This window comes from Ptychodera flava, chromosome 10 (assembly GCF_041260155.1).
Source record: "Ptychodera flava strain L36383 chromosome 10, AS_Pfla_20210202, whole genome shotgun sequence".
Lineage (NCBI taxonomy): Eukaryota > Metazoa > Hemichordata > Enteropneusta > Ptychoderidae > Ptychodera > Ptychodera flava.
This window is the reverse complement of record NC_091937.1, coordinates 10166443-10236682: the sequence shown is the minus strand read 5'-3', so window position 1 is coordinate 10236682 and position 70240 is coordinate 10166443. Positions and strand designations below refer to the sequence as shown.

The window sequence follows — 70240 nt, the reverse complement described above, 5'->3', positions numbered from 1 at the left end:
TCAGTCAGTAAATACTAATTTCAAGCCAAGTTATGCAAAGTCATCAATAAACGTAAACTAAAATTGTACAAGCCTCCATGGTAGCTGACAGCCCCCTTCCTGGGTACTTCATAGTAACTTACACATTTTTTATACATTTTATGCAAATAAAAACCGACTTGCGTAGAATCATATGCAAGTTTTGAAATCGTAACGGAAACGCTGTTAATACTGTCTCTCTTCATAAACAAGCATGCAAACAACACTGGCCAAAGACGGTACAAAAAAATCTTTGAGTGAAGAGATTAGCAAAGTTATTATGAATGATTTGCAACGGTTTGGTGCAAATTCACCAACGGTGTTGTACCGAGGGGTTCACTGAAGCAAGTCGGAGAAAAATATTGACTGTCTGACTCATGTGTCCGAAAGTAATGGTCGAGGTATTGCACAACAGGTGACTACACTGTCAAACGAGTGAATCAAAGGGCACTTTTGCGTCGAGATGTAGATTTCCCCGGAGTTATGAAATGTGAAAGGCCTTCAGTAACCTACGATGAAATGCGTGATGAACTGTGATATAGTCTAGTTTCTCCAACTCAAGGAACTGTACGAACAATAGGTTATTACGTGCGAAAACATTTTTCAGGCGGACTTAACACATTAAAGATCACTAGAGTTACCACAGAACGACTGACCGAAGATAATTTAGTGTACACTCAGGATTTGCTACATGAAGTCGAAACACATCGATTAAAGTGTGTGGATGAATGTGGATTCAAAACTAAAAACATAGGTAATCCTAAGTATGGTACCAGCCCTCGAGGATATCGCTGTGTGGAAGTTATTCGCTACCAAGATCAAAGGCCCAAATCGACTCTCAATTTGCTGGTAGGTTTGAACAGCGTCGTGCACAGCCAGGTAATTGATGGTGCCTCGGATTCAGCCACGTTCACAAACTTCATAGAGCAATGTGTTAACAACGTTCTCAAGATGGTTACCCGGCGCTACAAGTTGGCAATTACCTAGTAATTGACAATGCCCCGTTTCATCATAGTGATATGGTGATGACACTTGCTGAATGGTTGAACATGTAAGAAATAAAGTATATATTTACCCCAAAGTACTCGCCAGAATTTAAAGGCATGGGTCAGGCGTCAGATTGTCTTGTAAGGAAATTTACTAACTGATTACAATTTCAATGGAAAATAAATGATACCTTCTTAATCCTCTTACAGACTAGAACGAACTCGATAGCCGGGATCGAGTCCCCTACCTTTAACACGACTGATTTTTGCTTCAGTAAAATAAAATTGTCTCTGCTGGCGCCAGATCGTAGAACTTGTGTATGAAAGCATGTCATTCGCCATACACGACGCAATCCACGATATCGCGCCACCAGATGCAGCAGGCTATTTCCAAGCAACCAGATACATCCGAAATCTGTACGCGACCATAATTAAACAGTGAATTTCACTCTAGAGGTGTGATTATTTTCTCCCTTCAATGTGACTAGTGACGGATGAATCACTGCGTCGAGAACAATGCGTAATATAAACAGAACTTTTGTATATTCCCGGATATTTTGCAATTTCGTCGCACTGACTTAATCGGGTCACATACTTTTCTGGATGATTTTCAAGTATTCTGACGATAAATTTCAACAATTTTAGAAATTTGCTACACTTAAAAATAAAAACGACAGAGTCAATTTTATAGTTTTATGAAAACCTACGTGACTGCTGGTCTCTCCATTGATCATTTGTTGTCATAAAATGCTGAAAGTCTCTGCAGTTGCCTCTAGACTACACACACACACACACACACACACACACACACACGCAAACAGAAAGACAAATAACACCTACCTGACCGCATACACTTTTGGAAACAAATGACTATAAGCATCTCATAAACTTTCACACCATTTTAATGCATGGAACGATTAATCCATAAAAAAGTTCCAACCACAGAAGTTCCCGTGAATTGGGGTTGGGAATAAACTTGAAGAGTTAGATAATGATCAATTATGCTTCCAAAACAAGTTTTGCATATATACGAACAAAGATTAAAAAACAAGAAACACCAAACTGATGTGCTCAAATGTTGAACAAATTCGAACCTGAGATATTTTTTCAAACCAACTTGAACGATAAGCAAGTTCAAAGAGATACACAATTCAATATACAATTAATGATGCGACGAAACAAATGTGCGCTTGTAATTCTTTGCACTCGGCACGTTTTATTTTCTTGAAGAGGTGTCTTTACGCAAATACTTGTCGGAGCTTGTTACGGTGGCAGCGGTGGTTGCTGTGAAGGTTGTCGATCGGTCGGTACAGGAGGAACAAACGTGCTGGTTTCTGGTAAACTTGGTGAACTTACACCCTTCGGTAATAGTTTTAAGTGGACGCTGAGTTTGCTTGTAGCTGCTCTGCTGCTACCTGTACGTGGGGAAAGTATAAATGTTGTATTGGAGTCGAGGAACGTGATGTTTTATCACAATATTAATAATATTACAGCCGATAAATCAATTGTTGGTAATGTTGATAGGCCATCATACCATGAAGGCATTCATGGTATAAGTAGTTGCAATGGGCGTTGGTGTTTATCGATTCGATGTCATTTTGTCGCCTGGAGTTTCTGTACGACGTACAGTTTCTGCTGTTGGTTTCGCAATTGTACTTTCTTCTGAATCGTTTTGTGATCAGGGCGACTATGTTGGAAATCGAAAATTGTTTTTGATATTGTTTTCCAATAGCCCAGCACAGAATTGTGTCGTTTTTTTCTGATGCCGTTTACGGTAACTTTGCAGAATCGTCTGGAATTTCGTTTTATCCCTTGTAAGATTTTTGAGACTTTACCGTGAAAGTGAGCTTTCAGGATGCTTATACCTTCGTTTAAGAGGTAGCGGGGAAGCTGGCTTCCAATTGGCTTCATCACCAAATGCCGGCTCTTGTCTGAATTAATCAAATTGGCCTCAAACTTGCCGTTCGAAACTGTAGTATACAGCAATCTCAGCCAACTCTTTAACTACATGCTCACGTCGTTTTCCAAGCTTATTTAATTCTGTTCGTTCATCAATATGATCTCTATGTTTTATGTCACCGCACACTTTCGCTGATACACAACGGCCGTTCGGACATTTATCACGTGTATGGTTTGATTGCATATGATACAGTCCACATAGTGTTCGAGTCGAATCTCCCTGAACCTGTAGAATATCTGTCTAAAGCTCGTCGATAGCTTTCTGTACACATTCTAATTCGACCTTTAACTCGTTCACCTCTCTTGTCTTAAGCTTTATTTCAAGTTCTTGGACTCAAAGTTGCCGTTCCCTAACTTTCATTACCCGCGTTTTTATCGAACCTGTGTCTTTTTGGCTGCAGTGATACTATTGCCATTGACAATTATCTTCCTCGGGGAATCGCCATGCGAGAGGATATCGGGATACAGAAACAGCGTAGAGACTCCAAGTCTTTGAAGATAACACTGTTTATTTCTTATAAATGGATGCTACATATTGCCAGATAGTTCCTTCTCTCAAGATGTTGTCCCTTCGTCTGAGCTGGTGTTTGTAAAGACACCGTGTATATCCAATTCAATGATAGTATCTGTTTCAATTTCTCAAATGCCTCCTCGCATTTATCAGTCCACTCAAATTGACATTCTTTCCCAATAATTTGTGTAAAGGCCTTGCTATTATTGAAAAATTCTTAATAAACTTCCGATAGTAATTTGCCATTCCCAAAAATGACTTCAATTGTGTCACTGTGTGAGGGCGGGGATAATTCTTTACAGCTTCTACTTTACTTTGATCAACCGAAATTCCATCTTGACTTATGATATGTCCTAAAAATTTAACACTACGCTTCATAAATTGACACTTGCTAGGCTTCAATTTTAACCCTGCTTCACGTAATCTCGTCAAAACGGTGTCAATGTGTTGTAGGTGGTCTTCGAAGGTGTTACTAAAAATAATGATGTCGTCAATATAACACAAAACATACTGCCAATTGATGTTACGTAGGACATATTGCATGGTGCGTTGAAACAACCAGGACTATTTCTCAACCCTTGAGCCAGCCTCCGATATTGATATAACCCTTGATGTATGACAAAAGCTGTCTTTGGCCTACTTTCTTCATCCAATTCTAACTGAAAAAAGCCAGATTGCAAATCTAAAGTCGAGAAATACTTGGGATTGTTTTTACCAAGCATTTCTAAAGATTCATCTGTTCTTGGCAAGGGAAAGGAATCAGGTATAGTTAATCCGTTCAAAAGCCTAAAGTTTGTGCAGAATCTGAAAGAATGATCTGATTTCGCAACTAAGACCACCGGACTTGAAAAAGGAGAAGTAGATGGTTCGATAATACCTTGTTCTAATGACTTGTCAATTTGTCGTTCTATTTCCTGCCTTTTATCAGGGGTCACTCTGTAAGGGCCGCGACGAAACGGAACAGAACCCTCTTGCAATTGAATCTTATGCTTAATCAAATCACAATGACCCAGTTTACCACTAGAATCAACAAAAGCATCGGCATTACGCAGTAAAATATCTTTAAGTTGATTACGTTGATTATCAGTTATGTCGACCTCATCAAGTTTCAATTGACCAAGCAAGTAATCTTTCTCTTAACGCAAAGGAATGACACGGAGACAAGTGTTTGGCCGAAATCCGGGGTTATGCATGCACTGCCATGGCAGGGGCGACGAGGCGTCATAGCGGCCTGGATGGCGGTACCGGGCTCTGGGTACCGTGCATCGGGCAACGTGTTACCGGCCGCCCACAGCAGACCCATGACAGTACCCCCCTGGAACTTTATTGTATAAAGTAAGCAGTATAAAGACGTACAATATCTTTTATTGTGAGCTGCTAGCCTGCAGCGAGGCTTTATTTATTTTTTATTTTTTTTTCTTTTGCGGAGGGTGGGCGGGGATTTTGTGGTGTGAACTTGAGCGTGGCAGAAGTTGAAATGGATGAGCTATAGCTTTGCTCACACTGATATGCGCATGGATAGTGACGTGGAGAGGGTGACGCAAATTGTTTAGATAACGGTAAATGAGGGCAGTTGGTAGATAAGGTTACGTCACTTAGTGCATCCAGCCAGTGGTAGTAGGTGGCGCATGGTGACCCACATATGTCAAGGTCTAAACCCTTTTCCCCGTGTCCTCCCAGACGTTAACAATGATTATAGCAAAGCCATAATCACCCATTAACGCAAAGGAATGACACGGAGACAAGTGTTTGGCCGAAATCCGGGGTTATGCATGCACTGCCATGGCAGGGGCGACGAGGCGTCATAGCGGCCTGGATGGCGGTACCGGGCTCTGGGTACCGTGCATCGGGCAACGTGTTACCGGCCGCCCACAGCAGACCCATGACAGTACCCCCCAAATTATGGCCAAACCGCGGGCATGTATGACTGCGGTGCGGCAGTAACACAGCCCCCCCCCGCACCCCTCCCCCCTCCCCCCTGGTGACCATGCGCCACTGGGAATTGTCTCATAGTATATGTTCATTGTTCTTAGTGTTTCATGTCTCTATAGTTCGTGTAGGGCCATTCCATCATTGGAATTGTCCAGCGAGAACAGAGTCCTGTGTCAAATGTTAGCCAGCCGCGAGTACCTTAGTACGAGTGTTACGTAGAGGGTCTCCCGTGGTGTCTTGATGTAGATCGGTACGCGTCACTCCTCCATCTGCTCAGTGTCTTTGTGAGCCAGTCAGGTAGGCTGGCTTCAGCAATGGTTGTGGCGGCGTCACTGCAGAAGCTATGCCCCCAAATTAAACCGGCGACTCATACGGGTCGTGCAGGGCAGCTGAGAGTTTAGTGAGGTTGATTGGCGTTGTCGGCTGTAGCATTGCGATTGTCACTGTGTGGCTGGTCGCTCCCTTGGAAGGGCTGAGGGGTCTCTTGATAGTTGCTTTGTGGTGGTGCAGAGCATTATGGTCGGTCACGTTACACACAGCGCACTTGTGTAGCCTGCCATAGTGGCAGGGGGTCTTGCATGAGCCTCGGTTGAAAGATCGACATACCTGAGGTTGGTCATACTGTTTCTTGTTCGCTGGGTTCTCCCAGTAGAATGGGTTGGTGTCGCTGCTGCGTAGGTTTGGGCAGTCAGTCTTCACATGACCATGTTGGCCACAGGCGAAGCAGGAAGGATGCAGGAGGTGTGGCTGGTTTATGAAGTGCTGGAAATTGAGGTCTGGGTTTGGTTTGCTCCAGTGGCCCTGTCTGGGTAGCGGGTAGCGTTCAGGCGGAAGAATTTGTCGTACGCGAGCCAGGCCTCCGGCTTGTAGGCGGCAGCTTTGGAGGCGAGGAAACGGAGGTAGGTGGCCATGGGGATCGCTAGATGTTGGTAGTAGAATGTTCGATATGAGAAAAAGACGAGGAAGCACTGTAGCCAGGTGTCAAAGTTGTCGATAATTTTCCGCTTCACCGAGGTTGTGAATGTGGCTACGCCGAGGTTGTCCGGATCGAAAGCTACTTGTGTCTTGGTAGCCTGGGTTGAGTTGGGAGCTAGGGCATCAGGATGCAAGTCACCAAGTTCGATGAATTTACCGAGGTTAGCCAAGGCTTTGAGTGTTGATTGGTCGACATATGGCAGTAGTAGGTTGGCTGGGGGTATTGCTGCAGGAGATTTGCCAGTTGGCCCGGCTCTAGGAGGTGGGCGCCACGGCGGTGCGTTGAGGCCAGCTCGCTGGACGGGTTGAACGTAGGGCGCAGCCATATTACCCGGATTGTTGTTATGAGGTGCGCCACCATCGGTAGGGTAGTCCCGGATGTGCGTAGCGCCAGCAGCGGTGGTCGAGTCGGGTGGGGCAGCTGTAATGGCGGGTTGATATCCATTAGCGTGATTAGCGGGATGATTACCTGGGTGGACTTGAGTAACCACGGAGCAGGATGGAGCGGCGAGCGTCGTCGGTCCTGCGACGATGACTGAAGCGGGTGATAGTGCACCAACGGCTGTATCAGTTGGCTGGACTTGCAGGTCGGGCGGTGTAGTGTTGGTAGTTGGTTGCCGTAGTTCGCGTCGGATTGAGTCAATGGCGCTTGCAATGCTGGTTTCTATTAGTTTGGCGACGTGGTCTGGTATGCCTGGGTCGGCTGCCGCTGTGGCCGTAGTCGGCACGACGCCGGCAGGGTTGGTTGTCGTGGTTTCCATCGGTACTGGCTGGAGTAGCTGTTTGTCGAGGTGCGCTGGGCGTCTCTTCGACCTCGTCGGTGTACGGGTGCCGCTCGGGCGCGGCCCCTGCTCTTCTTCATTTTTGGCATGGTGGATTTTGTGGTGTGAACTTGAGCGTGGCAGAAGTTGAAATGGACGAGCTATAGCTTTGCTCACACTGATATGCGCATGGATAGTGACGTGGAGAGGGTGACGCAAATTGTTTAGATAACGGTAAAGGGGGCAGTTGGTAGAAAAGGTTACGTCATAAGTGCATCCAGCCAGTGGTAGTAGGTGGCGCATGGTGACCCACATATGTCAAGTCTAAACCCTTTTCCCCGTGTCCTCCCAGACGTTAACAATGATTATAGCAAAGCCATAGTCACCCAATATTGTGATTGACTGTGACTGCTAGCAACGTTATTAATCATGGGTTCAACCAGTGGAATAATTTCACTTGAGATATGAAGTGGCGAAAATGCTCCGACATACTATTTTTCTTGATCTTAACATCTGTATCTAATGTATTCAAAATTCTCATCGGCATTGATTTCTTATTCGAATACACCAAACCACTAGCTACTAAAACACCAGGAGTTAGTCGGGTTCGTTTATCACAGAAACACCCTAACACTCCATTTGCATACTTATAGGGCACCTTAACGGGAATTATCATTTCACACCCTTGGGGAATTATCATATCGACAGTAGTTCTCAATGGTACATCAGATTGTAACTTAACACTATTTGCAGTAAAATCAATGACAGCTCTATAACGCTTCAAAAAATCAAGTCCCAAAATTAAATCATGAGTGAGAATATCAACTAAGTTAACATTCAACATTACACGCTTATTTCCAACATAAGCAGGTATCTTCATAAACCCAACAACATTCAATTTTCCCTTTCCCGCTGTTTGTACACAACTATATTTTGATGTCAAAATCGGATATTTCCGTAACTCAGGAATTAAATCTAATAATCGCATGGGGGCCACTGTAATACTAGCCCCTGTATCAATCAAAGAATTTACCTTTCTGTTACAATAGACACAGGAATTAAATTTTCTTCAAAAGTATTACCTTTCCCGGAGAAACAATCTGTGTGGGAATTTTTCGAGTTTCACCTTCAGTAAATGACATCCCACAAACAGCTGGCTTAGTAAATTTGCTCTGGTGAAACCCTACAAACTTCTTAACACATTGACGGGCTATATGCCCTGGTTTCCCACAATTATAACATATTCTACTATCGAAATAGTCTCTTGAATTTCTAAAACATTTGAAATATTATGTAAAATACCTTGACGGCGATTCGACCGTATTGCTTTGCTGTCACTTTCTTCTTCCGTATTTCTCTACTTTCCGTCGTCTCTTGCCTGTCTGTTGTGAGTCATTTTGACGCGATTGTTCATGCAAGTTCGATTCAATGTCCGACATTTCTTTCACAAGTTCTTTCAATTGTCCGATTCTTTCTTTGATCTCCTCCGTTAACTCTGCTGACTCCTCCTCTGGCTCCTGTTGCAATTTGTTGACAACTTTGGCCGTCTTCGCGTGTTCATAGGCGCTTGTAAAATCCATGGGATTCATTCCTGCAACGAGTGCTTGTAGTGGAGGTTTCAGTCCATTCATAAAGTACGATAAAATTTCCTTGTCGGTTTTCCGGGCTTTCTCTGCCTTCAGCTGTAACAGTGATGCGTATTGGTCGACTGTCTGGTTAGACTGCTGTTTCAATTCGAAAAGCATTTTGTCGTACAACCATGTAGGACCACACTTATCAAATCACTCAAGGAAAGTCTCTCCTAAGATTTCCATGTCAGCCCGTCGTATTTCTCTACTTTCCGTCGTCTCTTGCCTGTCTGTTGTGAGTCATTTTGACGCAATTGTTCATGCATGTTTCCGTGAAAGTGAGCTTTCAGGATGCTTATACCTTTGTTTAAGAGGTAGCGGGGAAGCTGGCTTCCAATTGGGCCATCACCAAATGCCGGCTCTTGTCTGAATTAATCAAATTGGCCTCAAACTTGCCGTTGGAAACTGTAGTATACAGCAATCTCAGCCAACTCTTTAACTACATGCTCACGTCGTTTTCCAAGCCCATTTAATTCTGTTCGTTCATCAATATGATCTCTATGTTTTATGTCACCGCACACTTTCGCTGATACACAACGGCCGTTCGGACATTTATCACGTGTATGGTTTGATTGCATATGATACAGTCCACATAGTGTTCGAGTCAAATCTCCCTGAACCTGTAGAATATCTGTCTAAAGCTCGTCAATAGCTTTCTGTACACATTCTAATTCGACCTTTAACTCGTTCACCTCTCTTGTCTTAAGCTTTATTTCAAGTTCTTGGACTCAAAAGTTGCCGTTCCCTAACTTTCATTTACCCGCGTTTTTATCGAACCTGTGTCTTTTTGGCTGCAGTGATACTGTTGCCATTGACAATTATCTTCCTCGGGGAATCGCCATGCGAGAGGATATCGAGATACAGAAACAGCGTAGAGACTCCAAGTCTTGAAGATAACACCGTTTATTTCTTATAAATGGATGCTACATATTGCCAGATAGTTCCTTCTCTCAAGATGTTGTCCCTTCGTCTGAGCTGGTGTTTGTAAAGACACCGTGTATATCCAATTCAATGATAGTATCTGTTTCAATTTCTCAAATGCCTCCTCGCATTTATCAGTCCACTCAAATTTGACATTCTTTCCCAATAATTTGTGTAAAGGCCTTGCTATTATTGAAAAATTCTTAATAAACTTCCGATAGTAATTTGCCATTCCCAAAAATGACTTCAATTGTGTCACTGTGTGAGGGCGGGATAATTATTTACAGCTTCTACTTTACTTTGATCAACCGAAATTCCATCTTGACTTATGATATGTCCTAAAATTTAACACTACGCTTCATAAATTGACACTTGCTAGGCTTCAATTTTAACCCTGCTTCACGTAATCTCGTCAAAACGGTGTCAATGTGTTGTAGGTGGTCTTCGAAGGTGTTACTAAAAATAATGATGTCGTCAATATAACACAAAACATACTGCCAATTGATGTTACGTAGGACATATTGCATGGTGCGTTGAAAACAACTAGGACTATTTCTCAACCCTTGAGCCAGCCTCCGATATTGATATAACCCTTGATGTGTGACAAAAGCTGTCTTTGGCCTACTTTCTTCATCCAATTCTAACTGAAAAAAGCCAGATTGCAAATCTAAAGTCGAGAAATACTTGGGATTGTTTTTACCAAGCATTTCTAAAGATTCATCTGGTTTTGGTAAGGGAAAGGAATCAGGTATAGTTAATCCGTTCAAAAGCCTAAAGTTTGTGCAGAATCTGAAAGACTGATCTGATTTCGCAACTAAGACCACCGGACTTGAAAAAGGAGAAGTAGATGGTTCGATAATACCTTGTTCTAATAACTTGTCAATTTGTCGTTCTATTTCCTGCCTTTTATCAGGGGTCACTCTGTAAGGGCCGCGACGAAACGGAACAGAGCCCTCTTGCAATTGAATCTTATGCTTAATCAAATCACAATGACCCAGTTTACCACTAGAATCAACAAAAGCATCGGCATTACGCAGTAAAATATCTTTAAGTTGATTACGTTGATTATCAGTTATGTCGACCTCATCAAGTTTCAATTGACCAAGCAAGTAATCTTTCTCATATTGTGATTGACTGTGACTGCTAGCAACGTTATTAATCATGGGTTCAACCAGTGGAATAATTTCACTTGAGAAATGAAGTGGCGAAAATGCTCCGACAATACTATTTTTCTTGATCTTAACATCTGTATCTAATGTATTCAAAATTCTCATCGGCATTGATTTCTTATTCGAATACACCAAACCACTAGCTACTAAAACACCAGGAGTTAGTCGGGTTCGTTTATCACAGAAACACCCTAACACTCCATTTGCATACTTATAGGGCACCTTAACGGGAATTATCATTTCACGCCCTTGGGGAATTATCATATCGACAGTAGTTCTCAATGGTACATCAGATTGTAACTTAACACTATTTGCAGTAAAATCAATGACAGCTCTATAACGCTTCAAAAAATCAAGTCCCAAAATTAAATCATGAGTGAGAATATCAACTAAGTTAACATTCAACATTACACGCATTTCCAACATAAGCAGGTATCTTCATAAACCCAACAACATTCAATTTTCCTTTCCCGCTGTTTGTACACAACTATATTTTGATGTCAAAATCGGATATTTCCGTAACTCAGGAATTAAATCTAATAATCGCATGGGGGCCACTGTAATACTAGCCCTGTATCAATCAAAGAATTTACCTTTCTGTTACAGATAGACACAGGAATTAAATTTCTTCAAAAGTATTACCTTTCCCGGAGAAACAATCTGTGTGGGAAATTTTTCGAGTTTCACCTTCAGTAAATGACATCCCACAAACAGCTGGCTTAGTAATTTGCTCTGGTGAAACCCTACAAACTTCTTAACACATTGACGGGCTATATGCCCTGGTTTCCCACAATTATAACTATTCTACTATCGAAATAGTCTCTTGAATTTCTAAAACATTTTGAAATATTATGTAAAATACCTTGACGGCGATTAGACCGTATTGCTTTGCTGTCAGCCTTTCTTCTTCCGTATTTCTCTACTTTCCGTCGTCTCTTGCCTGTCTGTTGTGAGTCATTTTGACGCGATTGTTCATGCAAGTTCGATTCAATGTCCGACATTTCTTTCACAAGTTCTTTCAATTGTCCGATTCTTGTTTGATCTCCTCCGTTAACTCTGCTGACTCCTCCTCTGGCTCCTGTTGCAATTTGTTGACAACTTTGGCCGTCTTCGCGTGTTCATAGGCGCTTGTAAAATCCATGGGATTCATTCCTGCGACGAATGCTTGTAGTGGAGGTTTCAGTCCATTCATAAAGTACGATAAAATTTCCTTGTCGGTTTTCCGGGCTTTCTCTGCCTTCAGCTGTAACAGTGATGCGTATTGGTCGACTGTCTGGTTAGACTGCTGTTTCAATTCGAAAAGCATTTTGTCATACAACCATGTAGGACCACACTTATCAAATCGCTCAAGAAAGTCTCTCCTAAGATTTCCATGTCAGCCCGTCGTATTTCTCTACTTTCCGTCGTCTCTTGCCTGTCTGTTGTGAGTCATTTTGACGCGATTGTTCATGCATGTTTCCGTGAAAGTGAGCTTTCAGGATGCTTATACCTTTGTTTAAGAGGTAGCGGGGAAGCTGGCTTCCAATTGGCTTCATCACCAAATGCCAGCTCTTGTCTGAATTAATCAAATTGGCCTCAAACTTGCCGTTGGAAACTGTAGTATACAGCAATCTCAGCCAACTCTTTAACTACATGCTCACGTCGTTTTCCAAGCTTATTTAATTCTGTTCGTTCATCAATATGATCTCTATGTTTTATGTCACCGCACACTTTCGCTGATACACAACGGCCGTTCGGACATTTATCACGTGTATGGTTTGATTGCATATGATACAGTCCACATAGTGTTCGAGTCGAATCTCCCTGAACCTGTAGAATATCTGTCTAAAGCTCGTCGATAGCTTTCTGTACACATTCTAATTCGACCTTTAACTCGTTCACCTCTCTTGTCTTAAGCTTTATTTCAAGTTCTTGGACTCAAAAGTTGCCGTTCCCTAACTTTCATTTACCCGCGTTTTATCGAACCTGTGTCTTTTTGGCTGCAGTGATACTGTTGCCATTGACAATTATCTTCCTCGGGGAATCGCCATGCGAGAGGATATCGGGATACAGAAACAGCGTAGAGACTCTAAGTCTTCGAAGATAACACCGTTTATTTCTTATAAATGGATGCTACATATTGCCAGATAGTTCCTTCTCTCAAGATGTTGTCCCTTCGTCTGAGCTGGTGTTTGTAAAGACACCGTGTATATACAATTCAATGATAGTATCTGTTTCAATTTAAATGCCTCCTCACATTTATCAGTCCACTCAAATTTGACATTCTTTCCCAATAATTTGTGTAAAGGCCTTGCTATTATTGAAAAATTCTTAATAAACTCCGATAGTAATTTGCCATTCCCAAAAATGACTTCAATTGTGTCACTGTGTGAGGGCGGGGATAATTCTTTACAGCTTCTACTTTACTTTGATCAACCGAAATTCCATCTTGACTTATGATATGTCCTAAAAATTTAACACTACGCTTCATAAATTGACACTTGCTAGGCTTCAATTTTAACCCTGCTTCACGTAATCTCGTCAAAACGGTGTCAATGTGTTGTAGGTGGTCTTCGAAGGTGTTACTAAAAATAATGATGTCGTCAATATAACACAAAACATACTGCCAATTGATGTTACGTAGGACATATTGCATGGTGCGTTGAAAACAACTAGGACTATTTCTCAACCCTTGAGCCAGCCTCCGATATTGATATAACCCTTGATGTGTGACAAAAGCTGTCTTTGGCCTACTTTCTTCATCCAATTCTAACTGAAAAAAGCCAGATTGCAAATCTATAGTCGAGAAATACTTGGGATTGTTTTTACCAAGCATTTCTAAAGATTCATCTGGTTTTGGTAAGGGAAAGGAATCAGGTATAGTTAATCCGTTCAAAAGCCTAAAGTTTGTGCAGAATCTGAAAGACTGATCTGATTTCGCAACTAAGACCACCGGACTTGAAAAAGGAGAAGTAGATGGTTCGATAATACCTTGTTCTAATAACTTGTCAATTTGTCGTTCTATTTCCTGCCTTTTATCAGGGGTCACTCTGTAAGGGCCGCGACGAAACGGAACAGAACCCTCTTGCAATTGAATCTTATGCTTAATCAAATCACAATGACCCAGTTTACCACTAGAATCAACAAAAGCATCGGCATTACGCAGTAAAATATCTTTAAGTTGATTACGTTGATTATCAGTTATGTCGACCTCATCAAGTTTCAATTGACCAAGCAAGTAATCTTTCTCATATTGTGATTGACTGTGACTGCTAGCAACGTTATTAATCATGGGTTCAACCAGTGGAATAATTTCACTGGAGAAATGAAGTGGCGAAAATGCTCCGACAATACTATTTTTCTTGATCTTAACATCTGTATCTAATGTATTCAAAATTCTCATCGGCATTGATTTCTTATTCGAATACACCAAACCACTAGCTACTAAAACACCAGGAGTTAGTCGGGTTCGTTTATCACAGAAACACCCTAACACTCCATTTGCATACTTATAGGGCACCTTAACGGAATTATCATTTCACGCCCTTGGGGAATTATCATATCGACAGTAGTTCTCAATGGTACATCAGATTGTAACTTAACACTTTTTGCAGTAAAATCAATGACAGCTCTATAACGCTTCAAAAAATCAAGTCCCAAAATTAAATCATGAGTGAGAATATCAACTAAGTTAACATTCAACATTACACGCTTATTTCCAACATAAGCAGGTATCTTCATAAACCCAACAACATTCAATTTTCCCTTTCCCGCTGTTTGTACACAACTATATTTTGATGTCAAAATCGGATATTTCCGTAACTCAGGAATTAAATCTAATAATCGCATGGGAGCCACTGTAATACTAGCCCCTGTATCAATCAAAGAATTTACCTTTCTGTTACAGATAGACACAGGAATTAAATTTTCTTCAAAAGTATTACCTTTCCCGGAGAAACAATCTGTGTGGGAATTTTTCGAGTTTCACCTTCAGTAAATGACATCCCACAAACAGCTGGCTTAGTAAATTTGCTCTGGTGAAACCCTACAAACTTCTTAACACATTGACGGGCTATATGCCCTGGTTTCCCACAATTATAACATATTCTACTATCGAAATAGTCTCTTGAATTTCTAAAACATTTTGAAATATTATGTAAAATACCTTGACGGCGATTAGACCGTATTGCTTTGCTGTCAGCCTTTCTTCTTCCGTATTTCTCTACTTTCCGTCGTCTCTTGCCTGTCTGTTGTGAGTCATTTTGACGCGATTGTTCATGCAAGTTCGATTCAATGTCCGACATTTCTTTCACAAGTTCTTTCAATTGTCCGATTCTTTGTTTGATCTCCTCCGTTAACTCTGCTCTGACTCCTCCTCGGCTCCTGTTGCAATTTGTTGACAACTTTGGCCGTCTTCGCGTGTTCATAGGCGCTTGTAAAATCCATGGGATTCATTCCTGCGACGAATGCTTGTAGTGGAGGTTTCAGTCCATTCATAAAGTACGATAAAATTTCCTTGTCGGTTTTCCGGGCTTTCTCTGCCTTCAGCTGTAACAGTGATGCGTATTGGTCGACTGTCTGGTTAGACTGCTGTTTCAATTCGAAAAGCATTTTGTCATACAACCATGTAGGACCACACTTATCAAATCGCTCAAGGAAAGTCTCTCCTAAGATTTCCATGTCAGCCCGTCGTATTTCTCTACTTTCCGTCGTCTCTTGCCTGTCTGTTGTGAGTCATTTTGACGCGATTGTTCATGCATGTTTCCGTGAAAGTGAGCTTTCAGGATGCTTATACCTTTGTTTAAGAGGTAGCGGGGAAGCTGGCTTCCAATTGGCTTCATCACCAAATGCCAGCTCTTGTCTGAATTAATCAAATTGGCCTCAAACTTGCCGTTGGAAACTGTAGTATACAGCAATCTCAGCCAACTCTTTAACTACATGCTCACGTCGTTTTCCAAGCTTATTTAATTCTGTTCGTTCATCAATATGATCTCTATGTTTTATGTCACCGCACACTTTCGCTGATACACAACGGCCGTTCGGACATTTATCACGTGTATGGTTTGATTGCATATGATACAGTCCACATAGTGTTCGAGTCGAATCTCCCTGAACCTGTAGAATATCTGTCTAAAGCTCGTCGATAGCTTTCTGTACACATTCTAATTCGACCTTTAACTCGTTCACCTCTCTTGTCTTAAGCTTTATTTCAAGTTCTTGGACTCAAAGTTGCCGTTCCCTAACTTTCATTTACCCGCGTTTTTATCGAACCTGTGTCTTTTTGGCTGCAGTGATACTGTTGCCATTGACAATTATCTTCCTCGGGGAATCGCCATGCGAGAGGATATCGGGATACAGAAACAGCGTAGAGACTCTAAGTCTTCGAAGATAACACCGTTTATTTCTTATAAATGGATGCTACATATTGCCAGATAGTTCCTTCTCTCAAGATGTTGTCCCTTCGTCTGAGCTGGTGTTTGTAAAGACACCGTGTATATACAATTCAATGATAGTATCTGTTTCAATTTAAATGCCTCCTCACATTTATCAGTCCACTCAAATTTGACATTCTTTCCCAATAATTTGTGTAAAGGCCTTGCTATTATTGAAAAATTCTTAATAAACTTCCGATAGTAATTTGCCATTCCCAAAAATGACTTCAATTGTGTCACTGTGTGAGGGCGGGGATAATTCTTTACAGCTTCTACTTTACTTTGATCAACCGAAATTCCATCTTGACTTATGATATGTCCTAAAAATTTAACACTACGCTTCATAAATTGACACTTGCTAGGCTTCAATTTTAACCCTGCTTCACGTAATCTCGTCAAAACGGTGTCAATGTGTTGTAGGTGGTCTTCGAAGGTGTTACTAAAAATAATGATGTCGTCAATATAACACAAAACATACTGCCAATTGATGTTACGTAGGACATATTGCATGGTGCGTTGAAAACAACTAGGACTATTTCTCAACCCTTGAGCCAGCCTCCGATATTGATATAACCCTTGATGTGTGACAAAAGCTGTCTTTGGCCTACTTTCTTCATCCAATTCTAACTGAAAAAAGCCAGATTGCAAATCTATAGTCGAGAAATACTTGGGATTGTTTTTACCAAGCATTTCTAAAGATTCATCTGGTTTTGGTAAGGGAAAGGAATCAGGTATAGTTAATCCGTTCAAAAGCCTAAAGTTTGTGCAGAATCTGAAAGACTGATCTGATTTCGCAACTAAGACCACCGGACTTGAAAAAGGAGAAGTAGATGGTTCGATAATACCTTGTTCTAATAACTTGTCAATTTGTCGTTCTATTTCCTGCCTTTTATCAGGGGTCACTCTGTAAGGGGCGCGACGAAACGGAACAGAACCCTCTTGCAATTGAATCTTATGCTTAATCAAATCACAATGACCCAGTTTACCACTAGAATCAACAAAAGCATCGGCATTACGCAGTAAAATATCTTTAAGTTGATTACGTTGATTATCAGTTATGTCGACCTCATCAAGTTTCAATTGACCAAGCAAGTAATCTTTCTCATATTGTGATTGACTGTGACTGCTAGCAACGTTATTAATCATGGGTTCAACCAGTGGAATAATTTCACTTGAGATATGAAGTGGCGAAAATGCTCCGACAATACTATTTTTCTTGATCTTAACATCTGTATCTAATGTATTCAAAATTCTCATCGGCATTGATTTCTTATTCGAATACACCAAACCACTAGCTACTAAAACACCAGGAGTTAGTCGGGTTCGTTTATCACAGAAACACCCTAACACTCCATTTGCATACTTATAGGGCACCTTAACGGGAATTATCATTTCACGCCCTTGGGGAATTATCATATCGACAGTAGTTCTCAATGGTACATCAGATTGTAACTTAACACTTTTTGCAGTAAAATCAATGACAGCTCTATAACGCTTCAAAAAATCAAGTCCCAAAATTAAATCATGAGTGAGAATATCAACTAAGTTAACATTCAACATTACACGCTTATTTCCAACATAAGCAGGTATCTTCATAAACCCAACAACATTCAATTTTCCCTTTCCCGCTGTTTGTACACAACTATATTTTGATGTCAAAATCGGATATTTCCGTAACTCAGGAATTAAATCTAATAATCGCATGGGGGCCACTGTAATACTAGCCCCTGTATCAATCAAAGAATTTACCTTTCTGTTACAGATAGACACAGGAATTAAATTTTCTTCAAAAGTATTACCTTTCCCGGAGAAACAATCTCTATGGGAAAATTTTCGAGTTTCACCTTCAGTAAATGACATCCCACAAACAGCTGGCTTAGTAAATTTGCTCTGGTGAAACCCTACAAACTTCTTAACACATTGACGGGCTATATGCCCTGGTTTCCCACAATTATAACATATTCTACTATCGAAATAGTCTCTTGAATTTCTAAAACATTTTGAAATATTATGTAAAATACCTTGACGGCGATTAGACCGTATTGCTTTGCTGTCAGCCTTTCTTCTTCCGTATTTCTGTACTTTCCGTCGTCTCTTGCCTGTCTGTTGTGAGTCATTTTGACGCGATTGTTCATGCAAGTTCGATTCAATGTCCGACATTTCTTTCACAAGTTCTTTCAATTGTCCGATTCTTTCTTTGATCTCCTCCGTTAACTCTGCTGACTCCTCCTCTGGCTCCTGTTGCAATTTGTTGACAACTTTGGCCGTCTTCGCGTGTTCATAGGCGCTTGTAAAATCCATGGGATTCATTCCTGCGACGAATGCTTGTAGTGGAGGTTTCAGTCCATTCATAAAGTATGATAAAATTTCCTTGTCGGTTTTCCGGGCTTTCTCTGCCTTCAGCTGTAACAGTGATGCGTATTGGTCGACTGTCTGGTTAGACTGCTGTTTCAATTTGAAAAGCATTTTATCATACAACCATGTAGGACCACACTTATCAAATCGCTCAAGGAAAGTCTCTCCTAAGATTTCCATGTCAGCCCGTCGTATTTCTCTACTTTCCGTCGTCTCTTGCCTGTCTGTTGTGAGTCATTTTGACGCGATTGTTCATGCATGTTTCCGTGAAAGTGAGCTTTCAGGATGCTTATACCTTTGTTTAAGAGGTAGCGGGGAAGCTGGCTTCCAATTGGCTTCATCACCAAATGCCAGCTCTTGTCTGAATTAATCAAATTGGCCTCAAACTTGCCGTTGGAAACTGTAGTATACAGCAATCTCAGCCAACTCTTTAACTACATGCTCACGTCGTTTTCCAAGCTTATTTAATTCTGTTCGTTCATCAATATGATCTCTATGTTTTATGTCACCGCACACTTTCGCTGATACACAACGGCCGTTCGGACATTTATCACGTGTATGGTTTGATTGCATATGATACAGTCCACATAGTGTTCGAGTCGAATCTCCCTGAACCTGTAGAATATCTGTCTAAAGCTCGTCGATAGCTTTCTGTACACATTCTAATTCGACCTTTAACTCGTTCACCTCTCTTGTCTTAAGCTTTATTTCAAGTTCTTGGACTCAAAAGTTGCCGTTCCCTAACTTTCATTTACCCGCGTTTTATCGAACCTGTGTCTTTTTGGCTGCAGTGATACTGTTGCCATTGACAATTATCTTCCTCGGGGAATCGCCATGCGAGAGGATATCGGGATACAGAAACAGCGTAGAGACTCTAAGTCTTCGAAGATAACACCGTTTATTTCTTATAAATGGATGCTACATATTGCCAGATAGTTCCTTCTCTCAAGATGTTGTCCCTTCGTCTGAGCTGGTGTTTGTAAAGACACCGTGTATATACAATTCAATGATAGTATCTGTTTCAATTTAAATGCCTCCTCACATTTATCAGTCCACTCAAATTTGACATTCTTTCCCAATAATTTGTGTAAAGGCCTTGCTATTATTGAAAAATTCTTAATAAACTTCCGATAGTAATTTGCCATTCCCAAAAATGACTTCAATTGTGTCACTGTGTGAGGGGCGGGGATAATTCTTTACAGCTTCTACTTTACTTTGATCAACCGAAATTCCATCTTGACTTATGATATGTCCTAAAAATTTAACACTACGCTTCATAAATTGACACTTGCTAGGCTTCAATTTTAATCCTGCTTCACGTAATCTCGTCAAAACGGTGTCAATGTGTTGTAGGTGGTCTTCGAAGGTGTTACTAAAAATAATGATGTCGTCAATATAACACAAAACATACTGCCAATTGATGTTACGTAGGACATATTGCATGGTGCGTTGAAAACAACTAGGACTATTTCTCAACCCTTGAGCCAGCCTCCGATATTGATATAACCCTTGATGTGTGACAAAAGCTGTCTTTGGCCTACTTTCTTCATCCAATTCTAACTGAAAAAAGCCAGATTGCAAATCTAAAGTCGAGAAATACTTGGGATTGTTTTTACCAAGCATTTCTAAAGATTCATCTGGTTTTGGTAAGGGAAAGGAATCAGGTATAGTTAATCCGTTCAAAAGCCTAAAGTTTGTGCAGAATCTGAAAGACTGATCTGATTCGCAACTAAGACCACCGGACTTGAAAAAGGAGAAGTAGATGGTTCGATAATACCTTGTTCTAATAACTTGTCAATTTGTCGTTCTATTTCCTGCCTTTTATCAGGGGTCACTCTGTAAGGGCCGCGACGAAACGGAACAGAAACCCTCTTGCAATTGAATCTTATGCTTAATCAAATCACAATGACCCAGTTTACCACTAGAATCAACAAAAGCATCGGCATTACGCAGTAAAATATCTTAAGTTGATTACGTTGATTATCAGTTATGCCGACCTCATCAAGTTTCAATTGACCAAGCAAGTAATCTTTCTCATATTGTGATTGACTGTGACTGCTAGCAACGTTATTAATCATGGTTCAACCAGTGGAATAATTTCACTTGAGATATGAAGTGGCGAAAATGCTCCGACAATACTATTTTTCTTGATCTTAACATCTGTATCTAATGTATTCAAAATTCTCATCGGCATTGATTTCTTATTCGAATACACCAAACCACTAGCTACTAAAACACCAGGAGTTAGTCGGGTTCGTTTATCACAGAAACACCCTAACACTCCATTTGCATACTTATAGGGCACCTTAACGGGAATTATCATTTCACGCCCTTGGGGAATTATCATATCGACAGTAGTTCTCAATGGTACATCAGATTGTAACTTAACACTTTTTGCAGTAAAATCAATGACAGCTCTATAACGCTTCAAAAAATCAAGTCCCAAAATTAAATCATGAGTGAGAATATCAACTAAGTTAACATTCAACATTACACGCTTATTTCCAACATAAGCAGGTATCTTCATAAACCCAACAACATTCAATTTTCCCTTCCCCGCTGTTTGTACACAACTATATTTTGATGTCAAAATCGGATATTTCCGTAACTCAGGAATTAAATCTAATAATCGCATGGGAGCCACTGTAATACTAGCCCCTGTATCAATCAAAGAATTTACCTTTCTGTTACAGATAGACACAGGAATTAAATTTTCTTCAAAAGTATTACCTTTCCCGGAGGAACAATCTGTGTGGGAAATTTTTCGAGTTTCACCTTCAGTAAATGACATCCCACAAACAGCTGGCTTAGTAAATTTGCTCTGGTGAAACCCTACAAACTTCTTAACACATTGACGGGCTATATGCCCTGGTTTCCCACAATTATAACATATTCTACTATCGAAATAGTCTCTTGAATTTCTAAAACATTTTGAAATATTATGTAAAATACCTTGACGGCGATTAGACCGTATTGCTTTGCTGTCAGCCTTTCTTCTTCCGTATTTCTCTACTTTCCGTCGTCTCTTGCCTGTCTGTTGTGAGTCATTTTGACGCGATTGTTCATGCAAGTTCGATTCAATGTCCGACATTTCTTTCACAAGTTCTTTCAATTGTCCGATTCTTTGTTTGATCTCCTCTGTTAACTCTACTGACTCCTTCTCTGGCTCCTGTTGCAATTTGTTGACAACTTTGGCAGTCTTCGCGTGTTCATAGGCGCTTGTAAAATCCATGGGATTCATTCCTGCGACGAATGCTTGTAGTGGAGGTTTCAGTCCATTCATAAAGTACGATAAAATTTCCTTGTCGGTTTTCCGGGCTTTCTCTGCCTTCAGCTGTAACAGTGATGCGTATGGTCGACTGTCTGGTTAGACTGCTGTTTCAATTCGAAAAGCATTTTGTCATACAACCATGTAGGACCACACTTATCAAATCGCTCAAGGAAAGTCTCTCCTAAGATTTCCATGTCAGCCCGTCGATCGCCAGGTAAATTCCGAAACCACCTCTCGGCTTCGTCTGATAAGTAAAGGCCAAAGCCTTTGAGTCTTTTTTCATCTGACCAGCATCGAAAGTCCGCAAAGTTAGTATATCGCTGCCACCATCGAAGCGCGTTCTCATTTTCGAGACCGTGGAAAATGCCCGGTCCTAAACAATCGCCGTTTCCAGAGACGATGTTTGTAACTCTGCAACCTGGCCATGACATCGCGCTGCCATTCAGCTACATTTATACCTTCGTTCTCGGCTGCATCCATCGTGCTGTACGTATTTTTCGTTCGGTGTTAACTTTTCCAACTGGAGCTTGCTCTGTATGTTCGGATTCTGCCACCATGTGTTGCCATTGACAATTATCTTCCTCGGGGAATCGCCATGCGAGAGGATATCGGGATACAGAAACAGCGTAGAGACTCCAAGTCTTCAAAGATAACACCGTTTATTTCTTATAAATGGATGCTACATATTGCCAGATAGTTCCTTCTCTCAAGATGTTGTCCCTTCGTCTGAGCTGGTGTTCGTAAAGACACCGTGTATATACAATTCAATGCATACAATCCTTATCTACATACAAATAAAATGCAATCTTTCCCTGACGTATTTGGTGCCAAGGTACCTACGTGTATCAATCGCCAAGACCATAAACACGAGAACAGTATGTACTTGTTAGATTTCTCACCTAAGGTATAATCATCGCACATAATTAATAAGTCTAAACCTGTCTGAACCTGATAATTAACCTTTATGCAGAATTGACGTCAAAGTCAATGAACTCTGTAACAATACTGAATGCTCCCTTTGTCCGAGTCACTACCTTCTTGGCACCGGTACATGTCACTCTTGTCAAACTCGTCTGATAAAGTGATCTGTGACCCCCTCCATCGTTTGTGAACAGAACTTTGAATTCTTCTTCACACAACGAGGGGTTGTTGGATCACAAACATGAATAGAACTCTGCATATCCGACTTGTTTTCTTAGGTTGAACTGCCGAATTTTGTTTGGGTATCAGACATGAATTTGGTATACCATCTTCAATGAGAACCATACAGAATACCGCCGATTTCCCGCTGCACATTTCGTGCAGCGCGGTGGGAACTTTTGATTTGCTATACCGAAAAATAGGAAGGAGCTGTCATGGAAGCTTTATACTGAATAACTGATAACTTAAGTTTAATGATAACTTCGCAAAACTTGGCTTTAAATTACAACTGTTCACTGACTGATCATGAATGAAATACATGAGTTCATTACTAAAGTTGCTTGTTTTCACTAAAATAACCTGTTAATGTTGTGCGACCTAATCATCCCTAATAAAAAAATCACCCTGGCCTCTTCTACATGTAATCACTCAGTCGCCACCAAAAACAGTGAAGACCACTAATTAATTAAAGGCACAAGACCACTTACTAATTTCCCATAGGCCACCACAGTACTGTTGAGCTCAATTTTCCTATTTCAAAACATTCAGCGGCATGAATCCTCTTGACAGGTGTTATGTCAATGTCAGCTGGACTACTGATGATTTTTTGTGTGGTGAAGTCCACGGAAATTTTGCATAAGTGAGGAAAATAGCGCCCTCAATGGTGTTTTTAAACAAAATTCAGGCTCATTGTTATGATTTCTATGGGCCTTATATCTTCTCATATTACCACAGAATGCTTCAGCCATCATTCATGACAGTCTGCATTTTGATTCAAACAGAAACACATCTCGACAAAAATACTTTAAATTAAAGTTCCAACCAAACAAGCATCCATGCAGCTATCACAACTTCAAATGAATTAGTGGTCTTGTGCCACCATGCGGTGCCTTTCATGTTAACTGGATCGTCCACCAGAAGACATAATAACTTGCAACAATAACAGGCGTCACGACTACGCATTCTGCACATCTGACTTTCTTTCGCTGTAGTTCAGTGTATTCTGGTTCATATCTGGTTATCAGTAAAGTTGCGTATATTGTATTTGCATCAATTTGATTCTTACAAAGCAGCTTTGTGTTCCAGCAGAACACACTATAGTATCTTGTTGAACCTGCTTCCAAATTCAATTCAACGCAAGCTAAACACATATAGATACCCTTTACAGTGAAATAGGATACATGTTAACCCTTCAATGTTGTAACGCCCACATCCATAGACAACTTCAATGTCATTTTCATAAGGATGGTTGAGAGGAAGAGTTGAACTATGAAACCATACCTTAACGGCAACCCTGTACTTGCGGAATGTTTCCGTAGGTTGCTTTTTGTTCAGTATTCGATAAGTTTTACGAGAGAACATTCAAATTCCACACAATATCAGGTAATAAAGATACTCTGATTGTCATTGCAGATAATCCAGGGAGGTGGAATGATCACGACTGCAACCTTAAGTATCAGTACATTTGTAAAGTTCCAGTGAGCTAATCTTCTGGTAAATGAGAGTAAAGTTTATCAAATGAAGAATCTGCGATTTTTGTCAAAGTTGACAAAGATAGACAGGTTAGGGCCACGATCTTTCCTGTGTAGCCGTCAATAATTTCTAACGATCATCCTGTAATGTGGTTACATCAAATAAAATACAATTGGTGTATATCGAGTTTGTTTGTCTATCATAAGAATCGAGCAACTACATTTCTGCAACAGGAAAGAATTCAGTAGATTTGAAAGAGGCCGAAGATCAATGGTTTATTTTACGACATATGTGTCTCATGGATTTGATTTTTATGTTTTATTATTTGTTTGTATCTTGTTTTCTTATTCACATGATGCAACGATTGGCTAAGCCATAAGACAAATAAAAATGGTAATGCACGATGTGGTAAAATGCTTTATACCCAGCATTATGACAATTAGTGTATTGTTCATACCGTGAAGTGTGTATAACTCAAAGCCGTATTAACCGACATCATGGAAATGGCAAAGGATTATAGGGCGACCGCGGTGCTGTTGGCGGGCAAACCCGGAAGCATGTAAATCGAGCCATAGAGTTCTAGCCTACACATCGTACCAGATACTCCGCTAATTCTGATCATTTATTCTACAGAACTATTATTCAAAGTTCAAATTTAAGTCCTTTTACTTGTTTTCTGTCGTGAAAATTATTATTATTACCATCTAGCCATTTTAGAAGATTTTGAGGACCCAAACGACATCGTGTGTGGGAAAAACTAAAACGAAGGGGGAAGGGCGAATACGAAGGGTTATGATATTCTCATTGCAAGCACATTAAACCTTGATAACACCATGCAAAAATGCAATATTGTCCCGGCTTTGATTAAAATATGCAAAAATGAAATATTATCCACACGCTTAAGGGTTTTATGTTAGTAGACCAAGGAGGAAGGGAACTTTATGCGCAATGCAATATATACACGCACTCGCACCAATCTGATGAGGTCTATAACTACCACTGATACCTTGAAGGGGACATGATATTCACTGTGTTAGTAGAGAACACTTTAACAACAATATGCAAAATTGAAAAATTGTCCTTACCCTTAAGGTACTTATCTATTGGCCGAAGGCGAGGGCTTTGTGTACAGTGCAATATATACAAGTACTAGCATCATACTGATAGGGGCCCATAAGTATCACTGATGGCATGAAGGCGACAAGATATTCACAGTGATAGAAGAAACATTGAGAAAAGCATTCAAAAACGAAAATTTGTTCTCACGCTTCAGGGACTTATGTGCATGGACGAAGGGGAGGGCTTTGTGTAAAACGCATAATATACAAAGCAGTAGCACCATACTGATCGGGGCCTATAACTAACACTAATGCCTCAAAGGGGAACATGATATTCACTGTGTTAGTAGAGAACACTTTAATAACAATATGCAAAAATTAAAAATGTCCTTATGCTTGAGCTAAGGTTATTGGACGGGGGGGGGGGGGGCTTTGTGTACAGTGCAACAAACTAGCACCAGCATCATACTTATCAGGACCTTAACTATCTGTGATGCCAAGAAAGATGACATGATAGTCACGGTGATAGAAAAGAACACTTTGAGGAAAACATGCAAAATAAAAAATAGTTCTCACGAATAAGGGACTGATGTTAATGGACGAAGGGAGGGCTTTGCGCACTCATTCATAATATGCAAGCACTGGTAGCATACTGAAAGCGGGGCCTATAACTAGCACTGAAGCCATGAAGGGGGATGTGATATTCACAATGTCAGGAGAGAACACTTTGATGAAAACATGCAGAGAAGAAATATTGTCCTCAGGCTTAAGGTACTTATGTTATTGGACAAAATGGGAGGGTTTGTGTACAATATATGATATACAGGCACAGCCACCATACTAAGGACCGGGCCTATAACTTACACTGATGCCACAAAGGGGACATGATATTGTCAGTGTCAGTAGGGAACAATTTTATGCAAAAAAGAAATATTTTCTCGGGGCTTAAGGGATTTAATATTAGGACAAGGGGGGTTGGGCTTAGTGAATAATGTATGATATAAAGGCACCACCACCATATTAAGGACGAAGCCTATAAACTATCACTGAAGCCATGAAGGCGGACATGATATTCCTAGTGTCAGCAGGGAATACTTTTAATACAATATGCACAAAAGAACTATTGTCCTCAGGGCTTAAGTACAATCCACACTACGAGCACTAGTAGCATATCGAAAGCGGGGCCTATAACTTTCGCTGATGCCACGAAGGGGGACATGATATTCACACAGGCTGATCGCACGATGCTCATATCATATGTTAATGAGGGGAAGTAATTCAAACCCAGTGTCAGTTACAGTAGGTCCCGCCGACGGTTGTCGAACGGGGCTGCTTTTTCACACAAAATTACAGAGCCGTTTTCCAGTGATTTCAACTATTTTAAGGCAAACCAGTGGATTCATGTGAAGGTAGGTGTATTTGATTGTTACTGAATTTATTTTTTGGCAACTTCTGTGGTGCAGTTTTTCTGAAATCGCGCGCGAAATTTCTGACGACTGTGAAAAACACACTGCGTTGACATCATCTCGATTATTTTTAAGCGGACTGTTACATATGGATTTTACCACAAAATGTAAAACTCTAATAAAAATATAGACATCAACCCTCTCCTTCTGTGAATTTTCATTTACTTCCAAGCTTTCATAGTTACATTACGGCCATTTCGAATTTGTTTACTTTTCAACTCGTGAGCGCCATTTTCTACTGCAAAATGGCGGGAGATGATAGCATGATCGCGGGCATCAACTGATTACATATAGTTTTCATTCCACTCTCGTGCGAAGATATATTTGTAGCTTTGTCGTAATTTCTGTGATTGTGATCTATTTGTATGTACACCAAGTAGTTTCGGACTGATTCATTCGTGCTAGTCTCGGAAAAGCGGACGATCGATGTGTTTGGCCTGTGATTACACCGGAAAATGCGTAAGTCGACAGTAAATCAGTGCTGATATCAGGCGCAAAATAGGGTAGCCCAAAAACGAAGGGGGAAGGGGGGTACGAAGGGCTTATGACCCTAAAACGAAAGGGGGAAGGGGGACACGAAGGGCTTATGACCCTAAAACGAAGGGGGAAGGGGGGGTTAGGATTGGATTATGATATTCACATTCTAAGTAGATTAAACTTTGATAACACTATGCAAAACTAAAATATTGTCCTGACGATGATAAAAATATGAAAAAGACAAATATTATACTCACACTTAAGGGATTAATGTTAGTGGACAATATAGGGGTGGCTTTATGTACAATTCAATATATACAAGAATCATATGCAAGATCAATTACTATCACTGAAGCAGTGAGGTGGGATATGATATTAACAGTATTATAAAAACACTTTGATAGCTTAGCTATATGCAAAACTGAAATATTGTTTTTGGTCCGGGGAGCGGGCTTATGTACAATACAATATATACAGGCACTCATGTCATGCTTAAGGCAGAGCCTATAACTATCACTGAAGCCATGAAGAGAGACACGATATTCACAGTGTAAGTAGAAAAAAAGTTTGATAAATAAAAGCAAATGAAATGTTATTCTCACGCTTAAGGGACATATCTTTTGCACGAGGGGGTTTATGTACAATGCAATCTTAAAGTACTACCATCATACAGATCGGGGGCCCTATAACTATAACTGATGCCACGAAGGGAGCATGATATTTTCAGAATTAATATCGAACACATTGACAACAAGATTCAAAAATGAAATATTGTCCTAAGGCATAAGGCACTTATGCTATAGGACGAAGGGGGGGACTTAGTATATAATGTACAACATACAGACACTAACGCCATACTGAAGACGAGCCTGTAATTTTAAATTATGCCACAAAAGGGGACATAATATTCACAGTGTTAGTAGCGAAGAGTGTGATAGAAACATTCAAAGTTAAATTAATGTCATCAGGCATAAGGGACTTATGCTATTGGACGAGGGGGGAGGCTTTGTGTATAATGTATAATACATAGGCACTAGCACAATACCAAAGATAGGGCCGGTAACTTTAATTTTTTTCCGCGAAGGGAGACATGGTATTCTCAGTGTCAATAGAGAACACATTGATAACAATATACAAAAATGAAAAATAGTCCTTAGGCATAAGGGACTTATGTTATTGGACGAAGGGGGGGGGCATAGTGTATAACGTTTAATATAAAGGGATTAGCACCATACTGAAGACAGGGCCTATAACTTTAAATTTTGCCTCGAAAGGGGACATGATATTCTCAGTTTCAGTAGAGAACACATTGATAACAAAATGCAAAAATGAAATATTCTCTTAGGGCTTAAGGGATTTATGTAATAGGACGAAAAGGGTGGGGCTTTGTGAATAATGTATAATATACAGTCACCAGTGCCATATTGAAGACGGGCCAATAACTTTAAATTATGCCATGAAGGGGGACATGATATTCACAGTGTTAGTAGCGAATAGCTTGACAGAAACATACACAGTTAAATTATTGTCCGTCGGCATAAGGGACTTATGTTATTGGACGAGGGGGAGGGCTTTTTGTATTATGTATAATAAATAGGCACTAGCACCATACTGAAGTCATGGCCTATCACTTATAATTATGCCATGAGGGGGGGCACATGATATTCACAGTGCTAGTAGCGAACAGGTTGACAAAAACATACAAAGTTTAATTATTGTCCGCCGGCATAAGGGACTTATGTTATTCGACGAAGGGGGAGGGCACAGTGTATAATGTATAATACACAGACATTAGCGCCAAACTGAAGACGTGGCCTATGACTTTATTATTCCACGAAGGGGGACATTATATTCTCAGTGATAGTAGAGAACACATTGATATTGTCCTCCGCTCAAGGGACTCGAGTTATTGGACAGGGGGGGGGGGCTTAGTGTATAATGTATAATATACAGTCACTAGGTCATACTGAAGATGGGGCCTATAACTTTAAATTATGCCACGAAGGGGGACATGATATTCACAGTGTTAGTAGCGAACAGGTTGATAAAAACATGCAAAGTTAAGTTATTGTCCTCCTGCATAAGGGACTTATGTTATTGGACAAAGGGGGAGGGCATATATAATATATAATACACAGGCATTGGCACCATACTGAAGACATGGCCTATAACTTTAAATTATGCCACGAAGGGGGACATTATATTTTCAGCGTGAGTAGCGAAACGTTTGATAGAAACATGCAAAGTTAAATTATTGTCATCAGGCATAAGGTACTTATGATATAGGACTGGGGGAGCTTTGTGTCTAATGTATGATGTATAATATATACACTAGCACCATACTATAGATAGGGCCAATAACTTTAAATTATGCCACGAAGGGGGACATGATATTCTCAGTGTCAGTAGAGAACACATTGATTGCAAGATGCAAAAGTAAAATATTGTCCTCACGCTCAAGGGACTCGTGTTATTGGACAAAGGGGGGGGGGGCTTAGTGTATAATGTATGATATAGAATCACTAGGTCATACTTAAGACGGGGCCTATAACACAACACAAAAGACAACACGAAAAACAGCCAAATGCCTCCAGAGCCGATATGATTTATTGGCCAAACGAAAGGACTATACACAACCCAAAACACAAACGTCCAAAGGGACGAACAGAATCGGGTCTGTCTTTGAAACCCATACCAGACGGCCTTTTTTAAGGCCAGCATATTCTCCAAACAAGAACTACCGTAATACAAATGCAAAATACAAATCTACACAATACTGTGTCACCAAACATAGAAACAGGAAAAACAACAAAAATGCCAGAAAAAACGGTACAAGAGGAGACACCATATTATCTCAAACACAGTGAAACACCGTACAAATGCCGAACGTAGCATAAACATAAATAACAACACGAATCTTAGATTCATCAAAATCTATCATTGCACAAGTTAAGAGCAGCAAAAATCAATGCACTGGGCAAGGTGAAATTCATCCCAACACCAAATCGTCCCCACAGAGTTCATCTCATATAAAACGCAAACATTAGGAGAAGGAAAATCAAATACACTATGCTAAACAAATTGACCAAAAAAGACAAATTCAAACACAAGTCTCGATGGACTCCACATACAACTAAGAACACAAATCGACAGATTTGAATTCTTACATAAAACATCAGGCCACCTGAAATCTACGCTTTAAAAGCCTGATCAAAGGCGAAACACTAAGATACATCAGAACTTGCAACACAAAAATGACTTTGTTTCAAAGGTCAATACACTTAATGCAAGATTAATCGAACGTGGCTAAAACAACAGGAAATGTCCAGTCACATCGCAAGCACAGTTCGCCGCACGAATTACGCAACTAGAACACAAGCGAACAAACGAAGAAACAAAGAAAACACTATAGTCTTTACAACGAAAACATAGCAGTTAGCAACAATATATATAAGAACACAAGCTATAAAAAGCAGCAATTTGCGAAAACTGGGAACACATAGACAAGGACGAAACACTATAGCCTGAATGAAATATTTCCATAACAACCGATCATCGCATAAAAAGAAATCCACATTAACATATATACAATCAAATCTGCAGCTAGTGAATACTCATATATATGTCATTGAAGTTCTTTGGCACATCAGATATGTGAACTGACCAGTGACTCATTACAGCTGCTTTGTTTCCATTCATCACGGGCCACCACAGCCCCCAGTCCCCCTTAGGCATTTTCTGTCACTATGATTTTCAGTCAGTTAGGACATTCAGCTATCATTATCTGCTTATTTGCCATTAATCTGGTGGTGGATATGACCATCAGCCCTGTTGCCATGGCAATGCAGTGGTAAATATATGGCGTTTTCAGAAAACGCCATATATTTTTAACTAAACAACATAAAAATACAATATAGGTGTCTAGGTATATGTATTTGAAGTTGGCCAGTTGACTGCGATCACAATATAGGTCATCTCAGGTCATGATCATGCCTAAATATGGTCGTTGCCAAGGCGACGCCTGTTGAAAAAAAATTTATTTAGGAAAAAGGACGTAAAAATCATATCTTTGGAACAAAGTATCTAGGTATATACATTTGAAGCTGTTGGGCCATTTTCTATGCTGAAACAATAATTTTGAAAAGTCAAACTGCAGTGTCACGTAGCACGTTTTTCAAAACATAATTACGCTTTTAAGATGGCCGGGAAACCCCTGCACACCATATGTTGTCAGAAAGCTGAGTATCTGACCTTTTACTGCGTGCAGTTGCAGGCTAAAACTCCTGAATTAGATTTTTGATTCATAACTTTATGACACGTGTCCTTCGAAAGATGAATCTAGGCCCTTTTCATGGAAATCCTCAGTTTTCTTTCCGGAGATATTATCACTACCTAAGTGTGATTGCCTATCTCCTGTGACAGCAGAAAGATTACCAAACTAAAATCTTTTTAAGGTGTAAAACTTGTGCCTGTTTCTTGGCGACCAGCTTTTAGCCGTTCTTATCGGATCATCATACTCAGTAATAGTTCCCAACTGCTAGTCTTCCAAGAATACGCAGAGTAATCTGTTACCACGGTACTTTACAAACTCAAGTCATGTTCTGTCGTCCAATTCGTTGTCATAAAACACCAAGGTATCCTGCTGAATAAAATAGCTCCCGATTATGTAGTAGCAGTGTCTGTGTAAGAGATACTCTTTCTTCGACCTTTTAAGAAATTATAGCACGTGCACTGCCAAAAGGATTGAGAAGTGAATACTTTTAAGCCCCCAGCCCCACCCCAACCCACTCTTGTTGAAGGAGTATTCACACCTGCAATTTTGACATCCCTCTTTTCATCTCATGTACGTAGGATAAATGTTCAATTATTCCGTTTTTACCTCTAGAACGATCGCGACCTTTGACACTTTGACCCACATTTTGTAGAAGTCGTAACCGTTGAGGAGCGTAAAGTTGACGTCACCCCTAATCCCCTAAAAATACCATACTTTTCGGCAGCAAGTTATGACAAACTGAAGGGGTCATTCTCTGAGAAAACTTAACATGCAAATTTCTTTTGTCTTTCTGTTTGGAAAAAATCAATATCCTTTTGTTTCATAAAACAGGTGCAACTAGTCTCCCTACTTTTCATTACATTATTCTGTATGGCTGAAGACACAATGAGTGGAAAATTATACAAAAATGCTATATCCTCTCTAAAACAATCATACTTCATTAAATCATTTAAAATGGGTGTTGAAAAGAATAGTGTCCTCAAAAGTACGATTTCAGAATGTAAAAACCTAGTCTCTGAATTTGTCTACACATGGGAGACACAGTAGATTTCACTGAGGAGTTTCCGTGTGTACAAATCATGATGAATTATGGGAAATCTTCAGTACTGTGGGATGTTCGTGATTTACAAAGTTAAGTAGGGCCACCTTCAACCACGAATAGTTAGTGGTGGTACCAGGTGTCCGGAATGGGTAAGCGTACCTTGCTAGCATGCTTCAGGATTGGTCCAAAAATTGCCTTTGTACGAAGTGATACAGTATATGAATAACTGTAAAAAGTAAAAGTTGGGAATGCTGTCGCTAATCATTTGAGTGACCGCCACATTTTTTCAACTCATTGGAGACCTGTAAATCTAGTGACGAATCTCGGAAGGTACAAAAATGGTTGAATCATGTGAAATCTGTCCCGCGATTTCTTTGTCACTTATTTACAAACCTCATTTACTCCTATTAATCGATTGGCTCACGTGTTTCTTTTTTGTGTCGTATATATACACGTACACCAGCAATTGATTAATCGTCGTTTATCAGAAGACCAACAGTAATTACATTAAATTTGATAGTGTGGTCCAGAAGAAGTTTGTTTGAGAGAGCAAATTTACATCTGAAAACTGGTATCTGTCTTACTTTTGTGGAAAAAATTCTTCGTATATATCGTTTAGTAAAGACTAAGACTAAGAATTGTGTGTGTTTAAAGAGCCAGTAGATATAAGCTTTGATTGTGTGCTGATTGCACTTTCTTGTTCTTTTCCCAAAAGTATGTTGAAACATCAACTCTTTAGTGTGTCACTGAAGCATGCTTGCCGTGGCAATTAAAGATCTTTCACTGTATACCAAATTTGACTTCTAAAACGAAAACGGGGACACGTTGTCATTCGATTATGGCAAGGCTGGAGACAAATCAAGTACATATTTATCTGAGATAAAATTTAGTGTGTCATAAAAAATTCAGGTGTTTCGTTCTCACTCTGACGAATACCTATAAACTGGTGTGCGTAAACCGCGTTCACATCCAGTGTCGTTAATAACAGACTGTAACATCCATTTTTATCTCTGAGGCACCACATATCAAAAGCCAACGGTAAGTTGCTGAGTCATAAATCACAGGCGTAGGAAATGGGGCGGGGCAGTTGCCCCCAACGCTGAAGTTGGGAAGGGGGAGAAAGACGTACTTTTGTCCCCCCCCCCCCAATATTAACTAATACACACTGACTACAACTAGCATATTATCAACTTTTACATATTAGTCTAATAGCTAAATGTATCTAGAGAATGACGAGACGCAAGAACAGAGTCTGCTCGAAAGTATACAAATAAAACATATGGGGGCACACATTTTGTCGCATTATGGAACATACAGTGTAATTGGCTGAGAGGCTGCACGTATCGGTCATTTAGCCAATCAGATGAAACTTAACAAAGTCGATGATCGTACAAAGTAGCAAAGTTTGTGACATGAAAACAAGTGAACGCGCCGTATGAAAACGCGGGTACCGGTTCGCATGTGGGAGTCATATGAGCAAACACTGCTTTCTTTGTAATTGTCAGAGGTAAGACATTACTCAACGGATGATCTCTTTTTGAAGGATTTCTAATGTAATAGGGTTGAGAACTGCGTGTATCGTTTACGTATGATTAACATGACCTCGCATTGATCGATGTCGTCATCATGGATTATCCTGCAAATGACGCAAAATGTTTTCGAGTCCACCTTTAGTTTTAACATTCGATGTTGAAACATTATATTAGTCCGACCGGTTGTTGCAAAGTAAGAGACGTTGTTACTTTGTACTTGACAACCAGTGTTGTGCTATCTACCCAGCGTACATGTAATTACCTGTTATATTTTTGGAACAAGTAATTAAGTGGCCACACTCTTAGAAAAGCTGACATTTAAATTCATTTCGTCATATCCACTGGAAAAATAACAGTTTTAGTCTAACAAAACAGGTGCGACTAGGCCACCCCCTCCCACGGTTGAGGATACAATTATCAAAACAATTTACAAATTTCATGACACTCATTCAAGCATATTTTTTCAAATAACTAAAAACGGGAATCGAGTAAAAGTTTAAGTCTATCCAAAACAAATCTACAAATTTGTCTACACATGGGAGACATGTAAGTCCAGTGAGGATTCTCGGAGGGTACATATTGGGATGACTCATGGGATGTCGCCAGCACAGTGCCAGAGCCTGTCTAGCGATTTCTGTCATTTATTTACAAACCTCATTTATTCCTATTCGATTGGCTCCAGGTGTCTTTTTTGTATCATGTCTACATGTACATCAGCAACAGATTATATATCGCTTATCAGGAGACTCACAGTAATTAAATTAAAGTTGATATTCGGCTCAGAAGTCTGTGACCTGAAAACTGGTATCTGTCGTGCTTTTGCGAAAAAGTACTTGGTATACGTCGTTACTAGTAAAGACCAAGTTTACAGAATCGTGCGTGTCTACAGCGAGTAGATATAAGCTTTGATTGTGTGCTAATTGCACGTTCTTGTACATTTCCCGAAAGTAGGTTGAAACATCAATGTTTAGTTTGTCATTGGAGCATGACCTGCCGTGGCTATTGAAGATCTTTCACTGTATACCGAATTGGACCTATAAAACGAAAACGAGGACACGTTGACATTCGAATATGGCAAGGTCGTGTAGATACATGAAGTGTATATATTGAAATACAGTTTTAGTGTGTCATAAAAAATTCAGGTGTTTTGTTCTCAGTCTGATGATTACATATAAAATGTTGTGTGTACTCCTTGTTCACATCCAGTGTCGTTAATGAACAGACTGTTAACATCCATTTTTTCACTAAAGGCACCATATATCAAAAGCCAACGGTAAGTTACAAAGTCATAAATACCTTCTTTATTTATCATCTTTTCTCATTGTTATTTCAATGGAATACGCTTGGACTAGATTTAATAATGATAAAGAATGCCTCAAAATCGAATCCTGGTTATCATCTTAATACTCAATTATTTTCGTCTTCTCTACAAGGCTGAAAAATGATTGGTATAATTTTAGCTATGCTCGGCGTCATACAGTGTGTGCAAGGACAAGGTGGGTTGTTTACTTATTTATAAGCCGTGTCAATCTAAGTTCGCTATATTCGGTACAGTTTCAAGACGAGATCTTTTCAGTGTGCTTATTCAAATTTAGTAGTGTCTCCAAATGTCTGTATCGTGCATGTATAATTGAATTGACCTCGCTTTGATCAATGTCGTCGTCATGGATTTTCCTGCAAATGACGAAAAGAGTTTTCGAGTCCTACATGTAGTTTTTTAACATTTGATGTTGAAACATTAGTCCGACCGGTTGTTGCAACGTAAGAGACGTGTTTCTTTATAAGTGACAACCAGTGATGTTATATCTACCAAGTGTACCTGTAATTACCAGTCATAAAATGTCACGGTGAGCCCAGGTTTGTCGGCTCTGGATGGACAGTCTTTCTGGTTTATGAAGGCAAATTTTTATCAGCTATGCTACTGACAATGATTCTTCTTGTTTTTCCCACGTAAAGCTGTCTAACGTCAGTCTGCATGGTTATATATTTGGTGCATAGTTTAATTTAACCCCAGGAATCCATTTTGTTATTGTAAAAAGTGTGTAATTTTTCACAATCATCATGTACATCAAAGAGATTGTGTATACAAAAAGGAGATCCTCAATTAAATCTTATATATATATATATATATATATATATATATATATATATATATATATATATATATATATATTATATATATATAATATATATATATATATATATATATATATATATATATATACACACATTAGGGAAAGACTGCATTATCTTGTCTGGTACCTGAAACCCGAGTCCTTGCCTGAGCAACTCGGGTGACAAAGAGAACACTTTTAATCCCCAAGGTGTGAATGTTCCATTGTTATGTTTATCTAATCCAGCTGGTGCTATTGTAGTGCCATTGTAGGAAAGGCAGGTCTGTGAAATTGATCCTCATAGGGAAGTAGGGTATTCCGAAGTTAATGGAGCCTTCCCGTAATGATATATATATATATATATATATATATATATATATATATATATATATATATATATATATATATATATATATATATATATATATATATATATATATATATATATATTAAAGATTTAATTAAGGATCTCCGTTTTGTATACACAATCTCTTTGATTATATATATATAATGTATGTACATATAAAATTTATTAGTTATTGTGAACATCAGACAGAATATAAATATGCAGCTTCTGAAACACACGCACACACTCACACACACACACACACATACATACATACATACATACATACATACATACATACATACATACATACATACATATATATATATATATATATATATATATATATATATATATATATATATATATATATATATATATATATATATATATATATATATATATATATATATATATATATATATATGCACAATTGAGTTGATCAGGATAATCTAAATATTACATTTCCACTACAAATTTGTTTCGTATAGGCTGCAGAGCGGCCTACACTCATCGGGTGGCTGTGATCGACTGAAACTTACATATAGGTATATATATTATATATATATATAATATATATATATATATATATATATATATATATATATATATATATATGTATGTATATACATACGTACGTACGTACGTACGTATGTATGCATGTGTGTACGTATGTATGTATGTATGTATGTATGTATGTATGCATAACATCCAAAAAAAAATATATACATTCGATTTATTGCAATAATAATGATAAAACACATGTGATTACCAGGATGCCCGATGCTATACGATGAATGGAATGGCAATTGCTACAGAGTATTTACAAATTGGGTGAATTACGGCGACGCGGACCATAACTGCCGAACCAATGTTGTGGGTGGCCATCTGGCTTCTATTCAATCAAGCGAAGAAAACACTATATATACTCAAAGATCAACGACGACACATGGATTGGTTTTGATGATCTGGCGAAGGTAAGAAGTTGTGTGGAGTTCGCTAGAAATTTCAAATAGTGGAAGTTAGTTTTCCGTTCTGTGTATTCAGGCCTGTTTCAAGTGCGGGCAATGTCGCCCTCTGTAGTTCGATATGCTGAGAACACAGTTGAGAAGTGACGTACCTTTTTCAATATTAATCATCAGAGTATTCAAATAAAAATGGGACCAATTACATCCAGGTCATTTGGCGTTTAGTAGATGCTGAAGATTAGCCCTCGGAGTCAAAATGATAGAGGCGTTATGAAATGATATCGTGCCTTTAGAACGCAGCGCCCAAAGCCTCTTAGGCAAAACCCTCCCGCATATTGATTATAGCTACAGTTCGGCACTTTTACAGAGAGATTGGACAATAACCTCAGTGAAAATAAAACCTATGAGTGATATTCATGTATACGCGCCTGCCATGTAGGAGATTGAAGACCAAAGACCATATCCTGATATTACGTCATTATTAGGAGTTCATCCTTTGCCTTTTGAAAGATTCGGAAACAGTGGAAGTAAATAAATCCTCAAGAACTACACGGGCTAAATTTTACTACCTGCTAGAAATATAAAATATTACACCAAAATAATTATAGTGTGGAAATTTAATTTTTAAATCGTGGCAGATAGCTAACAAAACCCTGGCGAAAGAACGCAGTAATGATATATAATTAGTTGTTCAGCATCACAGAAAAATAGATGACAGACTAGCAACGCAGCACTCCTTTTGTTTCATGGCCGTCTCAGTAACTATGGCTTTTTCATATTAAAATGAGCTTCACAGGTGTTAGACTTTTGGAAACTTTGTTTGTGGTTGATAATTGCATGAGATTATGCGAAAAAGTACGACGAGATGGCATCGTGCTGCCAGCAGTCGCGTAGCAACCAAACTTACTTTGTGAGCTCTCAGGGCAGAAACACTGTTTCATGCGAATCAAAACATAACACTCCAGCAGTTTCATAAACACGTCCTACGATGACCAACTTGTAAAAAACAATATGACTGACCGTAAACCATTGAGTAAAACCAGACAGTATCGATAAAAGACTTTCAAATTTGGTTCAAACACACTCATTATATTCATAAAAATGTGAGAGGTAATTTTATAGTACTAAAACTCACGTCCCCGAAGCACAAAATTTTCCTGTTTTCGCCAGCATGCCAACTCCGCTCAGGGCCACACGACAACAGTATGAACTTTGCCGAACATTCTTTCACTTAAAAATTCGCGAAAATTCGGAAACTACCGAAGGGTGCATGGTCGGCACTCTTCGGAAAAGAGAGGCGAGAGCTACCTGAGGCGAGGCGTACATGAAGGGCTTACGTTACCGCTTCACACCATGAACAATACCCGTTGCCAGTCTGTCGCTCTATTGTCTGCGTCAGTATTAATCACATAAGAGCTGAACTGTGATTAGGAAAATGTAAAACCTGCCGTCAGCATCAGTAAAATGCCTAACAACACCAATCGCACTGTTCGCCCTTGGACGTGAATGCTGTGAAACGAAGTATTTGGGAAACAGATTATTTGTATTCTCCCGTTTAACTACAGGCATCACTAGTGACATTCACTTCTGACGTTGAAAGTGTAGGCCGCAAAAGCTGAAAGCGATCTTTTGGCTCTTTGCTCATGAAGTACTCCGTGCACAATGATTACTTGCAATTGGCCGGTCTCTGCAGCTATTACTAAGGTAGCGCACGTATAGTCGAGTGTGATTGACATCCTCAGAGGGATGTTTCGTTGTTTAGAACGTTGTTTAGTCGAACTAAAATGAACTGAAGTGTATTGAACTGTATACATATATAGTTGACGAACAACACTCTTTGTAAATTATCAACAGGAAGATGAGTTTTTCTGGACAGATGGTTCGCTCACGGCGTTTAAAAACTGGGCTCCTGGTGAACCTAGCAACACGGGTTCCGGTGGTGAAGACTGTGCCACAATGTACGGTGCAGGAAGTAAGTTTTTAAAATGAGGTATTGGGCCCTACGACCCGTGTGTGTCCACCGTAACTTGAAATAGGCAGACTTGGCTGTGAGAGAAAGATATTTAATTTCATTGAAATGCGTCCAAAATAAGTTGCCACTAGAGCTGCTTTTGTAAACCCGGTGACGATATTGCAAATTGAGTCCAGAGCTTTTCACAGAAAGGAAACTTATAAATCTTTAGAACATAATTATGTTTAAGTGAAAAAGACTCGTTTCTGCAGAAGAAAATATTCTGCTTTGATATTGATAGAGATTTAACTTTGGGTCGAAACTCAATAAATAGGATAAATAGGATATGGCCCTATATTTTATTGGGGGTTTTTGAGGTGCCACATGTCAGCCCAAATATATTATATTACAAAGTAATCGGGTTGGAAGTATGATATATTTTATTGACGGAATAGGAATAACATTCAACACATGTGTCCGTTTCCATGATAACATTTCAATGAAAATTTTCTAATGATTTTGACTTAAAATAAATGTGTGAGGTCACTTTATCAGTAAATGGAATTATGTTTTCTTAACGTGAAACGTGGAACATTTTAACTCCTTCTAGCGAAAAACGAAACTAATCTGGTGATATATGATTTTTATTTTGCATTTTTTTAAATATCAAATGTTACTCTGCAATTCAATGAAAATAAGAAAAAAAGTTGGTTGCGAACATTCCGTACGGCAAACTTAAACCATCCCATTTCAAAATCAAGGATAACAAATTACTCAATATTTTCCGATTTTTAATATTCAAAATGGCCGCAATCCATGTGTTAACTCTGTAGATGTGTATAATAATTTTAATTATTTGCACAAAAATATACGGGGAGTAAATTGTACTAACTCCACAAGAGTCTGTCTCCGAGGCCTAATCTGCCTTAAGCGGCATTTAAAATTGTCTTCAGTCCAAACTCAAGCCACAGGTCAACATAAAAAAATATTATTTGACATGCAGTCTTCTATACCCCGCTTTCATAATGTCATTCTAAATAGATTGATAAGTGAAACGTCGATCTGTGAATTGTTTCTTTCGGAAGCTTCTGTTCTGTAAGCCTTGAAGCAGAACTCAACGACATTACACTTTACGTCGGATAATTAAGACACTTTGATTGTCATTACAGATAATTGGAATAAATGGAACGATAGAAGTTGCAGCACTCAGCTTCAGTACGTTTGTAAAGTTCCCCTGGGTACATCTTCTGCCGGTACACAAGAGTAATTTTTACAAATCGAACGAACAAGCGGCTTGTTTTCATGGAAGACGGAAAACTTCAGAGCCGTGATTTTCTCCTGTATAATCTTCAACAATTTAATTTCCTAGCGTTCATCTTGTAATGTGCAGTGACTACGTCGAATAAAAGTGATCTGTGTGTACGAGTTGTGCGTCTGTGGTAGTCGATTAACTTCATTGTATGCACATGAAACCACCAAAGAAGAGTAAAGGGATCGGATAATTACGCAATGTCATGGGAATCTACTAATAGACTGATAATAAGGAAAGGTGTTTAATCATACAACATCGTATTTAATGCGAACAGTCATAGAGTGTTTCAATTGATTGACCGTAGCAGTCTTGCATTTTCATAATGTGGGTTCCACAAAAGTGGTTTATGTCCTCATTCTTTTTAGCACGCACGGTCGCACGTATTAGTCCCGCAAACAAAATACTTTGTGTACGGTATGAAATGCTATCTCTGACATACGTTCGTACTAATACTCCGTTGTAAACAGTAACAGACTAGTATTTTATGCCATTATGCAATCACCCGCATGTCATTATCCGCGTGAAGATCAATGGCAACGATTTTATTCTTCAAATAATAATATTGGATTTCTAAGCATCATTGTCAGGTAAAGTATCGCTGCAAGATACACTCCGTTGCATTGAGACAACTTTAAATCAAGTACTGAGAAAGTTTACTACCACCTACAAATTAAAATTACAGGTCATCCATCACAAATGCCCCCATAAAAGACGTCACTTTTTCACTGTACAGTACATGGTGAAGCTCAGTCGAGTCTTTTCTAGTGTCAAAATGAAACTTATTTTATTCGCCAGAATACACACTGTGTCTACCACTCAATTCTAAGTGACATATAAGGCACTGTACGGCTCGATCCCCGGAGAAGGAAAGAGGGGTCTGAAAGGTCAACTTAGGGTCATTATGGTTTCATAAGAGCAGTCTGCCAGAGTCCAAATCTGCTTACTGATGCCACACTGGTGTAAGATGACTGTAGTAAGGGGCCGTCTCAGATTGTCGCAGAAGTTCAAAAAGCGAAATTCATTCGTTTAGGGGGGGGGGGGTTTGACCTCCAGTCAATTAGTGAACTTCACTTTCGCACTTTTATTTTGTGATCACAAGTTTCGTGTGTTTATTTTAAATTAAAGAAAAACTGCACACTCGTGCCAACAAATTTGTATCTGCTTCCATCTCGTTCGTGCCCCAAACACAATTTACCGATAGTAACATTGTATCCTAAAACTTTCATTCATCAAATTATACAAAGACAAAAAGTATCATTTTTAAATGTGCTATTAATAAGCGTCTGCTCTAACCACTAGATGTCTTTATTCTTACTTGTTATGCACCTGGTCGTAGTCGTTTTAATATGGTTGAACATGCCTGCCCCCCCCCCTTGTCAAAGTTTCTTACTTATTTACCGCCCCTACCAGTACAAATTGCGTGTTCACAAAGACAAAGAACAGCACAAGAGATGCAAAAAGGGAATTAAAATAAAGTGAAACTTTTATGCGGTAAAATGCCGTTAGTACTCAAATCTGATCGATTACTTTAATTGAAATGTGGCAAGGGGAATACGTCTTTAGTAGCTGTAGCAAAATGCAACATTGTACGCTCAGGCAGACATGAACATTTCGCACTTTTAAAGTTTCGTTTAGGGGGAGGGGGAGGGGGAGGGGGTTTTGATCTAAACGAAGGAATTTCGTTTCTTGAACTTCTGCGACAATCTGAGACGGTCCCTAAAGTCGACAGTCGCTCTTCAAAACAGCTTTATATACGCATATACTCGTTGACGTTGCTTATCATTTTCAAGCGGACGATTAGATTGTGTGAAATTCCAAGTAATTGTGTTTTTAGGGCCTGTAGCTAATAATGGATCGTATTTGGAGTTTCAATGCAATGTTCAGTTGAGTGAAGCAAGTGCAAACAAAGGACACAAGATGATTGAGTAGGCGTTTATCAATGCTTTAACCAAACAGTAAGGAATATCTTCCGTCCCTTTATCTAGGGCATTTTCTGGCCAAACGTGTTATCGTGAGAAATATCAAATGCAAAGTTACACTTGATTTGCCAGATGATAATACTGAAAATAGCGTTCTGAAGACCAGTTTTCAAAACAAACGAACAAATAGATTCTGAACAGATGAATTGACACGGAGTGACAAAATTACAATAAAAATAGAATATAGGATCACCAACCACTAATACGGTAAATTTTGAATAAGATCATCCCTATTAACCTTAACTTAGGCGCTTTGGGAACATATATTCGGACTTTTACAATATTATTTTGGCCAATCACTTGTTGGGGCTCATTTTGACGCTTATGGATAAATCATGTTTTCACCGGCTTGGTGTTGTGAAAATCTGGAATTTTATTTTGCCCCATAGAGATAACTCAGGGATGACAGCCATTTTGAATTCCAAATATCGGTAAATAAAGGGTAATTTATTTCTTTTGTATTAAAATTTGCAAAGTAAACCCTGATTTTTATTCTTGATTTTGAAAGAGAATTGTTGAAAGTTTGCCTGAGAAACGTTCGAAGAAAAGGTATTACCTTTCATATTCAAGGCTCTAAATATCTAATCAAGCGAGTGATTTCTGACAAACGTATCAACAAAAATACACTAATGGTCGTCTCATCATCTTCATTTCAAGGAATTTGCATTGAAACGCCTGCAAACATTATGTTGAAAATATTTAAAAAAGACATGAATTAACCTGTGCTGAAGACAAACCAAACAGTACTGAATTCGAAAATATTTTTCCTCAAAATAATTAGTGCTATTTTAATCAAAATTTGGATAGACCTGTTCATGAAAACTATCAATCAAATTTGCATAGAAATCAAGTTAGTGGTTTCTTAGAAGATAAACCTACATATGATGAAAAATAATATCATTTCTCTGAAAATGAACAAAATTAACGATGTTACCACAAACTGAAGAAGTCGATTTTCCGATAATAATTTTGTTAAATTCAGAAAAAAAAACGAAGGATCTTGAACAATTCCTCTGACTACTCGAGTTAAAATCGATTTCTTTAAAACTCCTGGAATCTTGCACGTGCACGTCTTTACATTATGTCGTAAATGATAAAATGTTTAGCGTATTCTTCCTGTCTTTTTTGTCGATTTGTTAAGCTGAATCCCTTCGATGTTATTCTACTTTAAGTATAATAATGACGATATATTGCAAACTGCTTTTCTGTCTTAAAGAATATTTCGTTTAATATATTACTTTAAAAAGTGACGTTGACTCGGTCAACTTGAAAGCATAATCTGCGCTTGCACACATTCTAACACACATAACAAAGATGGCGGAGTAGTCTGTAACCGACAGGAGTGTTAATCATAGAGCATAAGAACTCAGCCTGGCATAAGTTTGTTTATCTTCAGGCTTGATAGTCGCCCAAAACAGTCTAATAGAGTATTTTCGTCGACCTACGGCTTCGTGAAACAGACCTTTTTATCCAAGTTCGATAAATACCAGAGCAGTTTATACAAAAACATATGTATCTTGAATAAAAACGAGTATCATACCTATAAATTTAAAGTATTAAAGTTGAACTAAAATTTGTTTAAGTTTTGAAGAGTTGTGCGCCCTCACTTCAATTATTCTTCTAGGTTTCAATGAAGTTGGGTTTTTGTTGATAAAAATTCTAATGAGATTATTCATTGACATAGTGCATAATAGGCTTGTTTCTTGGACTGTGACACACTTTACTAAGTATTAACAACAGTTACTTGGACTTTCTGAAATTTATGTGATTTGCTGACTATTGTCGATCTTTGAAAATAAAGAAATATATTTTTACCCACAACTAACAGTACAGGTCAAATTAATTAAGGGTTAACAGTAGTAAAAAACATCGTGCACAGAGTGTTGTTAGATAAATGCCATAAATTTACCATTTTATCATTGGATGTTTGCAGTGCAACTGAAACCCTTGAGAGTAAACAGTTAAACAAATACATTGAAACAGTCACCACTTGTGATATGATAGATGAATTGTAGCATTGGCTACGAATATAGAACGGATACCGGTTCAGGTGTTGGCTTTCTCAAACAAACGACTCCATACCATCTCCTGGTAACTGTAGAACGTGGGTCTGGTGACACATAGCAAAGCCTGCCCTTCTCCATCTCTGTGAAAACCTGTTTTACTCACTCTCACGATCTTCTTCGCCGTATCTCCAGTGCAGGATTGATGATTGATATCATGGCCATGAACTCAAACTTGTTTACCCTTCTTGAATATCGCCCCATGAAGCTATCGCTCACGAAGAGCAATCTGAAGTGACTGTCCCTAAATCTAGTTCTCGAATCTTAGCAGCTTTTCATGACAACATCCGAAAATAAATAATGACGGTTTAAGGAGCGCTTCACCCAATACGGCTTATTTTGCTGAAAAATCTTTTTTTGCAAATATTCGTTCAATTTTAATTAATCTGTTATTCCAAGATTAAAATTATGGTTGGGTTCACCTTTAAGCTTGTCAAGAAGTCATAAGTTGCGTGATAAATAGTGTTAATTTATGCAAATGTATGCAAATCATCCGATTTCCTGGCTTATCTTTTCTCCAAATTTCAAGATTTCCAAAAAATTTAACTCCACTCTGGCTGGGTCAAATTTTCTGAAATTTTCACATTATGTTCATTTTATGCTATATAAGAAAACGACTATTTTGTTTGGCATAAAATTCTTATATTTTTGGCATTTTAATTTTACTAATCATGATTTTAATCCCTTTTTTGAGTGTAAGTCTTTCACCTCATTATGCCAATTTAAAATGAGGAGGGAAAATGCAAAATAAAATAGTAGTACTTTTCTACATATTATCTTCTTTCAAGTGAAATATTACATTTCAGAAAATAGCGTCAAGTGTTTGACTTAAATTAATTTTTATCATTAATACCAAAATTTTGGTTTTTTACCCCAAATATACACCCACTTCATCCTTCGAGTAAAGTACTGCTACCATACTAAATTTTAGAGTTTCTGCTTATTGAAAATATATAATACCAGGCGGTTTCCTTGTCATCTTTGATTAGAAACATTGCTTTGAAAAAGCTATGTTGGCAACATGCAGCTCCCCCTTAAATCTTATAAGCATTAAAATCATTAGCATAAATCATAAAGTATCAAGTAAGTTGACATAACCGAGCGGTCATCTAATAGGCACCAAGTAACCTACAGCCATAAACCTACACATCATATGTTAGGGTCATGGTCTGACATACATTTGAAATGCTACTCAGCCGACGCCAGCGGTAAAAATTAAACCGTTACCGATAGCTGTAGCCGATCCTAAAGGCAATATGTAAACCTTTACGAAAACACACAATCGCTGTTATGGACCGCTTACCCTTTAAAGGCGCCTGTCCTCGAAAGGTATGTTATATGCACGCATTATCTCTAATCACTTTTGATGATAATGATATAAGCACCGGGGACACTGTGCTCCCGCTTTGTAAGAATTGCTCAGTGATGAATGAATTTTATTGGGTCACTAAATATGATCAAAATTAACGAAAGCAGCAAATTAACTGGTCATTATTATTCATCAAGAGTACACTCACACTACTCACTTTTCGTCGAATCATAATTCTAGCAAAGCTGAACAGAGTTGTCATTTAAAGCAAATGCGACGGAATAGATAGATTTGAGAGGGCTTACAAAATAACAAAATCATTCTAAAAATGATGAACATTTCAAAATAATTTGAACAAAGCTTATTCGGGAAATCTAAACAAATGTTTGATCGCTAAATTACGTTTAAAGTCGCCACTGACAGACTTTAGCATGTCAGTCTCTTCATTGGAAAGCCAACGATATGATAATTTGGGCCACTGATGGTTGTTAGTCCCCACAGACAAAGTCCGGGGGACTTATAGATTTGGTCGTGTCCGTGCGTCTGTGCGTCCGTTTACGCAAATTTCTCAGAGATGCCCGCAGCGATTTCTTTCAAAATTAGTACAAGTATTACTCCCTTTGTCATACATATGCACTTAATAGTATGTGACACGATCCAATATGGCCACGTGACGGCCATTTTATTTCCTGGTTTTGATGTCTACAGCCAATAATGAGGTTTTGACCAATGTCTTTCAAAATTGGCACAAGGACAGTGTACCGTAACGTACATTTGGACGTAAATTATTTTAGCAATATGATCAAATATGGCTGCTAGACGGCTATGTCTGTTGTTGATGATATTTTGATGAATAAAAATGAGCTACAATATTTGAGGTCTAACTTGTCCTTTGTACCAGGCAAAATGTGAATGCCAGAATAAAAATTGAATGAAAATTGTTCAAAAGACTGAATGTCGGCTCTGGAACTATGCAATGAAATGATTATTTCCTGACTTTCACAATGACAGTTCGAAAAAAGTGGGTTTAAATATATTGTATACAGTTTACAAAATGCAGTCTACTTAATTTTTATGATTATCTTATTGAATAAAAGTGAGCAACAGGCATGTTAGCCGCCTGTCATGCAGAGAAATTCCTTGTAATTTGATGATAAGATTTCCTGAATCTAATTATGAATCCTAATCCATTTTCAATAAAGCCATTACATTGCCAGATATTATTAACGGACCAGTATTTCCATTTGTGCCCGGTACTTTGAAGTCAAGCCAAGTTTCACTCGTTTGCTTGTAAACTGAGCTTTATACATTGCCGGGGCAAGAATTTGGAAACATTTACAAATCTAAAAACATATTCCATGTGTTCATCTGTCCACTCATAAGTTTATCCAACTTTGTCACAAACCAACACTCAGACTTCATATATCCACATTGCAACAATTAATCACAAAACCGACTATTTCTAAAATTAAATTTAGCTAACTAATTCATCAGACATTAACTGCACATTTACATCAATACAACTCAATCCCATTCCCCGGATATATGTTGACCAATATCACTTCACAATCATTTCCGTCAATGGTTTCCAAATTCATTAACAAAAGGGGACTATGTTATTGACAATGACATGTTGACCCTGTGTATGTTGTTAATAGTCTGAAGTATTTAAGTTTCATTGTAATGTACTGTAAAGAGAGTGGAACTGTCATGATAACAGAGAAGAATTGAGGTCTCTCTGACCTTTTCCAATGTCTATATGTGAGTTAAGCGAAAATTGATAAAATGCCTGACACATTCTTTTATTTCAGGAAAGTACTCTCATTAGCTGTCTGTCGATTAATTTTCACTAATTTGTCTATTGTTTCGCAGAGAAGTATTGAATTTCTTAATAATGATACGAAATTAATGCCGTGTGATTTTATGATGATGTCGATGAGTTTGGGGTTTTTTTTGTTCAGAATATATTTCTGTCACTGTACTTGAGAGGTTACTTTAAACATGAAGGATTTTGCGCATGCGCGAGAAGATTAAGCTGTCACAATAACAGCAAGCTTATTTTTGTCGAGTTGCCATTGACAGTAGAAAAGCGAGGCACAGCTCGCGCAATCTGAACTCTGGCTCGCTGATGGCATGTTACGTCAAAATAATGACAGATGTAAGTTTACAGCCCACCTTAAAACTCGAATTCATTTTTAAGACGCAAAGACAAAGACATTCTTAGACTAGCCAAACCCTACACATATGCAGTAGTCCCATGAGTAAATCAACGAATAGCAGAAACCAAATGCCTTATCCGAATTGGAAGAGATACGGTAAAGAATGATGTTATTTATTTTTAAGTGAATGCTAAGATATAATGCACGAAACCTGTTTGTGTCGGATCGATGATATCTTATGTTGTTCAGGTGTGAAGTTCTCACACCGATGAATACATATATTATTAGTGCATGCCCACACGTAGTGTTAAATTTGAAGACTCTGAGCTATATTACTACTGCAACGTGTCATCCTATATTTCGAGCATACGGAAGGTTTCGAAAAAGTTTATTTTTCTTTATTCACATATCAGTCAAACTGCGCATGCCTTTAGTAATTTTTTGATATCCATGAAGAAGTTTTGCATTCCTTAGAAACTTTGCTAAATTCGGTATGGTATTCTCGATTATTTTGTCTTCTCTAGGATTGGTGGCAATATGCTTTGGACTATCCTTGTATTATTCGTGATACAGTTGGTGTCAGCTGAAAGTGGTAAGAATTTTTACATATATCTATTTGATAATGAACGGCGTTGCAAATTGTTTTCCAAATGAAGTTCACACATTCTATGGAAAGACGCCCCACGCAATTCGTCTTGTTTACGTTATTGACGTACTAAGATTTATCATAACGATGTAGAGAGAAAACATATAACATTAACATTACTCAGTCATTTGCACTCGAAAATAAGTATATGATTAAACTTAGGTACATCTAAATCTATTTTTGAAAAGTTTTTAAAGTTCATTGTGGTCTTTGTACTGGGATTTATTGAAAGCGTTTAAACTAAAATTCGTCATAAAAACCGGAATAAGTTTGACCTCATCAAGCAGAATTTTTTGGGTGTCGACTCACGGACTTTCGGGGAAAAGAGTGTGTTCATTGTTTGTCAATAAATTGTCGTTTTTACATGCCTAATCAATTTTCTCGATGGAAATTTGAAAACAAATCCGCTGTAACTCGTCTCGGTGGGAGATGACACAGACACCTGCGTAGTGCATACAGCGCTTTCAAACTTGACAAGGTATCAGTTTTCCGCATTGTTAATTACCCAGTCGGTTAACAGTACCAAACTTTTATTCAATAACTTTTTTTTGGGTGTAGCAGCATAAAACTATATTATAACGCATACCACGGTACTAGAAATTGACGTATCGAGACTTTAGATGAGGTGTACTACAAGCCTAGGCCTTGTATCCTTCTTTCTCGGTAGACGGTAAATACTGTTTTTAAGTTCTAGTTGCTATGTACATGCATATCTGGTTGTAAGGAACACTAAGGAAGATACAATCTACTTGAATGTCCATGTAAATTTCCGAAGAAATCTTAACTTTGCTGTTGCTTGCAGAGTATTAATCTGAGTAAACAGCGAATACTATAGGTACAGTGGTCTGCTGTAATTGGCACAACAAAATGTTTGATAAAAATGACTTCTTGCTTTATAACAAGAAAGCCCTTTAGTTCCAAGTCACTGCGGAGGAGAGAGAGGTCATGTCCATGCATATGTGCGTCACGGGGTTAGATCGTGTTCGTGCATGTGTACTTGCTTGCGTTAACGTTCGTTCCGAAACCGTTTTCATAAATCTTTTTACGAAAGCATTATGCATTGGGGAGCATATGTTCGATCAATTGTTTGCAAAAATATGACCACTGGGCTGCTACTTTTTGACCCATTACTAGTAAAAATACATGCCTCACTTGGCGTGACAATAATGCAAACAACGGACGTACCTGACTCTGTTTTACATTCACACCACCTGAATATCTTTGAGACGCAGTTGGTTTTTTTTCCTGTCCTCCATGCGTCAACTGATTTTGTCCAAATACAGTGTACATTAACCTGTTAAAATACATCGTCTTGTCAATTTGTTTGTGATAGTGTCAAAATAAAAAAAAAGGAGGGTCGTGGGGAACGTCTAGGCAGATCTCTTGGTCGTCGGGGAATCTTACTCGCTTGGCTTAGCTTCGAGGTACACGGGAACTTAAGCTGGGAAATACTGGGGAAACTTATATACTCACACGGAGACGAAGATATACGGTGGTTGGCAATTTTACTGCTAAGGGAGAGACACCAGGATGCCCCTAACTAAACTAAACAACAAACTAAGTCAAAGACTAAAACTACTCTAACTACGGGGTTATACCCAGATCTACACGCCAGCGTAGTGCCTCCCGGAATCCTCCTTCCAGTCTTTCTTTCACTCTTTTTAAACACTTTTTTGAATAATTTAGCTGATAGTTGAGAAATGTCTTGAATTCCGATCATAGGCTACTGGGTGTGTGAACGTGTAATACCCGGCTATCAAATCTTCATACTGGTATCTTTGTGCCGCATATGTGTCGACAGGTCTTTTGTCCTATTATTTGGAGGTAAAGGAGGGGAATGTGAGGAATTTTTCTCACGTTCAAGGTTGCGGGCATTGGAAATGAGGAAACATGAGAATGGCTTCATACCAGCATAAGGAAATGATAGAGATATGACAATATGATCAAATATGGTTACTCGGCGGTCAATTGTACAATACGTATTCACGTTAAGAGCAATTAAACTGATATGTCAGAACATGTTCATTCAATCACTGCACAAAGACCACGTGCTTTGCTGATATGTACATCGATCTGTTTCATGATGAGATCCAATATGGTGACCTCGTTGTTTTTTGTTTATTTCTATGTTTTTTGTTGTTGCCTATCACGCCCAAGACATTATTTTGTTCAAACTTGGCACATAGACTATTTAATACCAGACAAATTTTGCATAACAATCTAGTATGATCGCCAACTTGTTATTCTAGAGCCATTTTACCAGTACGCATGCCTTAAAATGTTGTGTTCAAACTTGACACGAGACAGTGCAATATGATATACATGAATATGTGTTGTACTATCAAATGTAGCACATGAAAACCTTTTGATACAAAATGAGCAAGTCAAACGCCATTTATACATTACATTACATTTACATCACATTACATTACAACATTACATTACATTTAATGTATTACATTACATTACATTTACATGAATATTAGATTACAGTACATTAATATTATATTACACTACATTACATTACATTACTATTACATTATATTACATTACATTAATGTTACATTTCTATTACATTGCAGTACATTAATATTACATTACATTACATCACATTACATTACATTACATTACATTACATTACATTACATTACATTACATTACATTACATTACTTATTTCTTGCTTCGTAATTTTTCTCTCTGGCGATCTGTGTTGCTTCTTGTTGTTTGTAACATGGAGTTACTACAGAGACGTTTCTAGCTTGAATGCTTTGCCAACTTTTGCGAGGAAAACTCGACCGATAAGCAGCTGATGAAGTTTTGAATCCGTGGTAAGGCAAACGCTGGTCGGGGTCGGGGTCAATATAGACCCTCAATAGCGGCAACAGTTCCTTTCACGCTCTAGCTCTCTTTTAAGACATAGTAATTAGTTCACATTCATGTTAGATGTCGTGTAATCAATAATAGATATTTTACTTTCACAATTGTATTTGTCCCACGTAGAACCTCAGGCAGCTGCTACAACAGGAACATGCCCGCATAATTTCAACGAATGGAACGGCAATTGCTACAGAGTTTATACATCCTCGACAAATTACGGAAACGCTGACGCAAACTGTAGAACCACCGCCTTGGGTGCCCATTTGGCTTCCATTAAATCGTCTGACGAGAATGCTTATGTGGTAGCTCTCATAAGCAGTGACGCTTGGATTGGCTATGATGATCTTGCAAAGGTATGAAGTGACGCATATGTCATTATGCTATCTATTGACCTTCCTATTTCGTTATTGGCAAGTTTGTTTGATAATCCGGCTTTCCAGAGAACCCAATATTTAAATCGAGATGACTTGGTGAAATATTATGTGGAGGCGATTACATGAGAAATGGTTGTCTGTGCATTGGCCTCGGCTAACTTCTGCAATATGCCTGTCTTCAATGGGCGTTGAAAATTGTTAGGACCATAGTGCAGAGCGACGATTCTAAATGCATTGAATTTGAGAGTACAGTCAAACTTGTATTGGCGTTTTGCGGACATCTTTTAATTGTAGTAGTATTCAGGTAGCCTCGTGCAATTCAACATGTTAAAGACCTTCTACACATCAGCCGCCTCGTATGTTATCGGTGGCCGCCCGTTCATTAATACTCTGATTTGATAGAAGTACCTGTGTAGCTAAAAACAAGAATTGATAATACCTTAGGCAACATAATGAGTTTTGTTTTGTCTGTTTTGATGTTTCTATATGGTTTTATTGTAGACTTTAGCGAAACAGTCCCATTGGAAATTACCCAATTTGCTGGTCCTCCGATATGACCCACCAACCCGAAAAGTAACCCAACAACCATGTCTCTCACTAAAGGACCACTTCCCTATTATCGTACTGTTTTTGGTCCATCACTATACTCAAAGGTTTCACTGCAGCAATGCGCCTAAAGAGTGTGATATGCTTTCAGAAGTCTGAAAATAACGTTGCAACAAAATTGATGTGTTTTATCAAATATTAATATATAATTTTAACTTTTCAGTATTAGTTTTTTTAACCGTCAAAGAAATATTTGGCAAATTAAGTGGACTCCGATTACATGTCAGGGAATTCCTCCTACTCGACTTGATTGTCCGTATACGATGATATAGCAATAGCTAAAAATAACCAATAGCGTGATCTGATAACCATTACAGGAAGGAGATTTTTACTGGACAGACGGTTCGCTTACTGGATATAAAAACTGGGCTCCAGGTGAACCTAACAACAAAGGCATCAGCGGTGAAGACTGTACACTCATGTTTGCCAGTGGAAGTAAGTTTCCACTTTTAATTTTTGACAAGGTTTCATACTTTAGGCGCTGTAACGTATGATGCTTTCACTAATTTTGTTTGCAATGTCAACGGCAGTTTCTTGTTCTACCCCGCATCGCATGTTGCGATACACAGTGTTCAGTTTCAAGTTGTAAACTCAGCCTGTACACGGTGTAAACTGCACTGTTATTGTTGACGAGTGAGTTCTGGTCTTGACTAAGATTCAAATGTAAACAATAACAGAAAGTGCATTTGACCTGAGTAGACAATTAACATAAAAATAGTGAAACAAAGCATCGAAAGTTACAGCTGCTGGCACTTAAAGGGCAATGGCCGTCCTGCCAAATCAACATTCTAGTTCTCTTTTGCAAAGTTCCATATATTATATTCACAGCCAATCCATTGTCAAACCGACTGTATATACGTCGCGGATTCTTCAGTGTGTAATTCCCTTTTTTACGATAAAACTGCATGAATTATGTTTCACGTGATCTGATGAAGATAATTCGATTTCCATTGCAGGTGATAGAGGACAATGGAACGACGAAAATTGTGGCGACAACAAGCACTACGTTTGTAAGGCTCCGCTGGATCCGACTCCATGTCTCTAATAATATAATTATACTAATGTGAAGAACTATCGTTGACCGAAACACAAGGAGTTCATATAGCAGCGTTTCTCCAATGTAACCCACGATATCATTACATCGAATAAAAGATATGATTACCTATTTTTGTTGTCTGTCAACTGTCAATTTTAACCTTGAACTCGAATTTGGTCGTGGGTAGAGTCTGGGGCTTGTTATTGTGGGAATTCACTTTGACCTTGGTATACACGTACACATATGAAGGCGTGATCGTGAAGATAATAGTTGCCATCGTGATTGCAAAGCATAGAGTAAGATGAAACTGCGAAAACTATGGCGATAACAGACCATACGTTGATGAATTGGTGTTATTTCCACTATATATGAATTCATATCGTCTTTGTGTACATGTCTTTTCAAAATCAATGGGTCATTTGTGGGACTCAGACCAAATAAAATGGCGGATGTCCTTCAATGACGCCATCCACGTTGTTTATGATATAGCGAGAAGGTGATACAAGTCATTCAGAAACTAACACAAAAGGTGTGCTAGTCACCAAAACCGTACGTGAATGATAAATCATCTAATCCGCTACAGGCAGAGAGAGAGAGAGAGAGAGAGAGAGAGAGAGAGAGAGAGAGAGAGAGAGAGAGAGAGAGAGAGAGAGAGACAGACAGACAGACAGACAGACAGACAGACAGACAGACAGACAGAGACAGAGACAGACAGACAGGCAGACAGACAGAGATTAAGTAAGGAGAAATTAATCTTTATTTAGCAGATAAATTACTCAAATTAACTAATAGGCTTACGACCGCTGCCCAAGGTCGCCATAAAAGCAAAAAAACAAAACAAAACTGGAAACATTTTTAAGGATACATTAGGGCTAACAAGATTAAATGTGTTCAGTTTCACTGCTAAGTAAAAAAATGACAAATTTGAAACTACTAGAAGGAGTGGAAAAGTGGAAATACATTCTCCAATATTATGAAAACTTTTTTCTTTATCAGGTTTTATGTCCTGCTTATAATATTTAACGTAAGCCAGACTCCAGTGTTGTCTTTTCTCCTAGCTACATATTTGTCTCGGAAGGCTGACATTTGTGCCCTTCAACTTGAATGTGTTATGCAATTATATACCTGACAATGGTCTTTGTCTTTGACGAATGGTCTACCCGCTTTGGTCGTTCAAAATAAATGATGAGAGGATTCAATAATAATCGGGGATACCTACTTTTGTCTCCGAACACTTTCTCCACTTTAATATATAACGTTTATAGCCATTATCTTCAATTGCTTGTTCCCTAATTCTGAAAATTGTATTCTCATTCTGTTGCCTTATAATTAGTCACCATATGTATTTCCGGATTTATCTCATGCCATTTCTTTTTTATTTCTTTTTTTCTTTTTCTTTTTCGAGTAAGCTCTTCTCCACTCTCTCTGGATTCTTCATAACTTCTTGTTTTTCTTTAATCGGTGAATTCTTGATCTAATTTCTCCTATGAGTTTCTTTACCTCATCCGATATTTCCATGCTGCACTACATAATGTCAAATTTTGATTTGATCCCTCTACAGTCTCTTGCAACATCGTCGACATTGTTGAAAAGTTTGGTGGCGTAATCTTTGGTTACTATACTAGTATCCTCTCCAGACTGTGAAATGGAACACGTTAGACAGTTTGCAGTGGATATTTTTGGCCTGGGGTGATTTTCATTAATTTGAAAGAAAACTGCGACATTGTCGAGGTCATCTTTGAAAATGGGCTTATCAATGTGTGATACAAGCCTGGTGCAAACACCGACAAAGCCATGTAAGGAGATAAATTAATTCATTCCATACGCACATTTGTCGCAGATTAACGCACCGGGAGCCACAGCGCCCTCTATAGCTGCTAGCTAACAGTATGCTGGGGGTCATGGGTCAATCTTGAGTTCGGTGTGACAGTCAGACGTCGCGTCAGCGAACCTTCCCGGTTAACCTTCGATCTTTTGGTATTGACAGAGCAGGACTGAAATTTTGCCGAAATGCAGATAAAGTAGGTGAGAATTCCATCTATGAAACGGTCGGTGCATGAAATACACGCACATGAGATACGCTGCCATGCCGAGGCCGCAACGGTGATGACAGTAAGTGTAAACGTCAACAAACTTCGAATTTGACCGATGACCCTTGGACAGGGACCTTTCAAGCTTTTCAGTGCTTGGCTGATTGCATATTGATCTGCTCAAACGTTGTACTGCGACAAGATTAGCCAGAGTGTTCTAAAATGGAAGGACATAACGACGGAGATCTGCAGAAAGAATTTGACAAACGGCGAATGAAGCGATCCAGGACAACGCGACGATATAACGCGCGACTGCGTTTGTGCTTGAGCCTTTACTTATTTCTTCTGGGATCGGCGACAGCTGCGGCTGCAGTGTACGGTCCACAGCTTTTAGATCAGCAGCCGACAAGCGGTTGGTCGACGTACATCAGCGGTGCGGTAGGGTTGTTATGCATGTATTGGCTTCTACAAATCTGTTTCCCCCGTTGGACATGGAACGGCTATGGGTTTGTTATACCCATCAAGAAGGCCGTGCTGGTCACAAGCTGTGACACCATGCTTGGATACTACCTGGTTAAACGAATGGACAACGCAATCTCTACAGTGTTTGCTGGTACAAACAACCCAGGTAGGTGGTATTTCAACCGACCTGGATACTCTGTAGATGTGTCAAGCGAATTGCGTGCGCCCCCAGCGGTAAGCTGCAGCACAGTCCCTATATGATCAAGTTGGCTACAGTTTGCAGCCCCTCGATCGTTGATGACGCAGTGGCTTCGCAAAAAAATCCGGCTCACACCCGATGTGGCCAAGCCAGACCAATGTGGCCAAGCCAGACCAATGAGACACATCAGTGTGGGTATAAAATGTTGCGTAGCGAACCAGGGAAAATGAGAGAGCAAATGATTTTATGTGATGCACTTTGGCAAGTGCATGTAATAACAATACGGTTAGGCCTGTACCTAGCTCTGCGTGGCTGGACTCTGTGCCGTTATGACTGGGCTCCTGAACTTTTCCTATGGCGCATCGATCACCAACAATATTTGTTTCCATCGAGTTTCACTTCACCATGCTGGGATAGTAATCAACCAGGCAGACTTGCACTAAACGTCGATTATTCGGTCGTCTATGAGACTATGAGGTCAAATCAGCTCGTCGCCGCCTGACCTTAAAATATAACCAGGCACACCCTTTCCCTTTCATAACTTATGGTCACATACGATGGAACGTGAATTTGGTCGTACCTTTTGGCCAAACATGGAACACAAATTTTGTGATTTAAATTTCAATAGCTCTTACATGTTGCTGCTGCGAAAAAAAGTTGCACCAGTTAATGTCTAGTAGCTGCGTTTTGTATGTTAAAAGGAAACCGTCGTCCGAACTGCGCCCGTGCGAGTTTCTTGTTCACAAACGATGTATTTCGTGCACGATATCTAGATTCACCTTATCATACCAGCAACATTTAAATTATGCGATGTAGATTATGACAGACATGTTTAACTTTCATCAATCACCATCATACCTTGGATACAGTGTTGCCATTGGTCGTATTGGTCCATACACAGAGTAATATCATAGACAGAGTGGCAACACTTGCATGCCTTTTGTTACATGGTCGTCTCGGTAGACTATTGGCTTTTCATATTAAAATGAGCTTAAAAGGTGTTAAACTTTTTGGAGGCTTGGTTTGTGGTTGATAATTACACGAGATTATGCGAAACATACGACGAGATGGCATCGTACTGCCAGTCGCGTAGCAACCATAGTTACTTTGTGAGCTCTCAGGCCAGAAAACACTGCCTCACGCCAATCAAAACATAACACGCCAGCAGTTTCATAAACATGTCCTTTCTTGGCGCACGTGTAAAAGACGGTATGACTGACCGTAAACCATTGAGTAAAACCAGACAGTATCGATAAAAGACTTTCAAATTTGGTTCAAACACACTCATTATATATTCATAAAAATATGAGAGGAATTTTTAAAACGGTAAAACCCACTTTCCTGAAGCTCAAAACACTTCCGTTTTCGCCAGCACATCAATTCCGATCAGCACCACACGACAACAACAACACAACTTTGTCGAACATACTTTCGCTGAACAATTGGTGAAAATCCGAAATTACCGAAGGGTGCATGGTCGGCACTCTTCGGAAAGAGAGCCAAGAGCTTCGTGAGGCGAGGCAAACATGGATTGCTTACGTAACCGCTTCACGCCTTAAACAATAGCTGTTGCCACTCTGTCTGATATTACTCTGTGGTCCATACAACCGTTGAGCGCAGTTCCGACGACTGTATCCCTTTAATCGAAAGTTTTTGTTCCAAGCTCAAAAACATGTAAAAATGCTCGTCAACACAGTGTCTATACGTGCAAATGCACTTTTCTTGTTCACACACAATTCACATGTCAACAATAGCATGCAGTGTTCACGTACAGACTGAATTAGTCCGTGGGCTAAGGGGGTCTACGTGCACCCCCCCCCCCACAGGATAACAAACCTGTATTTTTCAGAACCCTTGGGATCCCTAGAATACGAAATGGAATTTTAACAGGAAAAATATAGGGACGCAATAGCTGTTATGGTCATGTTTTGAAGGGTACCGCAAAATTACGATTTTCCAAGCCAAATGCATTTTCGTCAAATCTGTCTTCTTGTAAGTCATGTGCTGAGCTCATTTTTTAACATAACCTCACTTGTTTGGTATCATTAGAAAGGGAATTTATTCCTCTTTAAGATGACATATTGCACTATGCAATATCTTCTACAGTTTTTGTCAAATATAACCAAAACTTACCCCTTACCCCAAAATTTAACATTGCAAATTACAGTAAATCTCAAATTCTACCAATTTTTTAGCTAGGCATAATAAAATATGCAATGCTTTGTCTGAAATCTGTTTTATTTGATACAGGGACATGTCAGAAATATGAAATAGACTTTTAACAGAAAAAATATTGGGAATCTACAGCTGTAACAGTCATATTTTGAAGGGTACCGCAAAATAACAGTGTTGCAGATTTGCATGCATTTTTGTTAAAACTGTCTTTCTATAAGTTATCTGCTGAGCTTGTTTTTGAATATAACCTGGCTTGTTAGGTATCATTAGAAAGATAATTTACTAATCTTTAGAATGACATATTGTAACATGCAATATCTTGTGTAGTTTTCATGATATATAATCAAAACTTACCCCATACCCCAAAGTTTACATTGAAAATTTCAGTCATAGCTAAAACCAAATTCTACCAATTTTTTAGCTTGACACAAAAATCTGGCCGTTTTTGCTATTAAATCTATTTTATTTGGTACAGGACATGTCAGAAATATGAAATAGACTTTTAACAGAAAAAATATTGGGAATCTACAGCTGTAACAGTCATATTTTGAAGGGTACCGCAAAATAACAGTGTTGCAGATTTGCATGCATTTTTGTTAAAACTGTCTTCCTATAAGTTATCTGCTGAGCTTGTTTTTGAATATAACCTAGCTTGTTGGGTATCATTAGAAAGATAATTCACTAGTCTTTAGAATGACATATTGTAACATGCAATATCTTGTGTAGTTTTCATGATATATAACCAAAACTTACCCCATACCCCAAAGTTTACATTGAAAATTTCAGTCATAGCTAAAACCAAATTCTACCATTTTTTTACCTAGACATATAACATCTGGCCATTTTTGCTATTAAATCTATTTTATTTGGCACAGGAACATGTCAGAAATATGAAATAGACTTTTAACAGAAAGAATATTGGTATTCTATGGCTGTAACAGGCATATTCTGTGGAGTACTGCAAAATCACAGCAGTGCAGACTCATATGTGTTTTTGTTAACTTTGTCCCATTGTAGGTCATCTGCTGCGCTTATTTTATTACATAACCATGTTTATTTGGTATCATTAAAAAGCTAATTCACTACTTTTTAAAATGACATATTGTTATATGCCATATCTGATATACTTTTCATGGAATATGACGAAAACTTACCCCATACCACAAAGTTTATATCGAAAATTACTTTCGTAGCTATCGTCAAATTCTACCAATTTTCTAGCTAGACATAACAAATAAGGCAATGCTTTATATGAAATCTTTTTATTTGGTACTGGGGAATGTCAGAAATATGAAATAGACTTTTAACAGAAAATATATTGGGACTCTACAGCTGTAACAGTCATATTTTGAAGGGTCTCGCAAAATCACAGTATTGCCAACTCGCTTGCTTTTTTGTTAAATCTGTTTTCTTATAAGTCATCTGCTGAGCTTGATTTTTGACATAACCTGGCTTGTTAGGTATCAATAGAAAGGTAATTTACTAGTCTTTAAAATGACATATTGTAAAATGCAATGTCTTGTTTAGGTTTCATGAAATAGGACCAAAACTTACCCCATACCCCAAGGTTTACACAGCAAATTACTGCAAATCTGAAACTCTACCATTTTTTACAATTTATTAACTTTATATACCAAAGGCAATGCTTGTATGCAATCTATGAAATCTGTGTTTTTGTTAAAAAAGTATGTCACAAATATGAAATTAACTTTTAACAGGAACATAATATGATTTTGTAGCCTTTTGGATCATATTTGGAAGGGTACCCAGGTATCAGGGCAAATTTGCCGAAACACATACATTTGCAATATATGGGTTCCCCCTCCAAAAATGATCAAATGGCTACTAAATTGTATCATCTTCCCGTTAAAAGTTAATTTTATACTTGTGACATACTTTTGTAACAAATAAATCAGATTTTAAACAAGAATTGCCTTTTGTATTATGTGCAGCAAAAAATGGTAGAATTTAAGATAAGCCGTAATTTGCGATTTGAACTTTTTGGGTATGGGGTAAAGTTTGACCATATTCCAGGAAAACTATGAATGACATTGTATATTACAATATGTCATCTTAAAGAAGAATAAATTGCCCTACTAATGATACCTCACAAGCCAGGTTGTGTCACAAAATAAGTTCAGCAGATGACTAAAAGAAGAAGAATTTAACAAAAAAGGTGCCAGTTTGCGGTACTGCGATTTTGCATTTCCCTTCAAAATATGGCTGTTACAACTATACAGTCCAAATATTTTTTCTGTTAAAAGTCTATTTCACATTTCTGACATGACCCAGTACCATATACAACAGATTTAATACCGAAACAGAGCTATTTTTACAGTCTAGCTAAAAATTCACGGAATTTGATCACGTTATCTATGACAGTACTTTCAATATAAACCTTGGGGTATGGGGTACGTTTTGGTCATATTCCATGAAAAATATACAAGATATTGCCTGTTACAATATGTCATTGTAAAAACTATTCAATTACCTTTTCAATGATACTAAACAAACCCAGTTATAATAAATAACAAGCTCAGTAGACGACTTATAAGATGACAGATTTAACAAAAACGAATGCGAATCAGGAATACTGAGATTTTGCTGTACCCTTAAAAATACAGCTGTTACAGCTATAGAATCCCAATATTTTTTCTGTTAAAAGTTCATTTCATATTTCTGATATGGCCAAGTACAAAATACAACAGATTTCATACAAAAAATTGTCTAATTTTTTATGTCTGCGTAAAAAATTGCTTGAATTTGACATTAGCTATGACAGTAGTTTTCGATGTAAATTTTGGGGTATGGGGTAAGTTTTGGTCATATTTCATAAAAATCTGTACGAGATATTGCATGTTACAATATGTCATTTTAAAGATTAGTAAATAATCTTACTAATGATACCTAACAACTTACATTATATTCTATAAGAAGCTCAGCAGATGACTTAAAAGACGATAGATTCAACAAAAATGCACGCAAGTCAGGAATACTGAGATTTTGCTGTACCCTTCAAAATCTGACTGTTACAACTACAGAATTCCAATCTTTTTTCTGTTAAAAGTCTATTTTATATTTTTTACATGACCCATTACCGAATCAAATAGATTTCATACAAATAAATGCCTGATTTTATATGTCTAGGTAAAGAAAATGGTAGAATTTGATTTTAGCTATGACTGCAATTTTCAATGAAAATTTGGGGTATGGGGTAAGTTTTGGTCATATTTCATGAAAACTATAGAAGATATTGCATGTTACAATATGTCATACTGAAGACTAGTACATTATCTTTGTAATGGTACTAACAAACCAGGTTATATTCAAAAACAAGCTCAGCAGATAACTTATAAAAAGACAAATTTAACAAAAATGCATGCAAATCTGCAACACTGTTATTTTGCAGTACCCTTCAAAATATGACTGCTACAGCTGTAGATTCCCAATATTTTTTCTGTTAAAAGTCTATTGCATATGTCTGATATGTTCCTGTACCAAATAAAATAGATTTAATAGCAAAAACGGCCAGATTTTTGTGTCAAGCTAAAAAAATGGTAGAATTTGGTTTTAGCTATGACTGAAATTTTCAATGTAAACTTTGGGGTATTGGGTAAATTTTGGTTATATATCATGAAAACTACACAAGATATTGCATGTTACAATATGTCATTTCAAAGATTAGTACATTATCTTTCTAATGATACTTAACAAGCCAGGTTATATTCAAAAACAAGCTCAGCAGAAAACTTATAAGAAGACAGTTTTAACAAAAATGCATGCAAATCTGCAACACTATGATTTTGCGGTACCCTTCAAAATATGACTGTTACAGCTGTAGATTCCCAATATTTTTTCTGTTAAAAGTCTATTTCATATTTCTGACATGCCCTGTACCAAATAAAATAGATTTCATAGCAAAAACGGCCAGATTTTTGTGTCAAGCTAAAAAAAATGGTAGAATTTGGTTTTAGCTATGACTGAAATTTTCAATGTAAACTTTGGGGTATTGGGTAAATTTTGGTTATATATCATGAAAACTACACAAGATATTGCATGTTACAATATGTCATTTCAAAGATTAGTACATTATCTTTCTAATGATACCTAACAAACCAGGTTATATTCAAAAACAAGCTCAGCAGATAACTTATAAGAAGACAGTTTTAACAAAAATGCATGCAAATCTGCAACACTGTTATTTTGCGGTACCCTTCAAAATATGACTGTTACAGCTGTAGATTCCCAATATTTTTTCTGTTAAAAGTCTATTTCATATTTCTGATATGTCCCTGTACCAAATAAAACAGATTTAATAGCAAAAACGGCCAGATTTTTTGTGTCAAGCTAAAAAAAATGGTAGAATTTGGTTTTAGCTATGACTGAAATTTTCAATGTAAACTTTGGGGTATGGGGTAAGTTTTGGTTATATATCATGAAAACTACACAAGATATTGCATGTTACAATATGTCATTTTAAAGACTAGTAGATTATCTTTCTAATGATACTTAACAAGCCAGGTTATATTCAAAAACAAGCTCAGCAGATAACTTATAGAAAGACAGTTTTAACAAAAATGCATGCAAATCTGCAACACTGTTATTTTGCGGTACCCTTCAAAATATGACCGCTACAGCTGTAGATTCCCAATATTTTTTCTGTTAAAAGTCTATTTCATATTTCTGACATTCCCTGTATCAAATAAAACAGATTTAATAGCAAAAACGGCCAGATTTTTTGTGTCAAGCTAAAAAAATGGTAGAATTTGGTTTTAGCTATGACTGAAATTTTCAATGTAAACTTTGGGGTATGGGGTAAGTTTTGGTTGTATATCATGAAAACTACACAAGATATTGCATGTTACAATATGTCATTCTAAAGATTAGTAGATTATCTTTCTAATGATACCTAACAAGCCAGGTTATATTCAAAAACAAGCTCAGCAGATAACTTATAGAAAGACAGTTTTAACAAAAATGCATGCAAATCTGCAACACTGTTATTTTGCGGTACCCTTCAAAATATGACTGTTACAGCTGTAGATTCCCAATATTTTTTCTGTTAAAAGTCTATTTCATATTTCTGACATGTCCTTGTATCAAATAAAACAGATTTCAGACAAAGCAATGCATATTTTATTATGCCTAGCTAAAAAATTGGTAGAATTTGAGTTTTACTGTAATTTGCAATGTTAAATTTTGGGGTAAGGGGTAAGTTTTGGTTATATTTGACAAAAACTGTAGAAGATATTGCATAGTGCAATATGTCATCTTAAAGAGGAATAAATTCCCTTTCTAATGATACCAAACAAGTGAGGTTATGTTAAAAAATGAGCTCAGCACATGACTTACAAGAAGACAGATTTGACGAAAATGCATTTGGCTTGGAAAATCGTGATTTTGCGGTACCCTTCAAAACATGACCATAACAGCTATTGCGTCCCTATATTTTTCCTGTTAAAATTCCATTTCGTATTCTAGGGATCCCAAGGGTTCTGAAAAATACAGGTTTGTTATCCTGTGGGGGGGGGGGGCACGTAGACCCCCTCTAGCCCACGGACTAAATACTGTGTATCTCAACATGCTTGGGGGACTCGGTAGTAGAACAAGGTATTGTAGTTGGCATTCAAACAAACATAGTGGATGAGGGGATTAATAGCGCTGTTCACGGTTACAGGTTTGTTACTAAATATAGCTGTACGCGCGCGACATCGCACACGCAGCTTGAAATGCGGACAAATTTTATCAATGTTGCATACATGGCCGTTTTTGCAGCTAGTACTCAGAGTCGTTAATATGTTTTTTTAGTATTCATTGTTACACTAGCAGTCACCCACTGAGTTGTATTTTCGTCGTTCTTGCATGCGTAATTTTCAAAAGCGTTATCTGAAAATGCGGACAAATATTTATTTTTGGATATTAATAAGAGAACAGTGACGTAAACTGTGAACGGCCCTATAGAATCTCACAGCTCCAAGGACCTGGGATCAGATTTCTCACACGAGTTGGGGATATCATTTGTCTCACACAAGCCATAGGCGAGTGTGAGACAAAATATCCCAACGAGTGTGAGAAATCTGATCCCGGGTCCTTGGTGTGTGAGATTCTTTTTCTCACATGACCACAAAATGCGTTAAATTCACATGGGGCACGTACAACATTATCTAAAATCGCGACAACTCTGTCGTCTGCCACTGTACTTTGACCTGCTTACTTTGTAGTTCCGGCCCTTGTGTTACTCGCCGTGCGATTGGATAACATTTTGCGCGAGGAACGAAACAGGCTGTTTATCATCCAATCAGAACGTGTAATATTTACTGCAGAGTTTAGGGCGATTTTTCCCACACCGTTGATCCCGCACTCCCAGCGGCCAGGAATGTGAGAGCAACAAACGTTACGTCCACTCAGTTGCAACATGTCCATTGCGGTTGTATGCGTAATCATCTGCACTATAGGGCCGTGGATAATTACATGTAAAACATGCACAGGGTAAACGCAACTTCTGTGTTTAGGGGGAGGGGGTTTGGCTGTATTCGCAAAAATCGCACGACAAGTTTTCCTATCGCAACATCTCGCCAGACGTTTTTCTGTATCGCAAAATATCGCGCTATGTTGTTTGGCATGTCAGGCCAGTACGGCACCGGCGCTACACCAGCATTCTTTTGAGATATTATGAGAATCGGCGCACGAGTAAATAAATTACGTAGCAATCATTTTGATAAACTGTTTGATTTCACTCTATTGGTTGCGTTATTATTTGAGTTAGCGCTGAACAGAAATGATTTTAGAGGGGGGTACGCGGGGCCGGTCGGTAGCGTATTCATTATTTCAAAGCGACGTAATCACCGATTGTTGGATGCCGATACAGAATGAGGCTTGGTTGGATTTGCGCACTTCCAAACTTTCGTTCAGGGGAGGGGAAGGGGGTTGAGGACAAACGCACTTAGTTTCGTTTACCATGCGCATGTTTTAATTATCCACGGCCCCTAAGCTTATGAAAGTGAGTGTCAATATATTCTCCAATATTCCATTACTTTCACAGAGGGCGAATTACCGAAGAAATTGTCAGTAGAATGCACAGACCGCACTGTCATTTTGCCTCTTGACGTCACTTCCGATGAATCGGTCGCTCGAGCCAAGGAAATTATGGAGCAATACCTAAAGAAACGTAACCATGGTGAGTACTTAATATTTCCATTTTGATCACATTCATAACTCATTGACGAATATTGCTTGCAATACCTTGTGCTACAACCAAGCCCTACACGCAGGTATTCAAGCAATATCAATGCTGTACTGCCAATGTGACCATCGATCAAAACGGATTAGAATTATTCAACGGAACTGAGATGTACATAGGTTGTGAAATGTCATATGAAGATCCAATTACTATCCCAAATTAGTTCCAATCGTGTTCCACGTCAATTCTTTGTCCACTATTGTCTCATGATATACTTGCCTGCTTAGTAACAACTCATATGCAAGGAGAATGCTATAACTTTTGATAATGTTTACATTTTTGTTCTGTAAAAACAGAACGGGAAAATTTTGGTGTTAATCTTGCTACAGTGTTGAAGTACAAAGTTCGGGCCTTGCTGACCTGACGCGTTGCATGCAGTATGCATTGGGCATATTGCCAAATGAATTGTTACCCAGACTAAAAATTCAGTCGTCAGGAATACTGTAACACTACATATTACATACACATGTTGTATAGAAAGTTGAAATCCTGATTTTAGAAGAACAAGCATTTCTATTTGAATACAATACATGTACACAGAAAGTTACAGCTAGGGGAGAGCACTAGAAGAAACATGATCTGACATTACATATTGTATATGTAATTATATATGCACAGATTGTATAATGATCAGATGCCTGATTTACTTTGTTTTCCAGATTTTTGGGGAATTTTCAACAACGCTAGCGTGACTTTACGAGGCGAGATCGAGTTGACACCTGTCGAGGTGTTCAAACAGGCAGCCGAGGTTAACGTATACGGCATGGTGCGAATTACAAAAGCAGTTTTGCCACAGATAAGACGAACGAAAGGTAACTGCTAGCCCTTTTCCAAAACTGATTTAAAATAAATTTTCAGTGTCTTTTTTGAGGAAGGGCGTTTTACTTTTCTCCTTCCAAGTTCATGAAAAAGAGTAGACAGAGTGACAAGTAACAACACAAAGAAGTTAGAATGATTTTTTGGTATGCATATATGTGACACCGCCCACGACAACTCGTCAGAATTTCTCATCACGTCATTTGGTTTCTCCCCCAGGCCGTATTGTGAATATGCACGATATGTACGGTCGTTTCTCAGTGCCCGGATGTGCAGCGTACGCCATGACGAAGTACGCAGCAGAGAGTTTCTCTGACGCCCTGCGTTACGAAATGCACCAGTGGGGAGTTAAGGTACGTATCTGTGCAATTAAGGGAAACTGGTCTATTGTAAGGAAGTATTTTGATTTGAATCAGGCATGTGAATGAACAAAGTAACCAACAAAAAACCCCCGAAAGAATAGAATGATAGAATGAGTGGATTTTATTAACCCTATGTTCATGGCGGCGATGACATGGAAACCATCCGGGCCGGACAATTAGAGTTGCCTAGATGTTACGTTTACTTTTTCCTCAACACACACAGAACTTGTGTAGGAAACGTAGTAGATACGAAAGAACCTAGTTTTTTAGTGCTTAGATAGAGGTTTCAAATGACTTATCGCGTTTGTGAGATCGAAACAGAGACAAAAGTTACAGTTCCGTCTGTCTCAAACGTGACTGCATTCATTCATCCATTCACCGTTTGTCTATATGCGTCTCATTAAAAAGGCCTGAATATCGATTGGCAACCCTCTGCATACATTGTATTTAATTTTGTCTGCCCAGAGTGTTAATTTAAAAATGCGGCTGTCATCTAGCTAATAACAACACCAGTATCGCTTGATACCCCTTTATGAATATTGATTTTCATAAAAGGGATACATTGAAACTTATATTCGTAAATTCTCAATAAAAAGCAAGCAAAACCTTAGTACACTTAAATATTAGCAACAATACAGGCTTTATCAAGTAGAGATAACAACAGTTTCGAATTCTGTCGTATTTGAAACATAAATAAGGCCAAAGTATTAAATTCTTTGTTTTGCGTCCCCACCCGCGTAGGTTTTTTAAGGTTTTCGTGAAAAACACACACAATGTATTTGAATAGGAAATTTTAGGACATGAACGCTTAGCTTTTCTGAACTAAAATTTTGTTACAATTTCTTATTTGCTGCAATCAAATTACATTGTGTTAATTTTCTTGTGTGTGTTTTTCAGCCGCGTAGACGCGTACCTTTTCCCATTTAGAGTGACGCAAAACAAAGAATTTAATTACTTGGCCTAACTGACTCTGAGATATGTTCCTCTCTATCAAAAGGTCAGTGTCCTCGAGATAGACAAGCTCTTCGCCGGGATCCATGACGTCATAAGTGTGCAAGATTCATGGGATGGCATGACCGAGACGGCCCGTCGACATTACGGGAAATCGTACCATGATGATCGCATGGCATGCTGGGAAAGAGAAGGAAAAGCCGGTGACAATGACTTGAGACCCATCGTGCTGTCTGCCATAGATGGCCTATGGTCAAGAATACCTCGAGAGAGATATTACGTCGGCGGCTTCAAGGCACAGTTGAAAACGTATTTTTACAGTACACTGCCCTCAACGATGATTGACAAACTTATTATGAGGCAGTATTCACCTGGGGTCGAACAACCCGCGGCGTTGACCACTCACTGATGCATACAATGTGTGTGCACGGTGTGTTTTAGCAATTAAAATATTTTAGGGATAACGTGTTCCTCTTGGCCAACGAAGAGAACGTAAAATTAATTCAGAGCTTATATTCAAAATGAATAAAATCGTCTGTACCGTGACCTTTTCCGGTTTGATTATTTTTAGAATAAACGGCCGAAACACTTCTGCACTGTTTTTTTTTTATTTCAGTCTCATTTTTTATTATGGGCAGCAGGGCTCGACATAAGCGCTAGCCCACTAGCCCGAGGCTAGTAAATTTTCAAGAGGACTAGTAAAAATGTCTTCGGAGGTAGTCCTGCGGACTAGTGCAATTTTCAAGTTCCGTAGCTGTCTAGGAAAGTTTATCGCTACAAAACTAATGGGACGCCGGGCCACTCATTCGATAAGAATGAACCAAGCCTCGATCATTATATATAAAAATAAACTAACTTTTACCCAAACAAATTGGACAGTGAAACAGTGAAGCAAACTTATTGATCACCAACTTAAAATGAAACAGTTTACCTGCTACGGAGAATCAAATTGTACTGTACATGCCAGTAACATGGCCCCGGAAACATGGCTCAATGCAACGCTGAGCATCAAACGGAATTGTCTGCACGTCGTGTATTTTGGTTTGCTTGAAGCTCATCACTTCGCCTAAAAACATGAGCAACCCCACAATTTCGTTCAAACACTGTATCCTTGCCTTTCAAAGAAGATTTTTCTCAAGATTTCTTCAGGGGCATTCCCAACAACACCTCCGATAGTTCGTAGCCAGCTTGACCCTGCTTTAGAATGCCTCCACATGCTGACCTCCATATATAGTCAAGACCCCCTAGCTTAATTGAAGCTGATCTTAAAAAGAGCCATCTAGCTTGCCAAAACAGTGCTATGGCAAGTTGCTACTGCTTGTACAGGTGAGGGAATTCCTCACAGATAATAATTTGGTGCTAGCAACTTATTGTTTTGCCATTTTAGTGGAAAAGTGTAAATTATTGGGGCAATAATAGTGAAGTGAACCTTAAAACAGTAGTGAAAAACAACGTATGAAATGGGTGTATCAAACTGTTGTATCCAATCACTTCTGGGAGTCATTGGTTTTTTTGTGCTAATCACATTTTGTTTCCAGTAACTGGCGAAAACTAATAAAAGACACAAGCACATGAAATGGTAAAATGCAACATTTTTACTATTAAAAACAAAATTTTTCACAAACCATTATTACAATGAGAGGTCCTCCCCACAAGCTGGTCAATTTTAAAATGTGATATATGTCAAAAATATGAAGGCACTCCACAGGAACATTTGTGAATGGCTTTATGAATTTCAGTTCTGGAGAAACAAATCTATCCCCAGCATGAACAAACATGTTCTTTGCAAATTAATGGCGCACTACCTGAGCTATGAAGGATTTTCCAACAAATTCATCCCTACCTCTGATTTTATTCTTGATGGCAATAGGCTATTTTCATGACCTCTCCTCCTACAAGGACATTT

General features: G+C 38.5%; 3 protein-coding genes across 3 annotated transcripts; 2 read left to right on the top strand and 1 right to left on the bottom strand.

Annotated features, from left to right (window-relative positions):
• Positions 1–15129: 15129 nt before the first annotated feature.
• LOC139142994 (uncharacterized protein PF3D7_1120000-like) lies at positions 15130–21909 on the bottom strand. Its single transcript, XM_070713186.1, has 3 exons — positions 21579–21909; positions 18293–18850; positions 15130–15563 (listed from the first exon to the last, which is right to left on the bottom strand). The coding sequence occupies exons 1-3, from the start codon at positions 21907–21909 to the stop codon at positions 15130–15132; spliced, it is 1323 nt and encodes a 440-aa protein (XP_070569287.1).
• Positions 21910–38651: 16742 nt separating this feature from the next.
• LOC139142992 (C-type lectin lectoxin-Lio1-like) lies at positions 38652–54108 on the top strand. Its single transcript, XM_070713185.1, has 8 exons — positions 38652–38696; positions 39641–39758; positions 48212–48215; positions 48809–48934; positions 49084–49151; positions 52207–52436; positions 53381–53498; positions 54020–54108. Exons 1-8 carry the CDS (start codon positions 38652–38654, stop codon positions 54106–54108), a joined length of 798 nt encoding a protein of 265 aa, XP_070569286.1.
• Positions 54109–56007: 1899 nt separating this feature from the next.
• LOC139141954 (D-beta-hydroxybutyrate dehydrogenase, mitochondrial-like) lies at positions 56008–68935 on the top strand. Its single transcript, XM_070711732.1, has 5 exons — positions 56008–56757; positions 66008–66142; positions 66865–67017; positions 67241–67374; positions 68381–68935. Exons 1-5 carry the CDS (start codon positions 56352–56354, stop codon positions 68741–68743), a joined length of 1191 nt encoding a protein of 396 aa, XP_070567833.1. The 5' UTR covers positions 56008–56351; the 3' UTR covers positions 68744–68935.
• The last annotated feature ends 1305 nt before the right edge of the window (positions 68936–70240 follow it).

Excerpts from the sequence above, each read along its gene's own strand:
- LOC139142994 (XM_070713186.1), bottom strand. The coding sequence starts at position 21,909 with ATGAATGGACTGAAACCTCCACTACAAGCATTCGTCGCAGGAATGAAT. Across the intron at positions 18,851-21,578 it reads ACGGTCTAATCGCCGTCAAG|ACAGGCAAGAGACGACGGAA; the intron begins GTATTTTACATA and ends GACTCACAACAG. Across the intron at positions 15,564-18,292 it reads ACGGTCTAATCGCCGTCAAG|ACAGGCAAGAGACGACGGAA; the intron begins GTATTTTACATA and ends GACTCACAACAG.
- LOC139141954 (XM_070711732.1), top strand. The coding sequence starts at position 56,352 with ATGGAAGGACATAACGACGGAGATCTGCAGAAAGAATTTGACAAACGG. Across the intron at positions 66,143-66,864 it reads CCTAAAGAAACGTAACCATG|ATTTTTGGGGAATTTTCAAC; the intron begins GTGAGTACTTAA and ends TTTGTTTTCCAG. Across the intron at positions 67,375-68,380 it reads TGCACCAGTGGGGAGTTAAG|GTCAGTGTCCTCGAGATAGA; the intron begins GTACGTATCTGT and ends CTCTATCAAAAG.
- LOC139142992 (XM_070713185.1), top strand. The coding sequence starts at position 38,652 with ATGGCATCGTGCTGCCAGCAGTCGCGTAGCAACCAAACTTACTTT. Across the intron at positions 49,152-52,206 it reads GTTGGTGTCAGCTGAAAGTG|AACCTCAGGCAGCTGCTACA; the intron begins GTAAGAATTTTT and ends TGTCCCACGTAG. Across the intron at positions 53,499-54,019 it reads ACTCATGTTTGCCAGTGGAA|GTGATAGAGGACAATGGAAC; the intron begins GTAAGTTTCCAC and ends TTTCCATTGCAG.